At 48.7% G+C, this 72,089-nt stretch overlaps 1 protein-coding gene across 1 annotated transcript; it reads right to left on the bottom strand.

Moving 5' to 3' along the window:
• Positions 1-29,062: 29,062 nt before the first annotated feature.
• LOC147113321 (golgin subfamily A member 7B-like) lies at positions 29,063-68,794 on the bottom strand. The gene is made up of 5 exons (XM_085994253.1): positions 68,694-68,794; positions 55,607-55,732; positions 45,309-45,461; positions 31,926-32,027; positions 29,063-29,716 (listed from the first exon to the last, which is right to left on the bottom strand). Exons 1-5 carry the CDS (start codon positions 68,700-68,702, stop codon positions 29,627-29,629), a joined length of 480 nt encoding a protein of 159 aa, XP_085850379.1. The 5' UTR covers positions 68,703-68,794; the 3' UTR covers positions 29,063-29,626.
• Between the last annotated feature and the right edge of the window lie 3,295 nt (positions 68,795-72,089).

Genomic DNA, 72,089 nt, shown 5'->3' with positions numbered 1-72,089 from the left:
ACATTGCTGTTTGTGGGAGCTTGCTGTGCGCAAATTGGTTGCCGTGTTTCCTACATTACAACAGCGACTACACGTCAAAAAGTGCTTCATTGGCTGTAAAGTGCTTTGGGACGTCCTGAGGTTGTGGAAGGCGCTATAGAAATGCAAGTTTTTCATTTTTGTTACAAGGTGCTCATGACCCAGCATCTCACAGTTTCAGAGATAACACACACAGATGATTCCTACACGTGTTATTTGTTACAGAGAAATGCTTAGGGGGAATTTGTGTTCCTCACATTAGGGCAGAGAAGATTGAGAGGAGATAATGCTCAGATCATTAGGATAACAGGGAAACTGGATGATGCTTTTACCAACAAATTCTCCAAATAAAATCCTGGAAACAGAACCAAGGGACATGGGCAAGTACATGGAAATGAATACCATATTGGAATGGTCATTGCTTCAAAAAAAGCTAGAATTAGTGGGGGTCCAAAGTGGTCCAGGTACATAGATCATTAAAATGTCGTGGACAGATAGAAAAAATAATCAAAAATGCAAATGGAATGCTGGCCTTTATATCTATAGGCCTAGAATACAAGGGGGTAGATGTTATGCTGCAGCTGTACAAGACCCTGGTTAGACCACACCTTGAGTAGTTCAGTTCTGGGCACCACACCGTAGGAAGGATAAATTGGCTTTGGAGGGAGTGCAACGTAGGTTTACCAGAATGATACCCGGACTTCAAGGGTTGCATTATGAGGAGAGATTACACACATTAGGGTTGCATTCCTTGGAATTTAGAAGGTTAAGGGGTGATCTGATCTAAATATTCAAGATATTAATGGGGAACAGATAGGATTGATAGAGAGAAACTATTTCCGCTGGTTGGGGATTCTAGAACCAGGGGGTATAGTCTAAAGGTTTGAGCCAGACCTTTCAGGAGTTAAGTTAGGAAACACTTCAACAAAGGGTGGTAGAAGTTTGGAATTCTCTTCCGCAAATGTCAATTGATGCTTGATCAATTGTTAATTTTAAATTTGAGATTGATAGATTTTTGTTAACCAAAGGTATTAAAGGATATGGGCCAAAGGCAGGTGTATGGAGTTAGGTCACACATCAACCATGATCTCATTGAATGACGAAACAGACTCGAGGGGCTCCTCCTGTTCCTATGTTCCAAACTTCAGTTTTCTGTCTAAGTTCCAAAAGCATTGTCCTACACGCTCTACCTCTCGTCATCCTCACTGTACAAACCAAGACTCTTTGCACCATCTCCTACTCAAACTCCTTCAACCCCAACAATCTCGAAACTTTCAAAATCTCAGCAGTGCGGGATGGGTCAAGGCCTATAGTGCAGGATGGGTCAAGGCCTATAGTGCAGCTTTAGCTGCTGTTTCATAGGCAATTTTAGCGAACCCACATTTGGGAGCCTTGCTGAGAACGCAGGTCAGAGATCAGGCTGCAATACGACCTGCACGTCTGCTGAGGAAGTTTCCATGATCGGTGCGCAGGCTTATTGCATTTAACCTTTACAAGTCTGGTGGTGTCCCGCACTATTGGCCTTGACCCATCCCGCACTATTGGCCTTGATCCATCCCGCACTATAGGCCTCGACCCATCCCGCACTATTGGCCTCGACCCATCCCGCACTATTGGCCTCGACCCATCCCGCACTATTGACCTTCACCCATCCCGCACTATTGGCCTTGACCCATCCCGCACTATTGACCTTCACCCATCCCGCACTATTGGCCTTGACCCATCCCGCACTATAGGCCTCGACCCATCCCGCACTATTGGCCTCAACCCATCCCGCACTATTGGCCTCGACCCATCCCGCACTATTGACCTTCACCCATCCCGCACTATTGGTCTTGACCCATCCCGCACTATTGACCTTGACCCATCCCGCTCTATTGGCCTTGACCCATCCCGCACTATAGGCCTTGACCCATCCCGCACTGTTGGCCTTGACCCATCCCGCACTATTGGCCTTGACCCATCCCGCACTATTCACCTTGACCCATCCCGCACTATAGGCCTTGACCCATCCCACACTATAGGCCTTGACCCATCCCGCACTATTGGCCTTGACCCATCCCGCACTATTGGCCTTGACCCATCCCGCACTATAGGCCTTGACCCATCCCGCACTATTGGCCTTGACCCATCCCGCACTATAGGCCTTGACCCATCCCGCACTATTGGCCTTGACCCATCCCGCACTATTGGCCTTGACCCATCCCGCACTATTGGCCTTGACCCATCCCGCACTATTGGCCTTGACCCATCCCGCACTATTCGTCTTGACCCATCCCGCACTATTGACCTTGACCCATCCCGCACTATTGGCCTTGACCCATCCCGCACTATTGGCCTTGACCCATCCCGCACTATAGGCCTTGACCGATCCCGCACTATTGGCCTTGACCCATCCCGCACTATTGGCCTTGACCCATCCCGCACTATAGGCCTTGACCCATCCCGCACTATTGGCCTTGACCCATCCCGCACTATTGGCCTTGACCCATCCCGCACTATTGGCCTTGACCCATCCCGCACTATTGGCCTTGACCCATCCCGCACTATTGGCCTTGACCCATCCCGCACTATTGGCCTTGACCCATCCCGCACTATAGGCCTTGACCCATCCCGCACTATAGGCCTTGACCCATCCCGCACTATTGGCCTTGACCCATCCCGCACTATAGGCCTTGACCCATCCCGCACTATTGACCTTGACCCATCCCGCACTATTGGCCTTGACCCATCCCGCACTATAGGCCTTGACCCATCCCGCACTATTGGCCTTGACCCATCCCGCACTATTGGCCTTGACCCATCCCGCACTAGTGGCCTTGACCCATCCCGCACTATTGGCCTTGACCCATCCCGCACTATAGGCCTTGACCCATCCCGCACTATGGGCCTTGACCCATCCCGCACTATAGGCCTTGACCCATCCCGCACTATTGGCCTTGACCCATCCCGCACTATTGACCTTGACCCATCCCGCACTATAGGCCTTGACCCATCCCGCACTATTGGCCTTGACCCATCCCGTAATATTGGCCTTGACCCATCCCATACTATTGGTCTCAACCCAACCTACACTATTGGCATATGGCACACTGGGGTCTAAGCGAGACCGAGGAAATATAAGAAGTCAGGCAACACGATTGCATAGTCTGTTGAGGCCTCAACTGAGCATGCCTGGTATTTTTGGATATCTGGAGGTTTAAAAGTCCTGACAATGTGTTTCAGGAGAGCCACTGGGAAAGAACACCAAGTGGAAATCAGGAGCTTCTTCATGGGGAAGTTCAAAAGGGAGAGTCAACACCAGATGGTTTTCCTGCATTGGTTGTGGGTTCAAGTCCTACTCCAGAAACTACAGCACAAAAATCTAGGCGGACACTCCCAGGGCAGTGCTGAGGGAGTGCTGCACTGTCGGAGGTGCCGTCTTTCAGATGAGCCGTTAAACCGAGGCCCGGTCTGCTCTCTCAGGTGGACATAAAAGATCCCGCGGCCATTATTTCTCATTACATGCTTCAAAGACAGATGTCAGGGAGCAGGTTACCTGACATGCCCAGCATGGGACGAGCTAAACTGGGAAATCCTACACAATGGCTGAATAAAAGAAATAATTTACGTAGCCTCAGGGCGTCCCAAAGCACTTTACCACCAATGAAGTACTTTTAAAGTGTAAGTCACTGTTGTAATGTAGTAAACGCAGCAGCCAATTTGCACACAGCAAGATCCCACAGACAGCAATGCGATAATGACCAGATCATCTGTTCTTTTAATGATGTTGATTGAAGGATAAACATTGGCTCCAGGGAGAACTCCTCGGCTCTTCTTCGAAATAGTGGTGTGGGATCTTTTACATCCACCTGAGGGAGCAGACGGGGCCTCGGTTTAACGTCTCATCCGAAAGACGGCACCTCAGACAGTGCAGCACTCCCTCAGCACTGCACTGGGAGTATCGGCCTAGATTTTTATGGTGAAGTCTCTGGAGTGGGACTTCAACCCACGACCTTCTGACTCAGAGGCGAGAGTGCTGCCCACTGAGCCACGGCCGACATTTGATAACCAAGCTGGTCTGACCCCAATCTGTGCTGAGTTAGCGAGTCTGATCTGGAGTGGTGGTTGGGATGTTACAGTCAGACTCAGGATCTAAGGAGGGGGAAAGATTTGTCCGAGTTTCCAACCTTGGTCAGAGTGCGGTGAGTCCTTCAATGTGTGGATCTCAGGTAAGGTCAGACTGTGGCTTGGCTGCGATGCTCCGCAAGTTCAACTAGCCCAACGACACTCATTGTACTGTGAAGGAGGCCACTTGGACGAGGATGTAGAGTGATACACCTGCCTGAGGCTGCACCTTCAGGGGAGAAGAGGAGAAAAAGTGATGGGAAAAGAATACAAACCAATTCATCTTCCTTAAAACAATAATATATTCAAGGGCAGGGCCCGAATGCCCGACATCACTCTCACCTCTGAGTCAGGAGGTTGTGGGTTCAAGTCCCACCCCAAGAGACTTGAGCACAAAAATCTAGGCTGACACTCTAGTGCAGTACTGAGGGAGTGCCACACTGTCAGAGGTGCCGTTTTTCAGATGAGACGTTAAACCGAGGCCCTGTCTGCTTTCTCAGGTGGATGTAAAAGATCTCACACTACTTCAAAGAAGAGCTGAGGAGTTCTCCCTGGGGCCAATATTTATCCCTCAACCAGCTTGTTGCTACCTTGTACATAGCAGAGAACAAGTGCCATGAAAGGCATCTCTATTCAGTAGTGGCAAATCATACATGTGAAGAATGGTGCTGAAGCAGTTTGATGTTCCTGGGCATTCAAAACCTTACACCCATGCAACCTCAAGCATTCAGTGAAACCATCTGTTGCTTGTTCCTTTGTAGGCCTGTTTTCTTTATTGCAAAGCGGCATAACCTAAACATTGAAAAAGTTGAAAGGAATTGTAAGCTGTGATCTTACCCCTGGCAGAAAAGTGCAGAAAGAAGGGGAAAAGTATTCATTCTGAGCCTCAATCCTGTGTCAGCTATATGCTTCAAAGGACTTGGAACGCTGTCCCTTCACCTCTGACCTTTCACCTGTGTGACCTTGGTTCAACAATGGCCCATCCTTCCTTACGGGATGGAAGTCTTCTCTCCCTTTTGGTCATAACGGTCCTGAGGGAAATCATCGTATCGTACAGCACAGGAGGAGGCCATTTGGCCCATCGAGTCTGTGCCAGCCCTTTGAAAGAGCGATCCAATTATTCCCACTCCCCTGTTGTTTCCCCGTAGCCCTGCAAGTTTCTCCTTTTCAAGTACAGGAAACTCTTTGGTATCCGGCACCGACGGGACCGGAATGGTGCCGGTTGATTAAAAATTCCGGATGACAGAGAGGGTTATCTACCGAGGCTATTTTTAACAAACAAAAATTTAAAAAAATCAAGAAATGTGGAGTATACAGTAATTGGGTACTCACCTACAGAATGTTGTGTTAAATGGATGGTGGAAGATGCTTGATTAAGTACAGTACTGCAAGTTGAGGGTAATCCATAACTCTTTAATTAAAAATGGCGGATCGGAAGAGACTACCGGCAGTGCGGGAGACACAAAGAAAGATGGCAGATCGGAAGAGACTACCGGCAGCGCGGGAGACACAAAGAAAAATGGTGGATCAGAAGAGACTACCGGCAGCGCGGGAGACACAAAGAAAGATGGCAGATTGGAACAGACTACCGGCAGCGCGGGAGAGTCAGACTCCTGTTATTGAGGTGTTCGGACTTCCGACAGCGCCAAGAAGCCGAGTAGTGGCAGTTTGGAGAACTACCCCCACTGACTAATTCGCCCACCGCGGGAGACTCGGACTCGGCAACATTGCCGGTTATTGAGGTGTTATTTTCGGAGTATGAATTTTGTTGGTTAATAGAGAATTCCGGATATTTAGGTGCCGTTTAAACAAGAGTTTCCTGTATTTATCCAATTCCCTTTTGAAAGTTACTATTGAATCTGCCTCCACCGCCCTTTCAGGCAGCGCGTTCCAACTCGCTGCGTAAAAAAATGTCTCCTCACCTCCCCCCTGGATTTTTTTACCAATTATCTTAAACCTGCGTCCTCTGGTTACTGACCCTCCTGCCAGTGGAAAGAAGTTCTCCCCATCTACTCTATCAAAAACTCTCATAATTTTGAACACCTCTATTAAATCTCCCCTTAACCTTGAACCTGGAGTGGGGAATGGGGTGGGGAGGAGCACGCAAAATCAGCCCAGTTCATATTCCAGGACAAATTGTCACTTCACGGCAGAGAGCTCATTGCGAGGGTTGGTGCCGGAAATGTCCTATTTGGGAAGTCAAACACACTCTTTGAAGTCTGGTAAAGAAAAGAAAGACTTGTATTTCTACAGCGCTTTTCACGACCTCAGAACGTCCCAAAGTGCTTTACAGCCAATGAGGTACTTTTTGAAGTGCAGTCACTGTTGTAATGTAGGAAACGCGGCAGCCAATTTGCGCACAGCAAGCTCCGACAAACAGCAATGTGATAATGACCGGATAATCTGTGTTTGTGATGTTGGTTGAGGGATAAATATCGGCCCCAGGACACCGGGGAGAACTCCCCCTGCTCTTCTTTGATGTAGTGCCATGGGGTCTTTTATGTCCACCCGAGAGGGCAGACGGGGGCCTCGGTTTAACGTCTCATCCGAAAGACGGCACCTCCGACAGTGCAGCACTCCCTCAGTACTGCACTGGTGCCTAAGAAGAAGGGGGAGTGTCAGCCTGGACTTTTATGCCCAAGTCTCTGGAGTGGGCACAAGAGAACCCACAACCAACTGAGCCACTGCTGAACGTACGTTTCAATAAGATTTTCTGTATTCATATTTTGTACTGGAGTTGGGCTAAAGTGGATCAGTGCACTATGGGCACGATCCGATAGCTGCGACAGCAAAGGACCGAGTTTTCTGACGTTGGAGTGTTGCGTGAACACGCCTGTCCGCCTCTTGGTTCTGAAGAAGGGCATGTCGCCGTAAACGAGTCTTACCTCTCCGTGGGTGCTGAACGACCTGCGGTGCGCTTGCATCATTCCGGTCTTTGACGGACCGACCGGCTGCAAGTCACGTTGTGGATGGAACAGATTGCCCGTCGGTGCCGGCCTGCATCAGTCCGCGTGGCGAGGAAAGGCCACGGATCGAAGGCTGCACCTTATGGCCGGTGACTGGTGGCAATACTCAGGAGCAGCAGGAAGGTTTGGGGGAGACCTGAAAGAGGTCTTCAAAATGATGAGGGGTTTTGATAGAGAAAGTAGGGAGAAAGTGTTTCCTCCGGCACGTGGGTCAGTAACCACAGGGTTTAAGTCACAGATTTTAAATGACTGGCAAAAGAACCAGAGGGAAAATGAGGAGAAATGTTTTCACACAGAGGGGTGTTATGATCTGGAACGCACTACCTGAAAGGGTGGTGGAATCAGATTCTATAGGAACATTCAAAAGGCAATTGGCCGTGTACTTGGAGAGGACTCATTTGCAGGAGTTATGGGGAAAAGCTGGGGTGTGGGACTAAATTGGAGAACTCTTTCAAAGAGCCGGCACAGGCACAATGGGCCGAATGGCCCTCTTCTGTGCTGTAAGATTCTATGATGCCAACACTGACCTGGGAGGGCAGACTGTAAGACAAAGCCCATACCAACCGTGTTTAGAGGGTTGGCCTTCGCACAGGAAACCGCACTGTGAAGTCAGGAACTACAAGAAAATGGCTTGCAGCCTTTGGCCAAGTGCCCTGTGGTTTCATGAACCCTGCATGAACATGTTCGTCCCTCATGTGATTGAGGCCAAGGTCTTCTGCCATCTGTGGCATCAAAGAACATCAGTATTCCTCCTCCCCCTCCCCACCCCTCTTTCATTTGAGATTTCAAGCTAGCTTAAAGGGAAAGAATAGTCTACTGAATAACCGAGTTGAATGTTCTGGAGCGAGATACCTGTAAAATTGTTGGTGACTCCCAGTCATCCTTTATGACCTTAATTTATGTTTTAGAGCTGCTGGTTGGAGGCAGCTAAGGAGCAGACATTTGGCGGAGAAATTGCCTTTGCAGTGATATCAATAAAGAGCAGCAAAGCCACCGATCCTGCTCCTCAGAGCCCCATGCACACTCCTTGTCACAGCCCATGATACCTCTCTCTCCCTCCGTAGTTAGTTCCATAATCGGCCAAACACAATCCCACCAGAGCGCTTCCTCACTGTTCATTGGGTGTACAAGTACCCAGGTACGGTTGGGACTCACCTCCACCTCCTCACTCTAGGGACATAGGGACAGGAGTAAGCCATTCAGCCCCTCGAGCCTTTTCCGCCATTCAATTAGATCATAGCTGATCTGTATCTTAACTCCATCTACCCGCCTTGGTTCCATTAATAGCCTTACCCGACAAAAATCAATCTCAGTTTTGAAATTTTCAATTGACCCCCAGCCTCATCAGCTTTTTGGGGGAGAGAGTTCCAGATTTCCACTACCCTTTGTGTGAAGAAGTGCTTCCTGACATCACCCCTTGAACGGCCTGGCTCTAATTTGAAGGTTCTGCCCCCTTGTTCTGGACTCCCCTCACCAGAGGAAATAGTTTCTTTTTATCTACCCAATCAAATCCTTTAATCATCTTAAACATCTCAATTAGATCATCCTTTAATCTTCGATACTCGAGGGAAGACAGTTAAATATATTCAAGAAGGTGTTAGATATATTTCTTAAGGATAAGGGGATCAAGGGGTATGGGGAGAAGGCAGGGACAGGGTGCTGAATTTGGATGATCAGCCACGATCACATTGAATGGCGGAGCAGGCTCGAGGGGCCGAATGGCCTACTCCTGCTCCTATCTTCTATGTTTCTATGAATACAAGCCCATTCTACGCAACCTGTCCTCATAATTTAACCCTTTTAGCCCTGCTATCATTCTGTGTTGCACCCTCTCACTATGTGCTTTCTTCAAGTCATGCTTGATGAAAAGATCAAAATGTCAGGAGTAGGACTGGTAATATCTGGATTACAAACACAACTTACGTGGAAAGGGTTTTTTGAGGAATTTGGCCTTGTTTTCTTTGCCAAAGGGGAATCTTCAAAGTTAACCCAAGTGACAATTATGAAGGAGATCGACAAAGTCGATCCAGGCAAAGTGTTCACTATGGTGAAGGGTCCAACTCCCAGGGGCCTGACGTTACAAAATGAGAAGGTTGGGAGTAAAAATGGAGATCAGCAAGGTCCCACAAACAGCAATGAGATAAGTGACCGGATAATCTGTTTTAGTGATGTTGGCTGCTATGTTTCCTACATAGTCTACCTAGACTTCCTCAATGACTACCTGTTGGACCAAACTCTTGGTGGCCCCTTCTACTCTCTCCGTTTCCTGGATTGGTGTCTATTTTCCATAAGCCTATTTGCCAAGCACCTTGGATCTTTTATTTTACATTACAGATGCTATATATTTTAGGTACAGTTGTTGTAGAATGTCTCAGGACCTCTCGGTGTATTTATCCACTGCACCATCGGGGGAGCTGGTGCATCAGTTTTGAAATCTGTGTTTGGACATGGTGTCCAGACAGTGAAAGGATAAGTCGAGAGCATGGGCTGTCTCTGCTCTGTATATGTCCTAATATGGGAGTGTGACATCTCAATTATTATTGCAGGAGGTCAAGAGTGCTGCCTCACTTGAAAACACGTCTGATATAATTATTCACTTCAAAGTTGGAATGATGTTCTTCTGAGCTCAGCCTGTTCCTTGGCTCCGTAAACAAAACCAGCAGTGAGCTTTTCTTACATACACAATACTCTCTGTGACGAGGTGCCAGTTCTCTGCGGTCGTTTTGTGTTTTAGTCACCATAAATCCTCTCCCTTTCCTTTATGCCTTATGCCACATGTGTTTCCAGCTTTGGGGGGTGCGGGGGGGGAATGTCCCGTGATGAGATTGAAGAGTCTGATCATATCAGAGGGGTACAAACGGGCCGCAGAGTATCGTCAGGAAACGACTGCAGCAGAAAATCAAAAGGGACTGAGGTTTCCAGCTGTTGTTCCTTCTGCGCGCCAGTGCGCCACACACACATCCTGGCGCCTGGCATCTCCCATGCCAGCTGATGCTGGCAAAAGAATGGGTTGAAATCTGAACGGAACCCACTTCAAAAAGTGTACACAAAGAAAAATGAATTTCAAGGCAGTAATCGGCCCTTCAGCCCCGGATGTCACTTGTAATGTTATATTGTTCTAAATCTCTTGATTAGACTAGTGTCTCGTAGTCAGTTCTAGGACTACGTTATTCAGTACGCAAACCATCTGAACTCTGCAGTGAGACTCAAGCCTTGTAATCACTGTCAGGTACTGTTATGTACATAAACCATCTTCAAATAGATTCCAGCCTGTGACGCACTCCCAGGTCACTTAAGAATTAGGAGCAGGAGTCGGCCATACAGCCCCTCGAGCCTGCTCCGCCATTCAATAAGATCATGGCTGATCATCGACCTCAACTCCACTTTCCCACCCGATCCACGTATCCCTTGATTCCCCTGGAGTCTAAAAATCTATCTGTCTTGAATATACTCAACGACTCAGCATCCACAGCCCTCTGGGATAGAGAATTCCAAAGATTCACCACCCTCGGAGTGAAGAAATTCCTCCTCATCTCAGTCTTAAATGGCCGACCCCTTATCCTGAGACTATGCCCCCTAGTTCTAGACTCTCCAGCCAGGGGAAACAACCTCTCAGCATCTACCCTGTCAATCCCCCTCAGAATCTTGTATGTTTCAATGAGATCACCTCTCATTCTTCCAAACTCCAGAGAGTATAGGCCCATATTAGTCCATAGTTACTTAGAGAGCGCTGGGGTTTCTACTTTAGAAAAAGCATGGACTTCAAGGAGATTTCATTGAGGTCTTTATAAGGGCCAGAGACGCAGACCAAATAGATGGACTATTTGAGCTAGATAGGTTTGGAAAGACTTGGGCCATGAGTATAAGTTATATGAACATTTAACTAGGTTAGATGTCAGGAGGTATTTCTTTACACGGTCTTCAAGCTCTGGAACAAAGTCAATGGCTGTTGGATGTTGATTTGCGGCGAGGAGGAATAAGGGACCTGGATGAACAACAACGACAACTTGCATTTATATAGTAGCTTTAACGTACTAAAATGGCCCAAGATGCTTCACTGGAGCGATTATCAAACACAAATTTGACACCAAGCCACATAAAGAGATATTAGGACAGATGACCAAAAGCTTGGGCAGGTAGGTTTTAAGGAGCGTCTTAAACATAGGAACAGGAGGAGGCCATTCCGCCCCTCGAGCCTGTTCCGTCATTCAATGAGATCATGTCTGATCTGTGACCTAGCTCCACATACCCACCTTTGTCCCATATCCCTTAATACCTTTGGTTAACAAATTGGCAGTAAAGGAGGAAAGAGAGGTAGAGAGGTGGAGGGAGAGAATTCCAGAATTAAGGGCCTAGGCAGCTGAAGGCACGGCCGCCAATGGTGGAGTGAAGGAAATTGGGGATTTTGAGCGTGGGTGTGGCCAATATAACCTTATTAGGTGAGTATTGAGGAAAGTGCTTCCCTCATTAAAAGTTATTCCTACGGCGTTCCAGCACTGCTAATGCGTCGAAAATGGCGAGGAAATTCAGCCCTGGTGTACCTGTGCTCTGCGAACTCTCTGTTCTTCAAGCATTAAGTCTTCAGCAGTCACTTTGACTTTGAAAAATTACTGCTGAATAAAAATAAAAATGGGGCGAGATGTCTAAGGGGCGGCTGGCCCTTACTGTTTAGGGTACACTGCCCAGTGGACCCATATATTATTGCATCCAAAATTAATGGCAAGAAAACCATTGGGAATCAATCACTAGAGCACTGGGAATCAAGCCCCTTGACCTCTATAAAATTGTTAGAGGGCTTGACAAGGTAGACGCTAAGAGGTTGTTTCCCCTGGCTGGGGATTCTAGAACCAGGGGTCACAGTCTCAGGATAAGGGGTCGGCCATTTAGGACTGAGCTGAGGAGGAATTTCTTCACTCAGAGTGTGGTGAATCTTTGGAATTCTCTACCCCAGAGGGCTGTGGATGCTGAGTCTTCAAGGCTGAGATCGATTGATTTTTGGACTCTAAGGGAATCAAGGGATATGGAGATCGGGCGGGAAAGTGGAGTTGAGGTTGATGATCAGCCATGATCTTATTGAATGGCGGAGCAGGCTCGAGGGGCCGAATGGCCGACTCCTGCTCCTAATTCTTATGCTCTTATAACAAAAGTAAAATACTGTGGATGCTGGAAATTTCGGTTTGATTTTCTGATTTGTGATCTCATTAAGCAAGACTACACGCCTGGGAGCAGAGTCCCACAGTGTTGAGAGCGTATATTAAGGAAGGAGGCGGGGGAATGGGATGAGGAAGCTACAGTTGAAGAGCCAGGAATGGCACAAGTGCGATGGGCCAAATGGCCTCCTCCTGTGCTCTAATTTCTATGATTCTATATACAAGACCGGTTAAAGTGCAGCTGTTAAAACGTTCTTTTACCTGCGCTCATGAAAATCGCAAATGAAAAAAAAACCTTGCAGACTCAAACAAGACCCAACTTGACGAGAGCGTCTGTCGTGCTTGGCAGTAATGAAATGGCACCCAGATAAGGAAGAGCTCGCCCCACCTTGCAGCTGTGACGAGCTTGCCCTTTGTGGCAGAATCAGAGAATAAGAGCACAATTGTAGCGCTGTCATCAAGATCAGGGGCTGCTCCACAGTCTCTGCTCAAACATCACAAGCGCCCGTCACATTCACGCACTCCGATAGCAATTTGACGCGAGAAAGCGGCGCTGGCTTCTGGACACTTCAAATGGGAGCACCTTCTATTAATACACTGACTTTCAATGAGCTGTGATTAGTTAGCAGCTTAATAGGAGAGCAATGAATGATGCCCGACTCCGTTCAGTTTAATTAAATCCTCCGACCAAGAAGCCACCTGAGAACAGTGAAAAGGTGAAAGAAAGAACTAGCGTTTATAGAGCAGCTGTCACGACCTCAGGACGTCCCAATGCCCTTTACAGCCAATGAAGTACTTTTTGAAATGTTGTAATGTAGGAAACGCGGCAGCCAATTTGCGCACAGCAAGCTCCTTCAAACAGCAATGTGATGATGACCGGATAATGGGACAGAAATTCGGGTCGGGGGCTTCCCGCGGGTGCAAGCCCCCGACCTGCACTTACCTAGCGCGCCGGCCGTTGAGCTGTGGGCCCGCGTGGGATTCCGATCCTGGGCCTCATCCAACTGCCGGCGCGCAGTGCTTGCGTATCCCAGGGGCGCAGTTAGTTCGAAGCGTCCCCTGGGATCACGTGGGCCATGGGGAGCCAATCGGAGCAGGGAATCTCTATTCATAGATTTGACAGGAAGACCTGTCAAATCTATGAATAGAGATCGGCCCCAAAACATCACTAAAACTTCAAATACATTTTTTTTTATCACATTTTTAAAATAACTGTAAATTACATTAAATAACTATTTTAAACAATAATTTAAATTTTTGAAAAAATTAATTACAGTTTTTTAATGGGGCTAAAAATAAACTTACCTTTCTTTAAAGTATTTAAAAATAATAAACCTGTGGAAAAAATGTTTTAATTTTACTTAATTCACCACTTACCTTGTTAAAAGCAGGCCTTGCGACTGCTTTTTAAAATCGTAGCTGCTGGAGACTTACCCTCCCGGAGAAACCTGTAAAAAAACTGTAAGTTCCAGGGGTACGCGCTGCCTCTCCGGCGCACGTGTTCGACCTGTGAACCCCTTCCTTTAAGGGAACGGAAGTTCCGGTTTCCCGCGCATGCGCAGTGCATGCACAAAACCGGCACTTTCGTTGGCCCTACGCGTGAGTACCCAGCGCGTACTCACCCGTGGGGACCCGAATTTCTGGCCCATTAATATTAATCTGTTTTAGCGATGTTGATTGAGGGATAAATATTGGCCAGGACACATGGGGAGAACTCCCCCTGCTCTTCTTCGAAATAGTGCCATGGGATCTTTTATGTCCACCGGAGAGAGCAGATGGGACCTCGGTTTAACATCTCATGCAAAAGACGGCACCTCCGACTGTACAGCACTCCCTCAGCACTGCACTGGAGTGTCAGCCTAGAATTTGTGTTTCAAGTCTCTTGGAGTGAGGAATCGAACTCACAACACCTTCCTGATCTCATAGGTAAAGAGTGCTGCCCACTGAGCCATGCCTGACTCTAATTGAGTGCCCCAAAGGGAAATGAATAAGTATTCCATTTAATCCGGTTGGAGGTATATTTGGGTCATGGTTGCTTGCAAGTGATCTAAAGCCGTTGTAGTTTGGATATTTCCCTATGGAAGGCGTTCCCTACTTCCTTGGAGTTAAGAGTTTTTCCCCGATGGGGACTGGGTGGCTCAGTAGGTTAAGGATTGAACTTTCACCTCTGGCACGGAGCTCTAAATACCTGACTGAAGGGATGAAAGTCTCCTCTTGCTGGACGGGGACATGTGTGAAAAGTATTTGAGCAGGTTCAATCCAGTGGCCATGGACCCACAGTAGAAAACAGTTTCTAACTTGGCACAGAGTTGGGTGGGATAGCCCACTCAGAGAGGCCACAAGGTGTGAGAAATAGGTAGGACAATGTCCCAATGGTGTAGTACAGAAAGCTATTCTGTAGTTGAGGGCCAAAGTACTTTGTGGGAGGCAGGAGAGAGGGAACTTTACTCTGTACCTGACTTGTGCTGTTCCTGAAAGAGTTATTTAAGATTATGAAATGGTTTGATAGAGTAGACATAGAGAATATGTCTCCAATTCACCAGTGTCAGCTGTGGCTCAGCAGTGGGTCTTTGCTACTTTGATGGTTTGTCTTGTTCTCCAATTCCCTCCTCTTCCCCTTTACCTGAAGGCGTTGACTGGTACTGGCCCGTGAGCACTCTGTCACAAGTGTTGGCCGCGGCTCAGTGGGCAGCACTCTTGCCACCGAGTCCTGAAGGTCGTGGGTTCAAGTCCCGCTCCAGAGACTTGAGCACAAAAATCTATGCCGACACTCCAGTGCCCAGTACTAAGAGAGTGCTGCATTGTCGGAGGTGTCGTCTTTCAGATCAGACGTTAAATCCAAGGCCCCGTCTGCTCCCTCAGGTGGATTGCTGTTTGTGGGAGCTTGCTGTGTGCAAATTGGCTGCTGCGTTTACTACATTACAACAGTGACTGTACTTCATTGACTGTAAAGCGCTTCAGGAAAGGCGCTATATAAATGCAAGTCTTTCTTTCTTGTAGGGGGGGACCAGAACTAGGGGGCCATAAATAAAAGAAAGACTTGCATTTATATAGCGCCTATTCCTGACCACCGGACGTCTCAAAGCGCTTTACAGCTAATGAAGTATAATCACTGTTGTAATGTGGGAAACGCGGCAGCCAATTTGAGCACAACAAGCTCCCACAAACAACAATGTGATAACAACCAGATAATCTGTTTTTGTTATGTTACGTTGATTGAGGGATGACTATTGGCCGGGACACCAGGGATAACTCCCCTGCTCTTCTTTGAAATAGTGCCATGGGATCTTTTACGTCCACCTGAGAGAGCTGACAGGGCCTCGGTTCAACGTCTCATCCGGCAGTGCAGCACTCCCTCAGCACTGCACTGGGAGTGTCAGCCTACGGTTTTGTGCTCAAGTCCCTGGAGTGGGACTTGAACCCACAACTGAGCCACAATGTAAGATAGTCAGTAATAAATCCAATAGGCAATTCAGGAGAAACTTCTTTACCCAGAGAGTGGGGAGAATGTGGGACTCGCTACCACAGGGAGTGGTTGAGGCAAATAGTATAGATGCATTTAAGGGGAAGCTAGATAAACACGAGGGAGAAAGGAATAGAAGATTATGCTGATAGGGTGAGATGAAGTAGGGAGGGAGGAGGCTCGAGTGGAGCATAAGCACCGGCACGGACCTGTTGGGCTGAATGGCCTGTTTCTGTGCTGTAAATTCTATGTAACTCTATGTAATACTAATCTGGAGTACTAATCCAACACTGGATGTCTGCAGTGGGAAAAGTCTACCGACATCCCTCACTTTAACAAACAAATCGCTGGTCACAGGAGCAGGCTTTGCGATATTAAATAATGCTCTAACTCATGAGTTGGGAGTGTTATAAATGTTAAATAATATGAGATCTCAGTGCTCCTCTAATTCTGGCCTCTTGAGCATCCCCTGATTTTCATCACTCCACCATTGGCGGCCGTGTCTTCAGCTGCCGAGGCCCTAAGCTCTGGAATTCCCTCCCTAAACCTCTCCGCCTCTCGACATTGTTCCCCCTAATTTTCTTCTGGGTGCGTGGCATCTTTACTGGGCTGTGCAGCCCATTCATAGTTTAACATTGGAAAAGATGGTCCTGTTCTCTACCCAGTGTGGTACTGAGCTTACACGGACCAGGAACGATCCCTGGCCTTTTTAACTGAAGAACATCATTTTTTGATGAAGTAACAGAGAGGATTGATGAAGGGAATGCAATGGATGTTGTCTACATGGATTTTCGGAAGCCGTTTGACAAAGTACCACATAGAAGGCTGGTTAACTAAATTGAGGCTCATGGAATAGGTGGGTCAGTGGCAGCTTGGATAAGGAATTAGCTTAAGGACAGAAAAGTTGTGGTAAATGGCTGTTTTTCAGGCTGGAGGATGGTAGACATTGGTGTTCCCCAAGGGTCAGTGCTGGGGCCACTGCTTTTTTTGATATATATAAATGACCTGGATATTGGAATACAGAGTAGAATTTCTAAATTTGCCGATGACACCAAACTTGGGGGTGTGGCAAATAGTGATGATGATACCAATCGACTGCAACAGGACATAGAAAGGCTAGCAGAATGGGCAGACAAGTGGCAGATGGAATTTAATACAGAGAAGTGTGAGGTGATGCATTTTGGCAGAAGGAACAGGGAGAGGCAATATACACTTAATGGCACAGTTTTAAAGAGTGTGCAGGGACAGAGGGACCTGGGAGTTAATGGGCATAGGTCCCTGAAGGTGGCGGGACATATTGAGAGAGTGGTTAGCAAAGCATATGGGATCTTGGGCTTCATAAATAGAGGTATTGAGTACAAAAGTAGAGAAGTTCTGCTGAACCTTTATAAAGCGCTGGTTAGGCCACAACTGGAGTATTGCGTCCAGTTCTGGTCACCACACTTTAGGAATGATGTGAAGGCCCTTGAGAGGGTGCAGAGGAGATTTACCAGAATGGTTCCGGGGATGGGGGATCTTCGCTACAAGGACAGGTTGGAGAAGCTGGATTTGTTTTCATTAGAGCAAAGGAGGTTGCGGGGTGATTTGATAGAGGTGTACAAGATTATGACGGGTTTGGATAGGCTAGACAGAGAAAGGCTGTTCCCACTAATTGATGGTACAAGGACTAGGGGACACAGATTTAAGGTTTTGGGGAACAGATACAGGGGGGACGTGAGGAAAAACTATTTTACGCAGCGAGTGGTGAGGACCTGGAATTTGCTGCCGACGGAAGTGGTGGAAGCGGAGACACTCAATGTTTTCAAGGGGAGACTGGATAGACACTTGAGGGAAATAAACTTGCAGGGCTACGGGATAGAGCGGGGGAATGGGACTGATTGGATTGCTCTACAGAGAGCCGGCACGGACTCGATGGGCTGAATGGCCTCCTTATGTCGTTATGACTCTATGACACACTGGACAGTGCACTGTCCCACAGGCGAAGTTAGAGTTATATATCCAGCAATAACAGTCCAGAAATTCGGGTCGGGGGCTTCCCGCGGGCGCAAGCCTCCGACCTGCACTTACCTAGCGCGCCGGCCGTTGTGCTGTGGGCCCGTGTGGGATTCCGATCCTGGGCCTGCTCCAACTGCCGGCGCGCAGTGCTTGCGTATCCCAGGGGCGAAGTTAGTTCGAAGCGTCCCCTGGGATCACGTGAGCCATGGAGAGCCAATCGGAGCAGGGAATCTGTATTCATAGATTTGACAGGAAGACCTCTCAAAACTATGAATAAAATTCAGCCCCAAAACATAACTAAAACTTCAAATAAATTTAATAAAAAACATCACATTTTTAAAATATCTATAAATTACATAAAATAACTATTTTAAACAATAATTTAAATTTTTGAAAAATTAATTACAGTTTCTAACGGGGCTAAAAATAAACTTACCTTTCTTTAAAGTATTTAAAAATAATAAACCTGTGGAAAAAATGTTTTAATTTTACTTAATTCAGCACTTACCTGGTTAAAAGCAGGCCTTGCGACTGCTTTTTAGAAGCGTAGCTCCTGGAGACTTACCCTCCCGGAGAAACCTGCAAAATGACGGAAGTTCCAGGCGTATGCGCTGCCTCTCCGGCGCACGTGTTCGACCTGTGAACCCCTTCCTTTAAGGGAACGGAAGTTCCGGTTTCCCGCGCATGTGCAGTGAATGCACGAAACCGGCACTTTCGTTGGCCCTACGTGTGAGTACCCAGCGCGTACTCGCCCGTGGGGACCCGAATTTCTGGTCCAACATCACTATACCCGTTCAGGGGTGCTGTCAGGAAGCACTTCTTCACACAAAGGGTAGTGAAAATCTGCAACTCTCTCCCCCCAAAAAAGCTGTTGATGCTGGGGGGGGGGGGGGTCAATTGAAAATTTAAAAACCGAGATTGATGAGATTTTTTGTTGGGCAAGGATATCAAGAGTTATGGAAGAAAGGCGGGTAGGTGGAGTTAAGAGACAGAACAGGCCATGATCTAATTGGATGGCGGAACAGGCTCGAGGGGCTGAATGGCCTCCTCCTGTTCCTATATGCGCCCACTGAGCTAGGCAGACAACAGTCAGCATTCACCCGCTGAAGCATCTGCGCCACACTGAACCACATCCTTGGCAGTAGGGCAGAGGGCAGCCTTGCTCTGAAATACTGAGCAACACCGTATCACAGGCACGGCCTGCTTTTATTTTGAATTCCACCTCCTCCCCCTCCCAAGTGACTGATCCCTTTCCAATAAAGATACTCCAGTTGTAAATAGAGCTCTTGTCCTCCTGCTCTATCGCAACCATCTCAGCGTTGCCTGATTTGGCTGAGGCCTAGCGTTAGGTTCATGCGTGATGTGGCCTTTGTAGAGATCTGCAGGTGCACTGACTGCTTTCATATAACACCTGAGAACGGAGGAGAGGTGTCCTGTCACGCAGGGGAGATGGTGCGTGATGTGGCTGAGTATTTCTCTGCGTCTAACCGTCACAGACAAGTCCTTTGATAGCATTACAAAGCCTCGTGTGTACTTGCCAATTTTACGTTTTTAAAATAATCTTTTCTCCCCCCCCCCCCGGCCCCGCCTTTTTCCTTCTTTCTCTCCCTGCGTGACACTTGAACAAACGTCAGTGACCACACCGCCAAGTGGTTCCTTCCCAGACTCGATTACCTCTCCAGCCAGCTTTTCCTTTTCAAGTCCTTTGGAGCGTGAGTGGGGCCCACACTGACTGAACCTTGCAAGGGCATGACATCTTAGGAAGAGTTCACCTGTACACTCGCGTCAAGCCTAATTGATTCCTAGGTTCTCAAGCAGATTTGGTTTTTAAAAAATGGGTCAGCAGATGTCCTTACCAACCACTGCAGGCTCATAGACCTTGACTGTGGAAAGGTTTCAACTGAAGCAGTCGTCCCTAAATGAAATATATCTTCAGATATTCTCGAAATGGGCGCTGAGGATGAGGAGGATGGGGGGTGGGGTGCTGGGGGGAGGAAACACAATACCTAACTAATTAGTAACTGTATTCATTTACAGCATCAACAACTTGTATTTATATAGCACCTTTACTGTTATGCTGAACCTTTATAAAGCACTGGTTAGGCCACAACTGGAGTATTGCGTCCAGTTCTGGTCACCACACTTTCGGAAGGATGTGAAGGCCCTTGAGAGGGTGCAGAGGAGATTTACCAGAATGGTTCTGGGGATGGGGAATCTTAGCTACAAGTACAGGTTGGAGAAGCTGGATTTGTTTTCATTCGAGCAAAGGAGGTTGAGGGGTGATTTGATAGAGGTGTACAAGATTATGACGGGTTTAGATAGGCTAGACGGAGAAAGGCTGTTCCCACTAGTTGATGGTGCAAGGACTAGGGGACACAGATTTAAGGTTTTGGCCAAGAGATACAGCGGGGGATGGGAGGAAAAACTATTTTACGCAGCGAGTGGGGATGACCTGGAACTCACTGCCGATGGAAGTGGTGGAAGCGGAGACACTCAATGGTCCAGAAATTCGGGTCTCCACGGGTGAGTACGCACGGGGTGCTCACCCGTAAACCCGATGGAAGTGCTGGTTTCCTGCATGCACTGCGCATGCGCGGGAAACCGGCACTTCCGTTCCCCTGAAAGCAGGGGTTCAGAGGTCGAACGCATGTTTGGGGGAGGCAGCGCGTGCGCATTGAACTTCGTTTTTTTTTCAGGTTTTCACGCGAGGGTAAGCCTGCAGGATTTAGAAAAATAAAAAGCAGGTGTAAGGCCTGCTTTTTACAAGGTAAGTGGTGAATTAATTCAAATTAAAACATTTTTTCTACAGGTTTATTATTTTTAAATACTTTAAAGCATGGCAAGTTTATTTTTAGCCCCGTTAGAATATAACATTATTTTTTTCAAAAATTTAAATTGTTTAATAGTTATTTAATGTAATTTATAGTTTATTTTAAAAATGTGATTTAAAAAAAAAGATTATTTGAAGGTTTAGTGCTATTTTGGGGCCGTAGTATTTATAAGTCTTGACAGCACTTCCTGTCAAAACTTATGAATGGAGCATTCGCTGCTCTGATTGGCTGCCCATGGCCCACGTGATCCCAGGGGGCGCATCGAACTAACTGCACCCCTGGGATACGCAAGCACTGCGCGCCGGCAGCTGGACCAGGCCCCGGATCGGAATTCCACGGGAGCCCAGAGCTCAACGGCCGGCGCGCAAGGTAAGTGCAGGTCGGGGGCTTGCACCCGCGGGAAGCCCCCGACCCGAATTTCTGGGCCAATGTTTTCAAGGGGAGACTGGATAGGCACTTGAGGGAAATAGACTTGCAGGGCTACGGGGATAGGGACTGATGGATTGCTCCTCAGAGAGCCGGCACGGACTCAATGGGCCGAATGGCCTCCTTCTGTGCCGTTATGACTTCTATGTAGTAAAATGTCCTGAGGCATTTAACTAGAGCCATATCACCATTATTATGGAGAAAAATCAGACCGCAACTTCCGGCGTCCACACACGTGCAGTTAAATGTGGAAATCCGGAAGTTGCTGTTCGATTTGCCCAGCCACTCCACAAGCTATGCTACACCGGTACCTCGCCGGGAGACTCGGCATTAAAACACATGTAGTTGCTGTGCTTACCCACTAAACACGGCAGAAAAAATTAGGGCTGGTCCACTCAGGTGTAAGTGAACTTTTAACGGCATGATAAGTCTTAATTACTGCCAAACAACCTCTCTGGCCCTGAAAATTGAATTTTACAAGTGTGGAGACTCATTCCTTCAGAATGTAATTATTGTTGGAGATTTAAAAAAAATTAAGAATCAAAATATTTTTTTTACTTTTTCTTTCTGTCTCTTTTATTGCTCTCTCTTAATCCCAACTTTCTTCCCTTCCTTTGTTTAGCTTTCTATACATGATTTTACATTGAATTAAATATTCTAACTTACATTCCCTGGTTTAGACTCTGCGAGCCTCAGTCAGGATTCTTCAATCTGATTGGTTGAAGAGACACGCTGTTGCTTGTCCTGCTCACACTCACCACAGATCCCCTGTAGAGGGCGACACGCCGAAATGGCTTTCTAAATACCGTAAGTTGCCGCGCAAAAACCCAGGAAGCGTAATGAACGGCGAACGCCAGTTGTTCACCGCTGACCACAAAATCCGGGCCAGTATCTCAGAGGAGGGCCTTACAAGAGGTATTTCAGATACTTATTGGGATAGAGACATTAAACCCGGAACAATACTTTCGCATACAAGAGGGTGCAGACTCACGGCTGCAAAGGTTCAATGAGGGCTGACACTTTTATGATTGACGAGAACAGGTTGAAAAAATAAACTTGGAGCGTGGGAGTGACTGCAATGAAAAGAGCCTTATCTCGCTGTTCTGAGATTTGGTAGGCGGGTGCCCCGGCTGTGCCGAGAGCAATGCCAGCACCCTACCATTACCACCAAGCCAGGGGACCAACCCTGGTTCATGACTATGTCAGGCTGTTGCTTGACTAGTCTGTGGGACAGCTCTCCCAATCTTAGCACAAATCCAATCCAGCCAATTACCGCCCCATCAGTCTACTCTCAATCATCAGCAAAGTGATGGAAGGTGTCATCGACAGTGCTATCAAGTGGCACTTACTCACCAATAACCTACTCACTGATGTCCAGTTTGGGCTCCGCCAGGGCCACTCTGCTCCTGACCTCATTACAGCCTTGGTCCAAACATGGACAAAGGAGCTGAATTCCAGAGGTGAGATGAGAGAGTGACTGCCCTTGACATCAAGGCAGCATTTGACCAAGTCTGGCATCAAGGAGCCCTAGCAAAACTGAAGTCAATGGGAATCAGGAGGAAAACGCTCCACTGGCTAGAGTCATACCTAGCAGAGGAAGGTGGTTGTGGTGGTTGCAGGTCAATCATCACAGCCCCAGGACATCGCTGCAGGAGTTCCTCAGGGCAGTGTCCTAGGCCCAACCATCTTCAGCTGCTTCATCAATGACCTTCCCTCCAACATAAGGTCAGAAATGGGGATGTTCGCTGATGACTGCACAGTGTTCAGCGCCATTCACAACTCCACAGATAATGAAGCAGTCAATGCCCGTATGCAACAAGACCTGGACGATGTTCAGGCTTGGGCTGATAAGTGGCAGGTAACATTCACGCCACAGAAGTGCCGGGCAATGACTATCTCCAACAAGCGAGGGTCTAACCACCTCCCCTTGACATTCAATGGTATTACCATCGCCGAACCCACCACCAACATCATCCTGGGGGTCACCATTGACCAGAAACTTAACTGGACCAGCCACATAAATACTGTGGCAACAAGAGCAGGTCAGAGGCTAGGTATTCTGCGGCGAGTGTCTCACCTCCTGACTCCCCAAAGCCTTTCCATCATCTACAAGGCACAAGTAAGGAGTGTGATGGAATACTCTCCACTTGCCTGGATGAGTGCAGCTCCAACAACACTCAAGAAGCTCAACACCATCCAGGACAAAGCAGCCCGCTTGATTGGCACCCCATCCACCACCTTAAACATTCACTCCCTCCACCACCGGCGTACCGTGGCTGCAGTGTGTACCATCTACAAGATGCACTGCAGCAACTCGCCAAAGTTTCTTCGGCAGCACCTCCCAAACCCGCGACCTCTTCCACCTAGAAGGACAAGGGCAGCAGGCGCATGGGAACACCACCACCTCCAAGTTCCCCTTCAAGTCACACACCATCCTGACTTAGAAGTAGATCCTTCATCGTCACTGGGTCAAAATCCTGGAACTCCCTCCCTAACAACACTGTGGGGGTACCTTCACCACACGGACTGCAGCGGTTCAAGGCGGCGGCTCACCACCACCTTCTCAAGGGCAACTAGGGATGGGCAATAAATGCCAGCCTTGCCAGCAACGCCCAGATTCCATAAACAAATTTAAAAAACACCCAAAATGTTCACCGGTCGGAGCTCGGCATTCCCAGGGGGGTCGGGGACAGCAGCAATGGGTGGGCTGAATTTCCACTCCATCCCAGATCCAGCCCCAAGGGCCTCCCTCTGAACTTCAGGGCCTCTGGTCTCATGCACTACCAATAACTTATTTACACAGGGTTCAGGTAGAAGAATGTTGCAGAACAACTTACTGGGAGAGACAGAGGGAATCAGAGACAGATGGAGGTAGAGAACATAATAAATAGGAGCAGGAGTCGGCCATTCGAGCCTGCTCTGCCATTCAATGAGATCATGGCTGATCTTCTGCCTCAACTCCATTCACTGGCCCTATCGCCATATCCCTTGATGCCTTTACTAGTCAGAAATCTATCGACTTCTGTTTTGAATGTACCCAATGACTGAGCCTCCACAGCCCTCTGGGGTAGAGAATTCCAAAGATTCACCACCGTGTGTGTGAAGAAATTTCTTCTCATCGCAGTCCTGAATGGCCGACCCTTTATCCTGAGGCTGTGGCCCCTGGTTCTAGACTCCCCAGCCAATGGAAACATTCTCCCAGCATTCACCCTATCGAGCCCTGTAATAATTTTGTATGCTTCAATGAGATCCCCTCTCATTCCTCTGAATTCAAGAGAATACAGGCCTAGTTTACTCAATCTCTTCTCATACGACAGTCCCGCCATCCCAGGAATTAATCTCGTGAACCTTCGTTGCACTCCCTCTATGGCAAGTATATCCTTCCTTAGGTAAGGAGACCAAAATTGTACACAGTACTCCAGGTGTGGTCTCACCAAGGCCCTATATAATTGGAGTAAGGCTTCTTTACTCCTGTACTCAAAGAGGAGGAGGGAGAGAGAGAGATGGAGATAGAGAGAGCGGCGGGGGGAAGAGAAATAGAGTGGGCAAGAGAAAGGATGGGTGGGGGGGGGGGAAAGAGGGGGGAAATCATAGAATGGTTGCAGCACAGGAGGCCATTCGGCCCGTTGAGCCCGTGCCGGCTCTCTGCAAGAGCACCTCAGCCAGTCCCACTCCCCTGCCCTTTCCCCGTAGCCCTGCAAATTTTTTTCCTTCAGGTACTCATCCAATTCCCCTTTGAAAGCCGCGATTGAATCTGCCTCCACCACCCTTTCAGGCAGTGAATTTCAGATCCTCACCACTCGCTGCGTAAAATTTTTTCCTCATGTCGCCTTTGGTTCTTCTGCCAGTCGCCTTAAATCTGTGTCCTCTGGTTCTCGACCCTTCCGCCAATGGGAACAGTTTCTCTCTATCTACTCTGTCTAGAGTGAGGTGCTGAAGGCCAGCCCTAGTGAGGGAGGGAAATGGGAGAGAGGAGAGGAGGGGGAGAGAACAGGAGAGGGGAGGGGGAGGGAGAGGGGAGAGAGGAGAGAGATCGCAACCAGGAGCTGGAAAAGGTTGTGGTAGGGTGAAGGGGCCGAAGGCGAGGTGGAAGGCTTTTAAGTAGGTTTGAATGGAGCGAGTGAGCGAAAGTGTTGTGGGGACAGAGCTCTAAAGAGCAAGTCGGTGAGTCGCTGGGAGAATGACCTCCAGAGATGCAGAAGGAACAAGGACTGGTGGGTGCGTGGCAGAGAGACTGCCGAATAAAGAGTGGTTTCAGCAAGACAAACCCGCAAACACAACCTCAAGACGTGCTCTCGTCAGCTGTGTCGGGCAGACAGCATTGCCATTCCGTGCCGTTTATTAATTGTATGTTACAGTACAGGGCCAGAGCACATGCTGATTACATTATACACAGTATTAGAGAAACATGCAGCTTTAACTGTGACAGACAGACACAGATGACACTATAGGTGAGCTTTGTCAAGGATGTCATTGGACACTTAGTACATTCAGATCCAATTCTCTATGCACTATTTTACCGGAGATGTTAAAATGTACATTAAGTGTCAGTATGCTAAGTGTGCACACTAATTCCCAGCATTGTGTGACTGACACTGCACCTTAACCTAAGCGCAAGAACGGCAAGGAGCAAGGAACCCATTTTTTTTTTTTTTTATTTTTTTTTATTTTTTTTTATTATTTTTTTTTGAGTTAATGCTTCATACTCTTCCAGGTGAGGGGACGCGAGACAGAGGGCTTTTCAGCCCCAGCCTCCCCTTTTTTTTGTGTCGCAGGTTAACAAACAACAGCTACATTCACATGTTGGGGCACAGTGCCCCTGGGGAAGGCCTTCGGCACCTCACTCAAGATGGTCAATCAGGCGTGAGTCCAGACAGAGTGCCGGCAAGCTATTCGACCGCAGGGGGTCAGAGTGCAGGCAGATCCGGCCCTCACCTGGTGTCTCAGCACCGACACAGGATCGAACCTCGGGCACTGCTAGTCCGTCCCACACCTGAGCTATCGCAGGCACAGTGAACAAATGATTTACATTCGGCAAAGATCGAGTTTTACGGGATGCACCGTAATATATTAAATGGAAGACATTTTGACCAATCATGCTTTTTTACTAAGATGCAATTCTATCGAGAAACACTCCTAACCAAGGCCACTGGTTCGCAGTTTTCACAGAAAAAAAATGGAGATGGAATCATGGAACTACAATCCCCAAACAAGCCGGGAAACCCGTACAACAGACACAGGATTTGATTTATTCCATCGTTAGCAAACCAGCAGCCCTGTTCATCTCTCCCACAGCCGATAATAACTGGCCACTCATGATACAATAAAAGACAGTGGCTGAACGAATACAACAATTTGTATTTATACAGCACCTTTAACATAGTAAAACATCCCAAGGTGTTTCACAGGGGCGATTATCAAACAAAATTTGACACCGAGCCACATAAGGATATTAGAAATAACAACAGAAAAATGCTGGAAAAACTCAGCAGGGCCAGGGCAACATCCGTGGAGAGAGAAACAGTCAACGTTTCAGGTCAAAGCCCTTTGACGAAGGGTTTCGACCTGAAACGTTGACTCCGTTTCCCTCTCCACGGATGTTGCCTGACCTGCTGAGTTTTTCCAGCATTTTCTGTTGTTATTTCGGATTTCCAGCATCTGCAGTATTTTGCTATCGTACTAAGGAGATATTAGGACAGGTGACCAAAGCTCAAGGAGGTGGGTTTTAAGGAGCTTCTTAAAAGAGAGATAGCGAGGTTTAGGAAGGGAATTCCAGAGCTTAGGGCCTCGGCTGCTGAAGGTGTGTCCGCCAATGATGGAGTGATTAACATCTCTGGACACACCAAATGTAGTCGTCCAGTGGCGTAGATCCAGTGCAAGGGGGGGGGGGGGGGGCGTCGGGAGGAGGGTCATGACCCTTCACCACAACCCCCCCAAAATCATTTTGAGACTGGCTACTGTGGCTTTGGAGGACCACCTGGCCTTTCGCTCCTCCATCGGTCACCTGCCTTCGGCCCCCAGGTGGAAACGGCCCACTCGATTTACAGGGTTTGAAACAGCCATCGACAGTAAACGGTTAACTCGAGTCTCAGCTCGACTCAGGCTCACATGCCCAGCTTGTTACTGAGGGAGCGCCGCACTGTCGGAGGTACCACCTTTCAGAGGAGCTGTTAAACCGAGGCCCCGTCTGCCTGTAAAAGACCCCCATAGCACTGTCTGAAGTGCAGCCAGTTCTCCCCGGTGTCCTGGACCAACCATTCCTCCCTCAACATACAACAGTGACTCCACTTCAAAAGTATCCCATTGGTTGTAAAGCACTTGGGGACGTCCTGAGGTCGCGATAAGGCGCTATATAAATGCAAGCTCTTTCTTAACCATGCTTCCAAACGTGCAGACATTGAAAATTTCACATGGAACATATTCTCCAATAGATCTACTATATCCCTTGCGACTTCTGTTCCATATCAGTGATCCTCACCTGACCGTCTGGGCCGCAGTCTAAAAACTAATCGAAAGACTGCAGATGTCCCCCCCCCCCACTCCCCTGATTTGACCGCACTTTGAGCAGAAAGCGGACAGCTTCATTCACCAACCCTTCCCCTCAGAGCATTTAAAGCCACACAGGGCCACCCACTCGCAAACAGCCTCCAATTCCAATTGCAAAGGGTTGTGTCAAATTTGAAATTTAAGACAATCTGCACCATGGCCAAGTTTGGTTCTTTTTCTCTCCCCTTTCTTCCCCCCCACCGCCCCCCTCCACCCCAGTCTGGGTGTCTGTTCCATAGAAACATAGAAGATAGGAGCAGGAGTAGGCCATTCGGCCCCTCGAGCCTGCTCCGCCATTCAATGTGATCATGGCTGATCATCCAAATTCAGTACCCGGTCCCTGCTTTCTCCCCATACCCCTTGATCCCTTTAGCCTTAAGAAATATATCCAACTCCTTCTTGAATATATTTAATGTATTGGCCTCTACTGCCTTCTGTGGTAGAGAATTCCACAGGTTCACCACTCTCTGGGTGAAGAAATTCCTCATTTCTGTCCTAAATGGCCTACCCCTTATCCTTAGACTGTGACCCCTGGTTCTGGACTCCCCGACCATCGGGAACATCCTTCCTGCATCTAGTCTGTCCAGTCCTGTCAGAATTTTATAAGTTTCAATGAGATCCCCTCTCATTCTTCTAAACTCCAGCGAGTACAAGCCCAATCGACCCAATCTCTCCTCATACGTCATTCCTGCCATCCCAGGTATCAGCCTGGTGAATCTTTGCTGAACTCCTTCCATGGCAAGAACATCCTTCCTCAGATAAGGCGACCAAAACTGCACACAATACTCAAGGTGCGGTCTCACCAAGGCCCTGTACAACTGCAGCAAGACATCCTTGTTCCTGTACTCGAATCCTCTCACTACGAAGGCCAACATACCATTTGCCTTCTTAACCGCCTGCTGCACCTGCATGCTTACCTTCAGCGGCTGGTGCACAAGGACACCCAGGTCTCGTTGCACTTCCCCTTCTCCCAATCTATTGCCGTTCAGATAATAATCTGCCTTCCTGTTTTTGCCTCAGTATAGGGTTGCCAACTCCGGTCGGATATATCCCTGGAGGTTTCATCACATGACTGCTCGCCTCCAGCCTCCCTGCTCGGTCAAACAGCTTTTTCCCGTTCCCCCATCTCCAATATTTTTATAATAAGTGAGCAAAGAAAATAAAAACAATTTTTTTTAACGCCCCCTATGATTTTTCTCCCGGGTTTTCCCCGAGGGTTGGCAACCGCTACTCCAGTACCTCACTGAAAAGCCGGGGGAGAGGGAGGGGTGTGGTGTGTGGCTGTTCTTGTCGGACTGTCCTGGACAGCGAGTGTCGGCGGGCAGTTCAATTGCTGACCGGGGCGAGGGGTAGAGATGGGAGCCCCCCCATCCTCAACCCATAATCCACACAGACTAGGGGTTGCCAACTCCTCCAGGATTGGCCTGGAGTCTGCAGGAATTGAAGATTAATCTCCCGGACACTGCCGAGAGCAAAACACCCGGGAGATAAATCGTAGGGGGCATGAAAAATAATAATTCTTTGAACACTTTAATTTATTAGTTATAGAAATATTGGAAATGGAAGGAAAAGACTGTTTAACTGGTGGGCGGTCAAAGGATGACACCTCTCGGAATACCGCCAACCACAGACGATCTACTTGGGAGTGGGATCAGGAGCGGGAACCGCATCGGATTTAATCCCGTCTAGCGCCAGGGAGGAAAGGGGGGGGGGGGGGGGGTGTGAGGGGAAGAGAGACCGAGCTCTATTGCAGGCTTGGCGGAGAGCCGCTGACTCAGCACAGACTTGGAGATCCAGTTATTGTTAACTAACGTCACAGACGTTAAAAAAAATTCTTCATACATGGCCGTGTACCACATTCCATTCTGGGTTAAATAAAAGTCTCTTATTCGACAGCAGACAGGACAACATCGATACTCTTTGTTCACTTGCCTCGGGTTCTTTCAAGTCCCTTGGTAGCAGGAGAGAGGCTGAACTCGCGATATACAGAAATGGTTTTAAATACAGTGAAGTCCTTAAATGTCGTTATTGCAAAAGATGATTTTAAAAAAAGAGCGGGAGTTTCGTAGCGCCCACTGCGAGCGCCGACGTCACCGCGAGCCCCGACGTCACTGTGCTCTGCCGTCACCGGCCGCTGCAACTGCTCGTGCTACTCCCGCTCCCGCTGCTGCTGCTCCCGCTGCTGCACCTGTCCTCGTAGATCGCAATCTCGATCTAAAGCAGAGAACCGGGTTAAGGAAAATGGACCAGGATGGAGAGTGTGAAGGTGGCAGGACAAGTCGAGAAGGCTGTTAAAAAGCATACGGGATGGATCCTTGACTTTATTAATAGAGGCATAGAGTACAAAGGCAAGGACGTTATGATAAACCTTTATAAAAGGACGTTATGATAAACCTTTATGAGCCCCTAGCTCAGCTGGAGTATTGTGTCCAATTCTGGGCACCACACTTTAGGAAGGATGTCAAGAACTTGGCGAGGGTGCAGAGGAAATGGAATAGAATGGTTCCAGGGATGAGGGACTTCAGTTATGTGGAGAGACTGGATAAGCTGGGGTTGTTCTCCTTGAAGCAGAGAAGGATAAGGGGCGGTTTAATAGAGGTGTTCAAAATTATGAAGGTGTTTTGATAGAGTAGATACGGAGACACTGTTCCCACTGGCAGGGGGGTCGGTAACCAGAGGACACAGATTTAAGATAATTAGCAAAAGGACCAGAGGGGAGAGGAGGGAAACATTATTTACGCAGCGAGTTGTTGTGATTTGGAACGCGCTGCCTGAAAGGGCGGTGGAAGCAGATTCAATAGTAACTTTCAAAAGGGAATTGGATAAATACTTGAAGGGCAATGGGGGAAAGAGCAGGGTGGAGTGGGACTAATTGGAGAGCTCTTTCAAAGAGCTGGTACCAGCATGATGGGCTGAATGGCCTCTTCCTGTGCTGTATCATTCTTTGATTCTATGAAGAAGATCGGTCCTGTATTTATATAGGGCCTTTCACAGCCTCAAGCCGTACTCCAGAGACTTGAGCACAAAATCTAGGCCGACACTTACGTGCAGCGCTGAGGGGGTGCCGCACTGTCGGAGGTACCTGGGGCAAGAAGTCTGCTCCATAAACACAAGTCTAGCTTTTTGAGCAACTAGCCCCTTGACAAATCAGGGGCTGAAGCTATCTACCGGTGTGCTTTTAATAGATAACTCGCTTTCTGGATTATTTTTCCTCAGCCATTTAATAAGAATCTTGAGGAATGTGATAAGATCAGGTCGAGCAAGCCAATCCCTTTCGATGGGTCCTCAACCCCACCCTCTTTCTCCACATACCCTTCAATCCCTTTCAAAGGGATACCAATTACTCCAGTACCGCTAGTGCAGCTCCTTAAACTCCAGTTATACACGAGTCTGAAGCTTCTCCGCGGTGCACTGGCCAATAGTTACCTCTCAACCCACACCACTAAAACAGAAGATCTGGCCAGTACCACACTGCTGCTTGTGGGAGCTTGCTGTGCGCAAACTGGCTGCCTCAATATCCGTTTTTCTTTAAGGTAATGAAAGCGTTTGATAGGATAGAGGCAGAGAAAAATATGGTTCCACTTGTGGGGGAGATCAAAACTAGAGGTCATAAATATAAGAAAGTCACCAATAAATCCAATAGGGAATTCAGGAGAAACTTCTTTACCCAGAGAGTGGTGAGAATGTGGAACTCGCTACCACAGGGAGTGGTTGAGAGGAATCGCAGAGATGCATTTAAGGGGAAGCTGGATAAACACATGAGGGAGAAAGGAATAGGATATGGGGGATCTTAGCTACAAGGACAGGTTGGAGAAGCTGGATTTCTTTTCATTAGAACAAAGGAGGTTGAGGGGTGATTTGATCGAGGTGTACAAGATTATGACGGGTTTGGATAGGCTAGACGGGGAAAGGCTGTTCCCACTAGTTGATGGTACAAGGACTAGGGGACACAGATTTTAGGTTTTGGGCAAGAGATACAGGGGGGATGTGAGGGAAAACTTTTTTACGCAGCGAGTGGTGATGACCTGGAACTCGCTGCCGACGGAAGTGGTGGAAGCAGAGACACTCAATGTTTTCAAGGGGAGACTGGATAGGCACTTGAGGGAAATAAACTTGCAGGGCTACGGGGATAGAGCGGGGGAATGGGACTGACTGGATTGCTCTACAGAGAGCCGGCACGGACTTGATGGGCCGAATGGCCTCCTTCTGTGCCTTTAAGACTCTATTATGACTCTACATTGTTAGGGTGAGAGAAAGAGGGGTGGGAGGAGGCTCGTGTGGAGCATAAACTCCGACATAGACCAGTTGGGCCGAATGGCCTGATTCTGTGCTGTAGGCTCGATATACAGATCCGCGGCCCCATCTGCACTGGGAGTTGAATTTGCCCTACAGTGTCTCCCAAAAGAAATCTGTGAAAGGATACAACTCGCAGACCCCGCTCGATGGGGTCTGTAACCAACAGGCCTCGAGGGGCATAGATTTTCTCATTTTGTTCTTGAATGTATTTAGAAATCTTCTTTAAAACCTATAAAATAAACACACAACAAACAAGTCAATGACTCCAGCAGCACTAGGGCAGCGGCCTACACTTGAGTTATATACTAGTTGAACGGTTGTCAGTGAACCGTGTCGAGGTGAGAGCCTGGGAGATCAGCAGTGGCAAACTCCAAGTACGGCCAATCCGGAGTTTCAGGGCTGCATGTAGGAAAGGACCAGAGGGCGAGATGAGGAAACCAGAGGACACAGATTTAAGGTACAGGAAACTGTGTGTTATCCGGAGGCTAAATGTCCGGCAAGCTTGAGCCACCGGCAAAAATCAGGAGCCGTTTAGGTTTTTTTTCTTTTCGTTGCTTTTTTCTCAACAGTCAAGCTCTGCAAGGTCTCGCTGAAGCTGTTGCTAAGCTACAGAGACGCTTGCAAGGTACGGCCGACTGTTTAGAAGCTGTTGCTAAGCAACAGGGTTTGTTGCCAGATACGGAGCTCAAAATCTCCGTATGTTTCAACATTAGCGCTGGTTTGTCCGGCAGTTTTGATGGGACGGCAACAGCTCGGTCCCGTCGGTGCCGGATAGCACAAAGTTTCCTGTAATTGGCAAAAGAAACAGATGAGGAGAATTAAAAAAATAAATAAATAAACAGCGAGTTGTTGTGATCTGGAACGCGCTGCCTGAAAGGGCGGTGGAAGCAGATTCAATAGTAACTTTAAAAAAAAATGGAATTGGATAAATACTTGAAAAGGGAAAAATTTACAGGGCTGTGAGGAAAGAGCGGGGGAGGGAGTGGGACTAATTGGAGAGCTCTACCAAAGAGCCGGCACAGGCACGATGGGCCGAATGGCCTCCTTCTGTGCTGTATGGTTCCATGATTCTATAATATAAACTCTAAACACTAACGTCAAGTATTGCACATTAACCCAACCGTGTGGGGCCTGCAATCGGATTGGCCGCTTTCTCATCTACTGCCAGTATTGGGTTTCTACTTAATCTGGCAATCACCTATTTAAATACAGAAACGTGTGAATTGAGGTTCCCCATCCCTCTCTGGCTCAGTTGGTAACTGCATCACCCGTGGTCCAGAGTTACTCAAGGACACAAAGCCTTCATGGTCCACCCCCTGGTTTGTGCTGCCAACCTTGGGGTGGTGGTGGTGGTAGTAGTAGAAGAGAGCTACTTCTGGCCTCAGGTGGGGGGGGGGGGGGGGGCGGAGTGGCGGGTGAGGGAGGGAAACCAGCCAAAGTTTCTGATCCTGATCTTGCTAGCTAGCAATGCTTGAAGGCGTGTGGCAAGGAGTGGTGAGAGTACTGCAAGTGGTCTCGCTATCCCCAAGGTTTACTGGGGAAATACAGACAGGGAGGTGCGTCTTATGTGCGAGTGAGAGTATGCATGCACACCGATGGAATTAAGCTGGGCAAGGATAGCCTCCATGAACTATCAGTGGCCCAGCAATGCTCACATTATCAACACCCTCTTGGCTTATCAAGTGTTGGAGCTTGAATGCCCTCAATTGTCCTTAACTGTTAGCCGTGGCTCAGTGGGCAGCGCTCTCGCCTCTGAATCAGAAGGTTGTAGGTTCAAGTCCAACTCGAGACTTGAGCACAAAAATCCTGGCTGACGCTCCCAGTCAGTACTGAGGGAGTGCTGCACTGCCGGAGGTGCCGTCTTTCGGATGAGACATTAAACCGAGGCCCCGTCTGCCCGCTCAGGTGGACGTGAAAGATCCTGTGGCACTATTTTGAAGAGGAGCAGGGGGAGTTCTCCCCGGTGTCCCGGCCAATAATTATCCCTCAACCAACATCACTAAAAACAGATTATCTGGTCATTATCACATTGCTGGGAGCTTGCTGTGCGCAAATTGGCTGCTGCGTTTCCTACATTACAACAGTGACTGCACTTCAAATAAAACTTCATTGGCTTGTGAAAGGCGCTATTTGTAAATGCAAGTCTTTCTTTCGCTGTTTGTCAGGACTCCTGTAGCAGATTCATGTTGATAGGTCAATGGACTGAAATCTCACTCTGTCCTGTGCACTTTAAGATCCCGGTCACGTGATGCCATGTACTACTGCCATCTCAGGCCGCTGGAGCAGGGCAGCCTGGAAAATGGGTCACCCTCAAAAGATCTTGTGCACCTCCAGACATCGACAGAGCCAATGCAAAAGCAAAATACTGCGGGTGCTGGAAATCTGAAATAAAAACAGAAAATGCTGGAAATACTCAGCTGGCCAGGGCAGCATCTGTGGAGAGAGAAACAGAGTTAACGTTTCAGGTCGATGACCCTTCGTCAGAACTGGAAAAAAGTTAGAGATCAACAGAACCAAGTTGTTCCAAAGCCAATTGCCTTTTCTTACATAGCCGTAGTAGTGCTGGCCTAGGTCAATCTCAACAAGTAACCTATTGGAGGGGAACCTGAATGTCAATCAGTGAAGAGCCAGGGGGCCATAGTCCAGGGCCTTGGTGAGACCACACCTTGAGTATTGTGTGCAGTTTTGGTCACCTTATCTGAGGAAGGATGTTCTTGCCATGGAGGGAGTGCAGCGCAGATTCACCAGACTGATACCTGGGATGGCAGGAATGACGTATGAGGAGAGATTGGGACGATTGGGCTTATACTCGCTGGAGTTTAGAAGAATGAGAGGGGATCTCATTGAAACTTATAAAATTCTAACAGGACTAGACAGACTAGATGCAGGAAGGATGTTCCTGATGGCCGGGGAGTCCAGAACCAGGGGTCACAGTCTAAGGATAAGGGGTAAGTCATTTAGGACTGAGATGAGGAGGAATTTCTTCACCCAGAGAGTGGTGAACCTGTGGAATTCTCTACCACAGAAGGCAGTTGAGGCCAATTCATTAAATATATTCAAGAAGGAGTTAGATATATTTCTTAAGGCTAAAGGGATCAAGCGATATGGGGAGAAAGCAGGGACCGGGTACTGAGTTTGGATGATCAGCCATGATCTCATTGAATGGCGGAGCAGGCTCGAGGGGCCGAATGGCCTACTCCTGCTCCTATCGTCTATGTTTCTATGTTTCCAAATGTCACCCCCACCCTGTGCCCCAGGATTCAATATAACCTCCACCAATTACTTAAGGACACTCAAAGATGGATACTAGCCTGAACTGTTGGGTTTCGGTCTCATGATCAGCTCAATCGGTCCAACCTACTTGGGTGCTCTTTTCTTCCTAACCCCATGGCACAGAGGGATCTACGAATCACCCGGGTCGCCAGGTTTCACATCTCATATTGGTACCGCCATTGCTGGGGGTGGTTATGATTGGAGCTAGTTGGGAGTTGTCGTCAGGTTTTCTTCCCCTTGACTGTTCTGCATTATCTCAACTCTGATTTACGTTAAAAAAGAACACGGTCATTAAGGTGGGATATGCAGGCACTGCCAACTCTGTGGGACTCTACTCTAGTGCAAGGCATTGCCCTCAGGAGAGAGGCAGGGGTAGGCTAAGAACATAAATGGGGACAAAATTGGGGGAGGGAAAAAAAAAGATCTACATTGCATTGTGACAAATGTAAGTGAAGAACCAAGGCCCAAAAGTGTACACTGCCAAGCTCAAAACAGAATAGAAGGGAAGAAAACAAAGGCATCGCTGACGAAAAAAGGCCAAGGTCCATCTATTGCACCTTCTGCCATCCTGGTAGTCCCATGATCCAATGATAATGGAGTTGTTGACTAATCAGAGCAATCAATCTCTAACAATGAGTCTACGTTGACCAATCAGAGCAATCAATCTCTAACAATGAGTCTACGTTGACCAATCAGAGCAATCAATCTCTATCAATGAGTCTACAACAGACCTAGACATGAGGCGAGGGAAACGCCCCCAGTGGGGGAGAGCTTTGGGAATCAGAGGTCCAAAGTCACCTGTTCCTCCCGAGCTCGCTCCACTCACCACACGTCATGTCTCACATTACTCATCCAATAAAGGTGTAATTGCTAGGCTAGTTCAAGCTTGGGCTTTCAAAGCCAGAGGATTGTAGTTGGAAGGAAAGGCGGGTAAGTAACGAGTTCTGTCGTTTTCGGCGCCTGGTCCAGGCTCTACTGAGCTGATCCCAAGACCAGTTCAACCGGAAACCAACTCTCGAGTACCTGTCCAAGTTACTTTTTAGTTCCAAATCTTAGGGGCAGGAGACTTGGGCATGGTTCCCAGGGGCTGTAGACAACAGTCCACAGTCCAGGCCCCCTACGTCTCCTCAAAATCATCAGAAAGAGTGTGAGACAGTTAAACAAAGCTTTGGGGGGTTGGTAAATGCCATTGTCATTACACGGTTATCCTTTAGCTGCTGGTAGATTCAGGTGTTGAACAGTGTCCTTGTGCACCAGTCACTGAAGGTAAGCATGCAGGTGCAGCAGGCAGTTAAGAAGGCAAATGGTATGTTGGCCTTCGTAGCAAGAGGGTTTGAGTACAGGAGCAAGGATGTCTTGCTGCAGTTGTACAGGGCTTTGGTGAGACCACATCTTGAGTATTGTGTGCAGTTTTGGTCGCCTTATCTGAGGAAGGATGTTCTTGCCATGGAAGGAGTTCAGCGAAGATTCACCAGGCTGATACCTGGGATGGCAGGAATGACGCATGAGGAGAGATTGGGTCGATTGGGCTTATGCTCGCTGGAGTTTAGAAGAATGAGAGGGGATCTCATTGAAACTTATAAAATTCTGACAGGACTGGACAGACTAGATGCAGGAAGGATGCTCCCGATGGTCGGGGAGTCCAGAACCAGGGGTCACAGTCTAAGGATAAGGGGTAAGCCATTTAGGACAGAGATGAGGAGGAATTTCTTCACCCAGAGAGTGGTGAACCTGTGGAATTCTCTACCACAGAAGGCAGTAGAGGCCAATTCATTAAATATATTCAAGAAGGAGTTGAATATATTTCTTAAGGCTAAAGGGATCAAGGGGTATGGGGAGAAAGCAGGGACAGGGTACTGAATTTGGATGGTCAGCCATGATCGCATTGAATGGCGGAGCAGGCTCGAGGGGCCGAATGGCCGACTCCTGCTCCTATCTTCTATGTCTATGAGAACACGTTCCTCCTGTGGCACCGTGGGCACCAAGCTTAGCTGCCACACCACACACTGTAAATAGGCTGCCAACGCACGACGCTCTGAGCCCTCTACTGATATACGTTAACCGCAATCCCCGATACACATCCCCAGAAACAGTCTACAGAACTCCCTCTTTAAACAAAAATACAATAGCAAAATACTGCGGATGCTGGAAATCCGAAATAACAGAAAATGCTGGAAATACTCAGCAGGTCAGGCAGCATCCGTGGAGAGAGAAACAGAGTTAACGTTTCAGGTCGAAGACCTTTCGTCAGAACTGGAAAAAAAGCAGGAAATAGAATAGATTTAAAAGCGAGTTCGGGGCTGGGAAAAGGGGGAGGGGATGAAAGAACAAAAGGGAAGGTCTGTGATAGGATAGAAAGCAGGAGAAGTAAAGAGACATTAAGAGATATTCAAGGCGAGAGGAGGCGGTAATGGGGCAGGTTAAGGAATAAAGGATGGCTCTAGATGGGGTGTGAATTGCGCTGGCAGAATGAAGGACAGCTGCCATGTGGGACGGAAAAAAATAAAATAATAAATAAATAAAGGCAGAAACATTTTACAAGCTGATTACATCAATAAAATCTAATTAAACAACCAACTGAAATGAAATTACATTGAAATCATCTCGTACGTGTTACACTCGGGTCGGGAACAGGAAGGGGGGGGGTGGTGGAGGGGGGCAGGGTAAGAACCGAAAGAACTGGAATCTGCATACAAGCAGCTGAGGGACCGTTAACTTCACTTAAATTAATACAAAGGCAATATACTGCGGATGCTGGAGATCTGAAATAAAAACAGAAAATGCCAGAAATACTTGGCAGGTTAGGCAGCATCTGTGGAGAGCGAAACAGAGTTAACGTTTCAGGTTGGTGACCTTTCGTCAGAACTGGAAAAAGTTAGAGATGGAACAGGTTTTAAGCAAGTGTAGGGGCAGGGAAAGCGGGGGAGGGGAGGAAAGAACAAAAGGGAAGGTCTGTGATAGGGTGGAAGGCAGGAGAGATTAAATGACAAAAGGGATGATGGTGCGAGGCAAAAGACTGCTGTAATGGGACAAGTTAAGAAACTAAAGATGGGTCTAGAGGAGGCGTAAACGGGAACAGCAGAATCATCAACAGCTGCCATCTGAAAAAAAACGGGCATTTTCTGTTTTTATTTCATTTAAACTAAAGTACATTTAAGAAAATGGAATGGGCCTCACAAGCAAATCATCTTGGAACGATCCTAAACACCGAGGGGGAAAAATTCTGCACTGTTACCCATTGCTTTCTCTTTGTGTACACAGGGCCTGTAGACTAAAGAAGAAAGCACAGCATGAGGCCAACAAAATCAAGTTGTGGGGTTTGAACACTGAGCATGGTAAGTGACATGAATCTTGTCATTCATGTGAAAATGACTTATGTAATAATACTGGGCGGCCTGCTGGTGGCATTGTCCAGGGAGAGTATAAATATTCGGGCACAGGCCCAGCTTGCTCAGGACATTCTTTAACAGGAACTAGTGAAGGACACAACTAGACCTCCATGTTGTAAAACAGTTGATTAAAGCTTTGTTTAATGCTTAGACCAAGTGCCTAGTAGTTTTCTTACGTCACTTTGTGCCTCCCATTAGCGCCGGGTGCAAAGCAACTAGCATCCGGGCGTGGCGCCGCTAAAGCCTCCCGCGAAATGTTCCCTCCAATTTTTTTTTAATCGTGCGCGGTCCCTTTAAATTTTCTGCGCAGCCGCGTACGCGCGGTATCTCTTCCAGCTTGCGAGCGGCCTGCGCGGGACCTCCCGATTGCTGCGCATCCTTAAGGAGAATGTTGGACACCTGCACCAAACACCTCAACCACTTTGAAAAGGTGAATACTGAATACCTGATCCGATTCCCAGTCTGCAACAACAGCTTGTACTAGTAAAACGTCCCAAGGCGCTTCATGGGAGCGTAAATCAGACAAAACTGACACAGAGCCAAAGAAGGGCGACATGAAGACAAGTTACTAAAAGCTTGGTGCATGAGGTAGGTTTCAAGGAGCGTCTTAAAAGGAGGAAAGTGAGGTGGAGAGCAATGTTCCCGTTAAGCTGCGTTCAGCGGTCTGGAGGTCCCGCGCGGGCCGCTCACCGGCTTTACAATGGAAAAACCGCCCAGGTGCGGAAATTTGAATGGGCCGCGCAGCCCGATAAAGGGGTCGTGCTCCCCACCCAAAAAAATTAGAGGGAACATTGGCGGAGAGGCGGAGAGGATTAGGGAGGGATTTCCAGAGTTTAGGACCTAGGTAGCCGAAGGCCTGGATTTTAGACCCTGGGCCGTAATTGGGAAAAGAGTTAGGGGAAGTGCTCAAAGTTGAGGTTGAAGGGGTGGTTTGAAGAGGCTTTTGATAACGTGTTCTTGTATGGCTGCCAAATTGGGAAAATCTATGAACGCATCTCTCATTAGACGGGATTCTGGAGTCAGATCCCACACTCATATCAAGGAGAGACCCTTCAGCATTGTCCACTCGCTGATGCATGGCCTTGTGTGAGTGTTCTCCACACTCTGGTGAGAATCCTATTGATGCACTGATACTAAAACCAACCAAAAGGAAGGCATCCCACCTGGAACCTGAATGAAGACCCTAAAGGAACATTTATCACTCACCAATGAATAATCTAGAAGGATATGCTGATAGGGTGAGATGAAGTGGGGTGGAAGGAGGCACGTGTGGAACACAAACCTGTTGGGCCGAATGGCCTGTTTCTGTGCTGTAAACTCTATGGCCCAGAAATTCGGGTCGGGGGCTTCCCGCGGGCGTAAGCCTCCGACCTGCACTTAACTTGCGCGCCGGCCGTTGAGCTGTGGGCTCACGTGGGATTCTGATCCTGGGCCTCCTCCAACTGCCGGCGCGCAGTGCTTGCGTATCCCAGGGGCGCAGTTAGTTCGAAGCGTCCCCTGGGATCACGTGGGCCATGGGGAGCCAATCGGAGCAGGGAATGCTTCATTCATAAGTTTGACAGGAAACCTATAAATACTATAAGCCCCAAAACATCACTAAATCTTCAAATGTGATTTTAAAAATTAAAAAATTAAAACATTTTTTCCACAGGTTTATTATTTTTAAATACTTTAAAGAAAGGTAAGTTTATTTTTAGCCCCGTTAGAAAATAAAATTATTTTTTTCAAAAATTTAAATTATTGTTTAAAATAGTTATTTCATGTAATTTATAAACTATAAATTACATGAAATAACTATTTTAAACAATAATTTAAGTTTTTGAAAAAAATAATTTTATTTTCTAACGGGGCTAAAAATAAACTTACTTTTCTTTAAAGTATTTAAAAATAATAAACCTGTGGAAAAAATGTTTTAATTTTAATTAATTCACCACTTACCCTGTAAAAAGCAGGCCTTGCGACTGCTTTTTACATGTCTAACTTCTGGAGACTTACCTTCCCGGAGAAATCTGGGAAAAACCGTAAGTTCGATGTGCATGCGCTGCCTCTCCGGCGCACGTATTCGACCTCTGAACTCCTTCTTTCAGGGGAACGGAAGTGTCGGTTTCCCGCGCATGCGCAGTGCATGCACGAAACCAGCACTTCCATTGGGCTTACGGGTGAATACCCCGTGCGTACTCACCCGTGGAGACCCGAATTTCTGGGCTATTTAATGTAAATGTTTAACCATCTCCTTCTCACTAATCTTAAGAGCCTGATCACCTTTTTAAAAAAAAACTAACCTTTCTAAAATTTCTAATTATGTTCATCGTATGAAAAACAAAGCTAAATCTGGACTCGCCTTTAATTTTTCAGCCTGTCACCCGAGTTCTTCCTGACTGACCTATATCTCGTTTGGCTGTATCCTGGACTTAAAAACCTACTTTCCAAAAGGGGGGGGGGGGAAACATTTTCTCATGCAGATTGTTTTGCCATCAACAATGGCCATCTGTTATCTGGAGAAAGTGGAGTCGCTGTAAAGCAGACCAAACAGGCTACTTTATACCCATTGCCATGGCCTCTTGATGCCGAGAGTAGGCTTCTAGTTGCCAACAGGCCTTCTCCAGTAACTCCTCATTAAAGTAGCTGTGAGACAGCGCCAAGAATATCCTCAGTAAGGAGCAGCTCAGCTGTGACCACCAAACAGCGCAGGTTTCCGAGTGTCGGGTGTCCCACATTAACAAATTCCATTTAATCAGGACAGGCCATCTCCAGTGGCCAGATGCAAAGAATTCTGGCGTCTCCGTAGGGCTACAAGGTAGTGTGCAGACCCAACTGGGCGTCAACCATCAAGCGCCTGTCCGCCCCGAGGCCCTCCCATCTGTCACGCACCATGGCTCTGCCAAGCACGCGAGCTCCTCAGCCCCAGGTGCCCGTCTTGTGTTGTAACCCTGCCTGGATGGGTAACCCGCTGTTTCTGTCTCCCTGCGAGGGATGGGGAAGAAAGGAAGGGAAGAAATCTTTAACCGTCTCCCCACCCGATCCTGTGCCACCCCACCAGGGCCCAGGGCAGGATCAGTAACTATGCCAGGGAGTCAAAAGTGCAACCCCAATCCAATTCTTTATTGGAAGTGTAGTCACTGTTGTAATGTAGGAAACTCGGCAGCCAAATTGCGCACAGCAAGCTCCCACAAACAGCAATGTGATAATGACCAGATAATCTGATTTAGTGATGTTGATTGAGGGATAAATATTGACCCCAGGACACCAGGAAGAACTCCCCTGCTCGTCTTCAAAATAGTGGGCGTGAGATCTTTTACGTCCACCTGAGGAGGCAGACGGGGCCTCGATTTAACGTCTCATCTGAAGGACGGCACCTCCGACAGTGTAGCACTCCCTCAGCACTGCACTGGGAGAGTCAGCCTAGATTTTTGTGCTCAAACATAGAAGATAGGAGCAGGAGTAGGCCATTCGGCCCCTCGAGCCTACTCCACCATTCAATGCGATCATGGCTGATCATCCAAATTCAGTACCCTGTCCCTGCCTTCTCCCCATACCCCTTGATCCCTTTAGCCTTAAGAAATATATCTGACTCCTTCTTGAATATATTTAATGAATTGGCCTCTACTGCCTTCTGTGGTAGAGAATTCCACAGGTTCACCACACTCGGTGAAGAAATTCCTCCTCATCTCTGTCCTAAATGGCTTACCCCTTATCCTTAGACTGTGACCCCTGGTTCTGGACTCCACGGCCATTGGGAACATCCTTTCTGCATCTAGTCCTGTTAGAATTTTATAAGTTTCAATGAGATCCCCTCTCATTCTTCTAAACTCCAGCGAGTATAAGCCCAATCGACCCAATCTCTCCTCATACGTCATTCCTGCCATCCCAGGTATCAGCCTGGTGAATCTTCGCTGCACTCCCTCCATGGCAAGAACATCCTTCCTCAGATGAGGCGACCAAAACTGCACACAATACTCACGATGTGGTCTCACCAAGGCCCTGTACAACTGCAGCAAGACATCCTTGTTCCTGTACTCAAACCCTCTCGCTACGAAGGCCAACATACCATTTGCCTTCTTAACCGCCTGCTGCACCTGCAGGCTTACCTTCAGCGACTGCATGCAGGTCACTCTGGAGTGGGACTTGAACCCACAACCTTCTGACTCAGAGGTGAGAGTGCTGCCCACTGAGTGTCAGCTGTCCTGTTATCGCCGGTGTCCTTGTTTTCAAAATGGTCATTCTATGTACTGTAAAAACTCTCAGTAAAATGGAGAGTTCTTTACCCAGAATCCATAGTGGCAGAGAAACCGCTCTATCCCTGGGACAGAACCAAGCGAGCATTCAATCCTCTGCCACTATGGATGCTGGGTAAAGAGTTCCCCATTCCACAAACAGCCCTTTGCTTTCACAAAACCCTAGGCCACCTCGTGCTGACCGGCATACGCTGACCTCCCGAGAATTTTGGGGGCAGAGAGGGAGACAGCTGCAAGGGGAAACGCCAGCGAACACGAACCCAGTGAAAGTTCCAGATACAGCAGCTTTGCAACAGGCCGTGTCCCGTGTTTTAACTTGTAAAAGGGCTCGGTGCACTGAAGGCTGTCCGTAGCTCCTAATTTGCGAGTGTCCGTGGTTTCAGAGTGCCTCTTGTAGGTTTTACAGTGCAAGTTATTTGGGTCTCTCATTAAGTGCCCCTTTTTTTGGGAGTCACTGTTTACACAGGGCTCACTGCATAGCAATCCTAAACTGGAAGATCCAGTCAATAGTTGTGCCCTTTGGCATTTTCCATTATATGTGCTCAGGTTGCAGCGCTACGGGGAAAGAAAGTGGGACTAATTGGAGAGCTCTTCCAACGAGCCGGCACAGGCACAATGGGCTGAATGGCCTCCTTCTGTGCTCTCAAGATTTTACGATGGGACGCTAGTCCCGGGAATGGAACATCTTCCCACTGTGGAAACCCAGTGCCAGCACCAGGAGCTTGCAGGTCAGTGAGGACACAGCCAAATGCACAGTAAAGCTCCCTCTCTGCACTGCCCCAAAATACCTCAACCCTGACCTCAAGAGTGCACCCCACTGCAGCTATGTGACATTGTTACACTGCTCACATCAATGAAGAAGAAAGCTGTAGACTGCAGGAGGATATCAATGGACTGGCCAGGTGGGAAGTGCAGTGGAAAATGGAATTTAATCTGGAGAAGTGTGAGGTAATGCATTTGGGGAGGGCTAACAAGGCAAGGGAATACACTATAAATGGTAGGACACGGAAGTACAGAAGATCAGAGGGACCTTGGAGTGCGTGTCCACAGATCCCTGAAGGTAGCGGGACGGGTAGATAAGGTGGTTAAGGCGGCATACGGGATACTTGCCTTTATTAGTCCAGGCATAGAATACAAGAGCAGGGAGGTTATGCCTGAACTGTATAAAACACTAGTTAGGCCACAGCTAGAATACTGCGTACAGTTCTGGTCACCACATTACAGGAAGGATGTGATCGCACTAGAGAGGGTACAGAGGAGATTTACGAGGATGTTGCCTGGGCTGGGGAATTTTAGCTATGAGGAAAGATTGGAGAGGCTGGGGTTGTTTTCTTTTGAACAGAGGAGGCTGAGGGGAGATTTAATTGAGGTGTATAAAATTAGGAGACCCCTAGATAGAGTGGATAGGAAGGAGCTATTTCCTTTAGCAGAGGGGTCAATAACCAGGGGGCATAGATTTAAAGTAATTGGTAGAAGGGTTAGAGGGGAGTTGAGGAGAACTTTTTTCACCCAGAGGGTGGGGGGGTCTGGAACTCACTGCCTGAAAGGGTGGTAGAGGCAGAAACCCTCATCACATTTAAAAAGTACTTGGATACGCACTTGAAGTGCCGTAACCCACAGGGCTACGGACCAAGAGCTGGACAGTACTTTGTCGGCCGGCAGGGACAAGATGGGCCAAATGGCCTCCCTTCTATGCTGTAAATTTCTTTGATACTATGATCAGCTGTCCTGTAGTCTCTCTGTGCAATATTTGCCAAATCAGTGTCATATTGTGACCATGCGCTTTGAGAACTGGATAATTTACAGTCGAGTCCTAACGACCAACAGAGGAGACTGGGCTGGGCTGGATCTGAAGCCACGTCAGAGATAAAAGGCCAGCACCTATCGCACAGTAGCAGCGAGTCCCCTACTCACTACTTTCACAGGCTTACTAGCTCAGTCGTAATCTCTATTTAAAATAAACATAGAAGATAGGAGCAGGAGTAGGCCATTTGGCCCCTCGAGCCTGCTCCGCCATTTAATGAGATCATGGCTGATCATCCAAATTCAGTACCCGGTCCCTGCTTTCTCCCCATACCCCTTGATCCCTTTAGCCTTAAGAAATATATCCAATTCCTTCTTGAATATATTTAATGAACTGGCCTCTGCTGCCTTCTGTGGTAGAGAATTCCACAGGTTCACCACTCTCTGGGTGAAGAAATTCCTCCTCATCTCAGTTCTAAATGGCTTACCCCTTATCCTTAGACTGTGACCCCTGGTTCTGGACTCCCCGCCATCGGGAACATCCTTCCTGCATCTAGTCTGTCCAGTCCTGTTAGAATTTTATAATTTTCAATGAGATCCCCTCTCATTCTTCTAAACTCCAGCGAATATAAGTCCAATCGACCCAACCTCTCCTCATACGTCATTCCTGCCATCCCAGGTATCAGTCTGGTGAATCTTCACTGCACTCCCTCCATGGCAAGAACATCCTTCCTCAGATAAGGCGACCAAAACTGCACACAATACTCAAGGTGTGGCCTCACCAAGGCCCTGTACAACTGCAGCAAGACATCCTTGCTCCTGTACTCAAACCCTCTCGCTATGAAGGCCAATTGAAGCTTCTGAAGGTACCTTTTCATATCGAGTCTCCATACACATGAAGATGACGTAGGCAGTAACACAAGCCAGGCAACCTTCGAAGTAGGACGTTCCCCCAATTTTCTCTGCTTCAGCATAATAATTGTTTAGGGTCTTTACTGTTTCTTCAAAGTAGTGTCTTTCAACCTGAAATGTAGAGAAGTAGGAACAGGTAATTTGGGAGCCTCGATAATTCACTTCCATGGTCTCCTGGTGCAAGCACCTCCCGAGGGCTCAGAGGACAAGGTGGAGATCTGCTCCAGAGCCACTCCCAGCCAGGATCAGCAAGAGTTGTGCATAGAAACATAGAAAAATACGAGTAGACCATTCGGCCCTTCGAGCCTGCTCCGCCATTCAATATGATCATGGCTGATCCTCGATCTCAATACAGGTAGACTACCCTTTGTCCAGACTTCCGAAAACCGAAACCCTCTAAAAACCGAAGGTTTTTTCGTTCAGCGTAAGTCGTGCGTACGAACGAAAAAACCTTTGGTTTTTAGAGGGTTCCGGTTTCGGAAGTTCGGATAAAGGGTAAGTCGTGCGCACGACCCCCCGCCGACCCCGCCGGCCCCGACAACCGCCAGCCCCGACAACCGCCGACCCCCCCGCGGACCCCGCCGGCCCCGACAACCGCCGACCCCCCCGCGGACCCCGCCGGCTCCGACAACCGCGGACCCCGACAACCGCGGACCCCGCCGGCCCCGACCCCCCCGCCGGCCCCGACAACCGCCGACCCCCCCGCCAGCCCCGACAACCGCCGACCCCGCCAACCGCCGACCCCGACAACCGCCGATCCCGCCAGCCGCCGACCCCCCCGCAGACCCCGCCGGCCCCGACAACCGCCGACCCCGACAACCGCCGACCCCCCCGCGGACCCCGCCGGCCCCGACCCCGACTGACTTACGCTGAGCGTCAGCGTAAGTCGTGCGCACGACCCCCCGCCGACCCCCGCCGACCCACCTTCCGAAATCCTCCTTTATCCGAAACTCGGCTGGTCCCGAGGTTTTCGGATAAAGGATAGTCTACCTGTACCATATTCCCGCTCTCTCCCCAAACCCCTTGATGCCTTTTGTGTCTAGAAATCTATCTATCTCCTTCTTAAATATATTCAGAGACTTGGCCTCCACAGCCTTCTGTGGTAGAGAATTCCACAGGTTCACAAAAGTATTGAGGGATATGGGGCAAAGGAGGGTAACATGGAGTTAGGTCACAGATAAGCCATGATCTCATTGAATGGTGGAACAGGCTCGAGGGGCTCAATGGCCTCCTCCTGTTCCTATGAGACTGCCTGCAGCTGTAGCTGTGCCACCGAGACTAGAAATGTCCCAGGGGGCGATACCCGACCTGTGCGGAGGTAGCCAGGTTCAGCCTGGCTGGCACTAGTTTGGGGGGGTTTGATTGACCCCAGTGCCCTTGAGCTAGAGAGTTCAAAAAGAAAAATCAGCTGTGATTCCTGCCTCATGTGTCAGCCGTGGCTCAGTGGGCAGCACTCTCGCCTCGGAGTCAGAAGGTCGTGGGTTCAAGTCCCACTCCAGAGACTTGAGCACAAAACTCTAAGCTGACACTAGTGCAGTGCGAAGGGAGTGCTGCACTGTCGGAGGTGCCGTCTTTCGGATGAGACGTTAAACCGAGGCCCCGTCTGCTCTCTCAGGTGGACGTAAAAGACTATTCTGAAGAAGAGCAGGGGGAGTTCTCCCCGGTGTCCTCGGCCAGTATTTAATCTCTCAATCAACATCACTAAAACAGATTATCTGGTCATTATCACATTGCTGTTTGTGGGATCTTGCTGTGTGCAAATTGTCTGCCGCGTTTCCTACATTACAACAGTGACTACACTTCAAAAAGTACTTCATTGGTTGTAAAGTGCTTTGGGATGTCCGGTGACATGAATCTTGTCATTCATGCGGAAAGGACTTATGAAGTAATACTGGGCGGCCTGTTGGTGGCGCTGTCCAGGGAGAGTATAAATACTCGGGCATGGGCCCAGCTTGCTCAGGACATTCTTTAACAGGAACTAGTGAAGGACACAACAGTGACTGCACTTCAAAAAGTACTTCAATGGCTGTAAAGCACTTTGAGGCATCCGGTGGTCGTGAGAGGCACTATAGAAATGCAAGTCTTTCTTTCTTTCTCCAATCGCTAGCAGCTAAAATGAAAAAATCTGCAGCAAGTTACAGGCCAGCATTTCTAAGAATTTTGTAACAATACAATTCTCGAACTTAATAATTCCGCTTGGGCGCAACGGATTAACTGCTTTTTAAAAGCTGGAAATTACATTTCTTTCTTTAAATTTGTGCCAAGCCATGTGGGGCACATCACAGGGCAGAATCAGTAGCAACCCCATGTGAACTGTTCAATGCCAACTCAAACATCTAGGTAAATTGGTTAACAAAGTGATGATTAAACAGAGGCCTGTAGTAACATAACTTGGCAGCAAAACCAAGGGGTTTCGGCCTTTGAAGTTTGGGAGCTCAATAAGGAATCCATTAGTTTCGTCAGAGATTGAAAAAGTTGCAATTAGTTAGTTGGGTCTGTGATTTGCTTTCAGTTCCATTAATTCAGACCCGATGTGCTTCGAGCCCTGGAAAAGGACAGCCCCAGAACCGTTCACATCATTGTAGAGTGTGGAAGGAATATCAGTGCACTGTCAGAGACACGGACCCCTGCAGAGGCAGAGCAGTCACTGTGGAGTACGGGTCAGGGCAGGGTACGCAAGTTAGAAGTTGGGAGGAGCAAAGTGGAGCTCTTGGAGCTATAGGGCAAGAGAGTTGTGGAATTAGTCACCAGTGAAGGCTACCGAAACAGGCAGAGAGAGAGAGAATATAGCGTGAAGACCTACTGAAGGGTGGTGGGGGAAAGTGGGTTTGAGAGAAGAGCGAATCTGGAGCGAAGAGAGATTTTTCTTATTCGTTCATGGGATGTGGGCGTCGCTGGCAAGGCCGGCAATTATTGCCCATCCCTAGTTGCCCTTGAGAAGGTGGTGGTGAGCCGCCTTCTTGAACCGCTGCAGTCCGTGTGGTGAAGGTACTCCCACAGTGCTGTTAGGGAGGGAGTTCCAGGATTTTGACCCAGTGACGATGAAGGATCGGCCGATATATTTCTAAGTCAGGATGGTGTGTGACTCGGAGGGGAGCCTGGAGGTGGTGGTGTTCCCATGCGCCTGCTGCCCTTGTCCCGCTAGGTGGAAGAGGTCGCGGGTTTGGGAGGTGCTGCCGAAGAAGCCTTGGCGAGTTGCTGCAGTGCATCTTGTAGATGGTACACACTGCAGCCACGGTGCGCCAGTGGTGGAGGGGAGTGAATGTTTAAGCTGGTGGATGGGGTGCCAATCAAGCGGGCTGCTTTGTCCTGGATGGTGTCGAGCTTCTTGAGTGCTGTTGGAAGCTGCACTCGTCCAGGCAAGTGGAGAGTATTCCATCACACTCCTTACTTGTGCCTTCTAGATGGCGGAAGGCTTTGGGGAGTCAGGAGGTGAGACACTCGCTGCAGAATACCCAGCCTCTGACCTGCTCTTGTTGCCACAGATTGAAGGACAGTGAGAGATCGTGGGGTTGAGACAAGAATGTGGAGTGAAAAGGGACTGAAGGGTGGTGAAAGAAGATGGAATTGAGATCTATGGAACCAAAAGATCTCTTTGGGCCTAATGGTCTTTCCCTGTTATCAAACCACACTCTATGGGGTCGATTTTCCTGGAGCCGTCAGGCGGGGTTTCAAGCGTGTGGGGGGGGGGGGGGAAATCCCAAATTTGGGGGTCCCGACACCATCCCGCCCAAAACCCCGCCCCACGCAAGTTTCAGGGGCGGCGGGTACCCGCCCCGCACTGGGACCCGCTGAAACCAGGCGGGAAGGGATTAGTGCCAATTAACTGCCTGTTAACAGGCAGTTTTTAGCCTAATCCCTATTTTGAAGGTTGTCGTGTGGGATTCCCGACGGCTCCAAACCACGCCAGGTAGAGCAGGCGGACCGTCGGGTTGAAAGAGTTGGAGGGGTCGCGATGTCGATGCTCAGGTGAGTGATGGGAGCATGAGTGTAAAGGTAAGTGTGTTTGGTGTGTCTAAAGTGTGTAAAGAACTTTTACTTACCTTAACAGCCTTTCTTCTTGTAGGCGTCGGGAGCGCATCACTCAGCCGGCACTTAAAGCTGAATGGCTGCGATCTGTCAAAAGTGACAGACTTCAGCTTTGAGTGCTGCTTAGAGTTCTAACTGAGTCTGTGCAGAAGGACTCAGGTTAGGACTCAGACTGTCAGTGTTTGACAGCTTCAAACAGCTGTGAGACACTGATATTTCATCTGTCAAGAACTCTTGACAGATGAAATTGCAGTCTGTGATGTCACCTGTTGCCGGGTAGCCCTTAATTGGCCTGCTTAGCCCGCTGGGCAGGCTCAACAAGGTCAATCAAGGGAAAATCGCGCGGATTGGCTGGACGTCGGTGTAGGCGGGTCTAAAACCCGAAAGTTGAAGTCCCGCCTTCTTCCAGACAGCTTCGGGAAAATCGACCCCAGTCTGTGCCCAAATGTCACTTCCATAATACCAACACCCTGGATAACAGTGGCATTCTACACTCCCTTGTGTGGTCTCCTCCATTCTCCTCGTGGGGAGGGGAGGGGGGGGGGAAGGAAGAAGGGGGGGAAGGAAGAAGAGGGGGGGGGAAGGAAGAAGAGGGGGGGGAAGGAAGAAGAGGGGGGGGAAGGAAGAAGAGGGGGGGGAAGGAAGAAGAGGGGGGGGAAGGAAGAGGGGGGGAAGGAAGAGGGGGGGAAGGAAGGAAGAAGAGGCCAACACTGTCACTTCTCCACTGCAGCTGCCACCACCTGTAGGACAGACTGCTGCCGCCCATGCAGAGTTGGAGCAGTCAGCAGCCGGGGGCCCAGAGCTGGTCCAGGCCATCTCCCAAGGGCATCTGCCGACTCAGTTTCTGACACTCAGCAGCCTTCCTCCAGCCTTGCTGCAGCCACTGGGGTCCCAGTGCAGAGGAGCTGCAGGGTGGGAAGGGGACAATCTCGCAAGAGAAGCAGATCACCCTCGAAAGGCAAAAAGTAGGTGTGGCAAAATGGTGTTAAATGTTTTATTGAAGGCCGAGGATGGTGGTCATTTTTTGGTTACTGTTTTGTTCATTGTCTCCAGGTTGTGAGAGCCAGTTATGTGACTGACTGCTTTTTTTGGGTTTTCTCTCTGTTACTTTGTCATGCGGGAAGGGCACACAGTTTGTTCAATAAAGAAGTGTCTTTATTCAGAATGTGCATGTTTGCTCTTTGAAGTATTTGTTGCCTTGACCAGCTTAGGGGTTGCAGCACGGTTCCATTTATGTTCTTTGAATGGCAGAAGCCATTCCCTCAGAGGGGGCCTAGAACCGACTTGCTATAAGCCGCTGACGGACGGACCTTGCACTTTGTGCCTCCCTCCAGTCTTGGTGCTGCTGCTCCTCCTCCTCTGCTGGTGGTGCTCCAATGTTTGCTGGCAGTGGCTGAGTCCTGAGGATTGCCAGGTTATGCAGCATGCAGCACACAACAACGAAATGGGAGACTCGCTCGGGTGAGTACTGAAGGGCTCCTCCGGAATGGTCCAGACAGCGGAACCGTTGCTTGAGCACGCCGCTTGTGTGCTCAATGATGTTCCTGGTCGCTTGATGGCTCTCATTGTATCGTTCTTCAGCAGGGGTGCTGGGCGAACAGAGCGGGGTCATCAGCCAGGTGCACAGAGGATAGCCCTTGTCCCCGAGAAGCCAGCCTCCTGGGTGAGCCGGGGCCTCAAAAAGGTCTGCCACAGAAGTCTGGCGCAGGATAAAGGCGTCGTGGCTGCTGCCTGGAAAGCGGGCATTGACAGCTAGTATCGGCTGTCGGTGGTCACAGACCAACTGCACGTTCAACGAATGGAACCCCTTCCGGTTGCAGTAATCCTCGGCATTCTCTTGCGGCGCCCGCAAAGCCACATGTGTGCAGTCAATGGCGCCCTGGACCATGGGGAAGCCCGCTATTCTTGCAAATCCCATTGCACGCTCTTGCTCTTTGTCCGGGGTCATGGGGAAGGAGATGTACTGACGTCTCCTTTTAAAGAGGGCATTCGTCACTTGACGGATGCAGCAATACACCGCGAACTGGGAGATATTGGCAATGTCTCCAGTAGCGGATTGAAAGGAGCCGGTGGCATAGAAGTTGAGAGCCACTGTGACCTTCACTGCCACCGACAGAGGCGTCCTGCTCCTCAGTTGAGGCTGCAGATCTGGCTGAAGCAGGTGGCAGAGCTCAGTGACCACCTCCTTGCTGAATCGCAGCCTCCGAAAACACTGCTCCTCAGACATATTGAGGTATGAGAACTGTTGGCGGAATACCCTGGGACGGTAAGGTCTCGTGTGCCGACGCCTGTTGGCCCTCCTCCATCTGGCCATGATTGGCACTCTCTCTCTGCGTCTCTGAGCCCTCTCAATGTAATGGAGAAACCCAACGTTCCCACCCATTGCAGCCCCCATAGTATGTGGCCACTGAAGGTTATGCCGGTGAAAAAGCAAACCCACTACAAAGTTCTGGGCTGAAGCCAGAAGTACCTGTGCGAGCACTGACTCAAAGCAGAAATCTCTCTCCCTTCGTCTCTCTGCAAATCTCTCTCTCACTCACAGAAGGAGTGGTCCAAAAATGGCTACCACAAAGAAGCCAGGAAGAGCTCCCTTTAAATAGCGCACCCCCAGCCCCACAGCGACTGGGAACCGTTCCAGTCAACCAGTCGCTGGGAGCGACAGGCGGAAAGGAGGGGGGCGCCACTGAAGTTCCGGTTCGGGGCGCCCCAAGGACGTTGCACCATGAAACGACGTCAGGGTCTGCGTGCGCAGCTGAGTGGGCGTTGCGGTTTAGCGTCGCCGCTAAACGTCCGCTCAATTTCGCAAGAGGTGCAGGTCTCGCCACGCCCGGGCGCTAGCTGGCTCACGCCCCACTTATCGCCCTCTTAAGGCGCGAACGGGTGGCGCAGCCTACTGAATTTCTCCCCCTTTCTCTCTATCTACCCAATCAAATCCTTTCATTGTTTTAAACGCCGCAATTAGATCACCACTTCGGCAGGAAAAACAGAAAGGCAGAGTATTATTTAAATGGTGATAGATTGGGAAATGCTGATGTCCAAAGGGACCTGGGTGTCCTTGTACACCAGTCACTGAAAGCAAACATGCAGGTGCAGCAAGCAGTTGGCCTTCATTGCAAGAGGATTTGAGTACAGGAGCAAGGATGTCTTACTACAGTTATACAGGGCCTTGGTGAGACCACACCTGGAGTACTGTGTGCAGTTTTGGTCTCCTTACCTAAGAAAGGATATACTTGCCATAGAGGGAGTGCAGCGAAGGTTCACCAGACTGATTCCTGGGATGGCAGGACTGTCGTATGAGGAGAGATTGGGTCGACTAGGCCTGTATTCACTAGAGTTTAGAAGAATGAGAGGGGATCTCATTGAAAAGTATAAAATTCTGACAGGGCTGAACAGACTGGATGCAGGGAGGATGTTTCCCCTGGCTGGGGGGTCTAGAACGAGGGGTTACAGTCTCAGGATACGGGGTAGGACATTTAGGACTGAGATGCGGAGGAATTTCTTCACTCAGAGGGTGGTGAACCTGTGGAATTCTCTACCACAGAAGGCTGTGGAGGCTAAGTCACAGAATATATTTAAGAAGGAGATAGATAGATTTCTAGACACAAAAGGTGTCAAGGGGTATTGGGGGGGGGGGGGGGGGGGGGAGAGCGGGAATATGGTATTCACAGAATCACAGAAACCCCACAGTGCAGATAGAGGCCATTTCGGCCCATCGAGCCTGCACCGACACATATCCCACCCGATCCCCGTAACCCCTACACCAACACATATCCCACCCTATCCCCGTAACCCCACGTATTTAATCCCCCTAACACTAAGGGTCAATTTATCATAGCCAATCAACCTAACCCGCACATCTTTGGACTGTGGGAGGAAACCGGAGCACCCGGAGAAAACCCACGCAAACACGGGGAGAATGTGCAAACTCCACACAGACAGTCACCCGAGGCCGGATTCGAACCCGGGTCCCTGGCACTGTGAGGCAACAGTGCTAACCACTATGCCACCGTGCCGCCCTATTGAGATAGAGGATCAGCCATGATCATACTGAATGGCGCAGCAGGCTCGAAGGGCCGAATGGCTGACTCCTGCTCCTATTTTCCTATGCTTCTAGACATATTGAGGTCGATATCGCCCCGATTACTACAGCAATGATCAGCAGCCACGGCACAGACCAGGGATCAGATGGAGGGCAAATAATTGGGATGAATCCTTGAACAGAACTCGTTCAATGTTCAGACATCACTTTAGTTAGAATGGCCCGTGCAACGGATGCCAACTGTCTGCCACAGCAGGACAGTCAGGAATATGCTGAATTTCTTTCCTTGCCCAAAGTTTAGTCAGTCAGTTTCTGCCCAACATTGAGCCCCTCAGCCCGCTACCCACAATAAGCGTGCAACACAAGTGTTGTCACTAGGATTTCAGTCAAGTGTGAGGTAGATGTGGATTTCTTCTACTATAGCCACTTGTACACGCAGGAATAGAATTCTAGATTCGATTCTTTCACACTTGGATTGTCTGGGGAGAGAGCTTGAGAAGTTGAAGTTAGTTTTTTTTTAAATCTGGAAATAAAAGGCTGGTATCAGTAAAAGTGACCACAAAGCTGTTTGGTTGTCGTAAAAACCCAACTGGTTCACTGGTGTCCTTTAGGGAAGGAAATCTTCTGTCCTTACCCTTGCAAGCCACTAGGTTGTATCAAACCACGAGCGGGTCAATAAGAAGGCCCACCACCACCTCCTCAGGGCAACTAGGGTTGGGCTTTGCCAGTGACGCCCACATCCCAAGAATGAAAATTTTAAAAAAGAGAGTATTTGAGTTGCGCAACACTAGGTATCGGTGATCCGTCAATGGTGGTGGGACAAACTTGAAATGAGGAATTAAGGATATCATACAAGTAACTTATTGCACATTAGCTGGGACTTATCCTGTAGTGCTACCAATCCACTGAACAAGCCCAGATTCTCGCTGCATTGCAGTACGAATGGGCCTGTAATTCTCTGGCGTTTAGAGGAATGAGAGATGATCTCATTGAAACATATAAGATTCTGAGGGGGATTGACAGGGTAGATGCTGAGAGGTTGTTTCCCCTGGCTGGAGAGTCTAGAACTAGGGGTCACAGTCTCAGGATAAGGGGGTCGGTCATTTAGGACTGAGAGGAGGAGAAATTTCTTCACTCAGGGGGTGGTGAATCTTTGGAATTCTCTACCCCAGAGGGCTGTTGAGGTTCAGTCGTTGAGTAAATTCAAACATAGAAACATAGAAGATAGGAGCAGGAGTAGGCCATTCGGCCCCTCGAGCCTGCTCCGCCATTCAATGAGATCATGGCTGATCATCCAAATTCAGTACCCTGTCCCTGCTTTCTCCCCATATCCCTTGATCCCTTTAGCCTTAAGAAATATATCCAACTCTTTCTTGAATATATTTAATGAATTGGCCTCCACCGCCCTCTGTGGTAGAGAATTCCATAGGTTCACCACTCTCTCGGTGAAGAAATTCCTCCTCATCTCTGTCCTAAATGGCTTACCCCTTATCTTTAGACTGTGACCCCTGGTTCTGGACTCCCCCGCCATCGGGAACATCCTTCCTGCATCTAGTCTGTCTAGTCCTGTTAGAATTTTATAGGTTTCGATGAGATCCCCTCTCAATCTTCTAAACTCCAGTGAGTATAAGCCCAATCGACCCAATCTCTCCTTATACGTCATTCCTGCCATCCCAGGTATCATCCTGGTGAATCTTCGCTGAACTCCTTCCATGGCAAGAACATCCTTCCTCAGATAAGGCGACCAAAACTGCACACAATACTCAAGGTGCGGTCTCACCAAGGCCCTGTACAACTGCAGCAAGACATCCTTGCTCCTGTACTCGAATCCTCTCGCTACGAAGGCCAACACACCATTTGCCTTCTTAACCGCCTGCTGCACCTGCATGCTTACCTTCAGCGACTGGTGCACAAGGACACCCAGGTCTCGTTGCACTTCCCCTTCTCCCAATCTATTGCCGTTCAGATAATAATCTGCCTTCCTGTTTTTGCCATTCAAGACAGAGATCGATAGATTTTTGGGCACTAGGGGAATCAAGGGATATGGGGATCGGGCGGGAAAGTGGAGTTGATGTAAAGGTTCAGCCGTGATCTTATTGAATGACGGAGCAGGCTCGAGGGGCCGTATGGCCGACTCCTGCTCCTAATTCTTACATTCTTAAACAAAAAAATGGCAATTTTAAAATACCCGGCTTTCCAACTCTGGCGGGAACTTGGATTGAAACTGGCAGAGGATGCCATCCGTGTAGTCTCGCTGGATGAAAACCTTTGTTGCCAGTGAGGCGCTCGGTCGTAACTCCTGAAGATTGTGCACCTGGAAGAGAGAGAACCAAACGTGTGAGTAAAGGTGATGCAGGGGCTATTGGTCACATCCCCAGATAAATGCTTACGGGTATCTTCGGCGAGGCTCCATGCTACCAGTTGGGCCGAAGACACAGTTGGATCATCGTAAAATCGGGGTGGGGCCTTGCAAAATCTAGCCTAGAATCTCAACCGCCCCCCCCACCCCCTCTTAAAAACAAGAGCTCGATCGCTTTCTTCCCAGTCCCCCAAAAATCTCCCACCAGCAAGTGGGATTATCTTTTGGAAGATTGGATGAGGAAAGAGCGAGAGAGAGGGAGAGAAAACGCCTCAGGATGCGCACTGATGTTCACAATGAATAGGAGACCGCTCCCTTCCTTGACTTTGCTCATGGCGCCATTGCACCATTCCCAGCTGGAAGAGCAGCTTGGCTCGCCTCATTCTCAGCTCTCGACGTTGGGAAGCGCGTGGGAGTAAAGCGGAGTGATTCAATTTCGATTTTTAAAAAATATAACCGACCCCTCACTTGGAGGCGAGATGAGGGAAGATGTACCTCCTGTGTTCCACGTCTCCTGTTGAAAAGGTCAGAACTGGTGTGAGCAAACTACTTGAATTTGGACAACCTCTGACAGGAGCCCAGCCAGCAGTGCGAAGGGACGGTGGCTACTTGCAGACTGAGCTTTCGTGGCGTGCTCACGCGCCAGTTCCCGACGCACGGGGTCTCACACAGCCGGCGGTAACCCCAAAGAAAACAAACGCTGGACGGAGCCACCGTCTTCATTACTGGGCCCTACCGGCCGCACAAGACCCGCACACTGAGGGTCAGCAGCCTAAACGACCCTCTCCAAACCCAATACAACACAGGTCGTGATGAGCAAATGAGCTACTTCTGCCAAGTGTGTGAGAGGGGGGAGAGGGAGAGAGAGATACTTGGGCTTAAAAATCAGTTCTATGGGAAATTTTCATCTGGCTGTGAATGAACTGAAAGAGAAAGCAGGAAGGGCTTTCTATGCCATTAAAAAATCAATCCAAATAGAAATCCCAATTAGCATTTGGCTCAAAATTTTTAAATCAGTAATTGAACCAATTGCACTCTATGGCAGTGAGGTGTGGGGACCGCTAACACAACAAGAATTTGCAAAATGGGACAAACACCCAATTGAGATCCTACATGCAGAATTCTGTAAAAGTATCCTCCGGACTCAGAGGAAAACCGTAAACAATACATGCAGGGCAGAACTAGGCCAATATCCATTAATAATCACTATCCAAAAAAGAGCCACCAAATTTTGGAAACACCTAAAAATGAGCAACCCCCACTGCTATTATTACAAAGCCCTGAAATGCCAAGAGAGGACCATAAAGAAGAATACCCTCAGTCAACTAGTCCTGGGACTCAGTGAAGTAACTACTAACACTACTAACAATAACCAGCCCCAGGACAGTGACAGCGTAACACAAAGAATTTGACCCAACACAATCGTCATTAAGCAAAAGGAAAAATATCTGTCATATTGGGCAGAAACAACAAAAACCCAAAACAAACTCAATTGCTACTTGGCTGATTACCTGACCATGGTAAAGGATAGCAAACTGAGAAAAACCTTGACAATGTACAGACTTAGTGAACATAGCCTGGCCATCGAAAAAGGTAGACACAGGCAGACCCGGCTACCAAGAGAGGACAGGATATGCTCTCACTGCAGTCAGGGAGTGGTGGAGACAGAGATGCACTTCCTCACAGCTTGTAGAAAATATCAGGGCATAAGGAAGAATTTCTACCCAAAATTCACAAAAGTATGCCTGGAATTCAGAAATTTGAATGACGACCAAAAACTCCCATACCTACTAGGGGAAGAGAGAAATTGTGTAACCTTAGCGGCACACTATGTTACAGCTTGCCATAAACAGAGGGACAACCATTAAATCTAAGAAAAGAGTATATACAAATTATATGAATGTATATTTATACACTCGGATATATCTGTTTATACACTGTATGGATAGATCTGTGTTTATGTGTTCAACCATAAATGTTTTTCGATGCACCTTGTCATGCCAATAAAGCGATTTGAATTGAATTGAATTGAATTGAGAGAGGGGGGAGAGGGAGAGAGAGGGGGAGGGGGAGGGGGAGGGGGGGAGGGAGAGGGGGAGGGGGACGGACAGAGAGAGAGAGAGAGAGGGGGGGAGACAGAGAGAGGGAGAGAGAGAGAGGAGACAGAGAGACAGAGAGAGAGAGGGAGGGAGAGGGAGACAGCGAGGGAGAGACAGAGAGACAGACAGAGAGACGGAGAGACGGAGAGAGGGAGAGAGGAGAGAGACAGAGAGAGAGAGAGAGAGAGAGAGAGAGAGAGAGAGAGAGAGAGAGACAGAGAGAGAGAGGGACAGAGAGAGAGAGGGACAGAGAGAGAGAGGGACAGAGAGAGACAGAGAGAGAGAGACAGAGAGAGGGAGAGACAGAGAGAGGGAGAGACAGAGAGAGACAGGGACAGACGGACCCAGGGCTGGATTTTGTGAATGGAGACGACTTGGAGGCGGGACTGCTGCTTGTCGTGTCAATGTCCCGCCTCCATCCTCGCCTGACCAATCAGAGGGATTTTCCCCTGATTGACGTTGTTAAGCCCGCCCTGTGTGCTCAGCAGGCCAATTAGGGAGCAAGTCACTGACAGATCACATCGACGTCAGACGTGCTGTCTGTCTAGACTTCTTTAAAGAAGAAATGTCAGCGTTTAACAGCTCTGTGAAGCTGTCAAACACTGACATTCTCTGTAGTTTGACGAGGCCTTGTGTTCAGGACTCATCAAACCTTTCAACTTTGTAAATTTCACATGGCTGTTGGGTCGGAGGTTCCAACAGCCAGTCTGTGAAATTGACAAGGAGGATGTCAGCTCTCCTGATCCACCGCGGCTGAAGGAAGAAAACAAGGTAAGTGAATATTTTTTTTAAACTTAGCACTCACCTTACATACTTACCACTCCACACTTGCACCCATCACTCACCTCTACACCTTACTTCCAGGTGCCTCCGACTGCCACAGAACTCCTCCACGTCTCCTCCAACCCGGCGGGGTTCTCCGAGGTCGGGAAGCCTTCACCTGTGAAGGTAAAATGGCACTAATCCTTTTTCCTACCTTTTAACTACCTGTTAATAGGCAGTTAAAAGGATTAAATGCCTTTCCCGCCTCCAGGAGACGGGACCCGAAGCTGCACATCTTCCCGCCTCCTGGCAAAAGGGCACGGAGGCAGGATGGGGGCGGGTTTGCCATCCGTCCCCACTATCTCCGAATTTACCGGCTGTCCCACCTCCATGCCCACCTCCTCGGGGCTTGGAAAATCCAGCACAGAGAGAGGAGGGGGAGAGAGGGAGAGCGAGAGGGAGACACAGAGAGAGAGACAGTGACAGAGGGAGGAGAGGGGAGAGAAACGGACAGAAACAGGCAGAGAGAAATGGAGGAGAAAAAGGGACAGAAGAACAAAAGAGAGGTATCAATTAGAGACAAATGTTTATTGGGAGCAGAGCTAGTCCGGTTCCATTGCCAAGCAGCCAGCAGTCTCCTAGGACAGCTGTTGAGACAGTGCGGCCAGCACTGTGCACACTCTGCTGCTTTTCCGCACACCTGGAGGTTTTTTTACCTTTGACCCTAATCCAGCGCTGAACCAACTGTGCGATGGACAGGCGAGGCAGGGGGACGGGCGGCACAGGTGGACGGGGACGGGCGAGGGGACGGGCAAGGCAGGGGACGGGCGAGGGGCGGGGGACGGGCGGGCGACGGGCGAGGCGGGCGGGGGACGGGCGAGGCGGGCGGGGGACGGGCGAGGCGGGCGGGGGACGGGCGAGGGGACGCGGGCGGGGGACGGGCGAGGCGGGCGGGGGACGGGCGAGGCGGGCGGGGGACGGGCGAGGCGGGCGGGGGACGGGCGAGGCGGGCGGGGGACGGGCGAGGCGGGCGGGGGACGGGCGAGGCGGGCGACGGGCGAGGCGGGCGGGGGACGGGAATGGAGATAATAAGGGGGACGGAGGAGGTAACAGGAAAAAATGAAACACATCCCCTTTACACCAGGAGAAAAACTCCTCCGAAAGGACTTACCCAGGTTAAAACCCAAAAGTGCCAATACAGCCTGCTGGGAAGCCTTACATGAAAAGGCAGGACTTCCATGCCATGCACCCAAAGGATACATATATCTTGGTCAAGGCCAAGTGCCCCCAAGGGCAATGGGCAAAACTGGCACCACAGTATCGAAATGGTACATTCACCGACGAACAGGGACCGACCCCAAAAACAGATGCATGACACCTTCGAGGAGGCAGTTAAGATTGTCCTGGGGCCAGCACTGGGGTTACCCAGAAGGGGAGCCCGTCACGGATTACGCAGAAAGAAAATATCAGGCATACTGTGCATAATCGGGGTCAGGATCGCACGGGGCGAGACGATGAAATCTTTCTGAAGATGTTAAAGAGGAAGGAATGGGCCCGGCCCACCAACGGGTTTTGGGGGATGGGGATACCGGTGGGAGGAGATTTTACAAACGTCATGCAAGGTGGGAAGCCACCAGGGGCAGACGGCCGAGGTGGGAGCCGTGGGAAAGGCCGAATCGCAGGATAAAAATTTGTTGTGCTTGTGGTAAGCCCGGCCACTTTAAGTGGGAATGCAAGGCCTCCAAAGGTAACGGTCCGATTTGCTCAAACTGTCGGAAAAAAACGGACATAAACGGGCAGACCTGGGGGAGGGAAAGCAGGACAGGGACCCCGCCAACAGGGCGGTGGTAGTAAAACAGACTCGGGAGTGACCCTGGAGGATATCCCGCAAAATGATTACGCTCGCCTCCCAGAATCAGAAATAGGCAAGCACCGGCCCCCGGCGGAGAGGGAAGGGACCCCCGAATGTTTATCGATGTGTTGTTAGGGGGCCAGCAATGCAAAATGTTGATAGACACCAGAGTGTCCGTATCCATAACTGACATTCCTCTCCCTACGAGACATAGTGTAAACATACTTGGAGTTGGGGGGGGAAGCATAAAAGCATATCAAAGTGAAACGGCTCTGCTAGAAATAGGAGGTATAATCATGGCCACCCAGATGTGGGTATGTAAGACCACCGAGGGAACAGTGTTAGGAATAGATATAATGAGAGAATTAGGAGCCATAATTGACCCCAAAAGGGACCAAGTGACCTGGCCAAAGGGGGGGCGGACAGGGAGGGGCCCATGGTTACCCCCGGAGAACAACCGCCCACTTAGCTGCTGCTAAACTTATAGAAGTAGATTGGAAACAAAAAAGGGGTCTGGGGCACCATATGCCAACAGATCCCCGAGGTATGGGCCAAAGACAACAGGATTGCGGATTAGTGACTAAACCCCCCAGTCATAGTCAAAGGCCCAGACCATAAACCACACAGTGTCCGATAAAACCTGAAGCAAGGAAAGCGTTAGAAGAAATAGTGAAGGCTTTGGAAGGAAAGGGAATCATCAGGCTGGTAGTGTCAGCTACAAGTTCCCCGGTCTGGCCGGTTCAGACCGTATGACAACAGAAAACGCTGGAAAAACCCAGCAGGCCAGGGCAGCATCCGCGGAGAGAGAAACAGAGTCAACGTTTCAGGTCGAAGACCCTTCGTCAGAACTGAGAAAAAAGCAGGAAATGAAACAGATTAAAAGGCAAGTTTGGGGGCTGGGAAATGGGGGAGGGGATGAAAGAACAAAAGGGAAGGTCTGGGAGGTGAGGAGACATTAAGAGATGTTCAAGGTGAGACGAGATGGTAATAGGACAGGTGTAGTGGCGCTAGTTTTTGACTAATGTAGTGGCGCTTCATAATTTCCAAACATGCAGCCACTGAGCTTTGAGGCTTTTAACAACGAGTAGACGCGTGTCGAAATAAAATGTTCCAAAACGTAACTTTGTCTTTAAACTGTTTACTGTAACACCTTACAAACAAAATTACAAAGCAAAACACGTTTAAACGAACACGGTCAAAAACTGTATTGCTCCAGCCCTCAAAAGCCTTTACCTTCTCTCCAGCCTCGTGCAGCTTCTGCTGTAAAATGGCTGGATACCATGTGACAAGCTTAAGGACTGTACCATTGTAGCAAGAATAAAGGGGGTATCTCAGACTATACTACTGGAACAAGAAAATAGGGGGTTTCTCAATACAATAAGTCAGTCAGGTAAATTAACTATTATACTATTTAACCAATATTTTAAAGTATTTTCTTTCTTAAACTTTCATGACTCTTACAACAGGTAAAGAGACAAAGGATGGCTCGAGATGAAGTGTGAAATGCGCTGGCAGAGTGAAAGTATGACAATTGATTATACGACTCTGAACGATGTGACCCCAAAGGAGTGTCCCATCGTGGCTAGCCCAGCCACTATATTTAATGGACTGAAGCCAGAACACGGGATTTTTACGGTACTGGACATTGCAAATGGGTTTTGGACAATACCATAGGCAGAAGAGTCACAGAAAAAATTTGCATTCACTGTAGGAAACAAGCAGTACATCTGGACGAGGGGACCCGAAGGGTTTGATAATAGCCCTGGGATATTCCACAGAGCCACGCGTACTTCATTAGAGGGGTTCGACTTAACGCCGTACGGCAGTACTATTTTACAATACATAGATGACCTCCTCATAGCATCCACCAGTCCGGGAGGAGATGTGGGAGCGTTAGTGACGGTGTTGGAGCAATTAGCAAACGCAGGATTTAAAGTTAGTCCCAAGTAGGCCAGACACAGGTACAATACTTAGGTTACGACATCCAACAAGGAAAACGATCGATGTCCATGGACAGAAAGGGAGCTATTAGAAAGGCGCCGCGCCCCTACCATGTGAGAGGGGTCCGAAAGGTCTTGGGCCTCTTTAACTACCGTAGGAATTTTACTGAAGGCCATTCACAGCTCGCCGCACCCATACAAGATTTGGTCAAAGGAGGAAAGGCAGCATTAGACAGTGGAATGGGGGATAGAGCAGGGTCAAGCAGTCAGCTGCCTTAAAGAGGCCCTCCGATGACATCATCATTGGCCAATTGAGTTCCAGCGTGTGGGAACCCATGGCCAATGAGTTTTTCCAGTCTGAAACTCGCCTCCGATGACGTCATCATTGCTGCTGCATTTAAGGTCTGCAACAAGCCTTGCTTCTTCTGCAGACTGCCAACCTTTTGGCCTTTGCAGTGAGAGGCACCTGCAGGAAGAATGGCCAGCCAGAGACCTAGGTCTGCACCCCAATTTGATGACGTTGCCCTGCAGGCTTTAGTGGAGGGAGCAAAAGCACATAAAGAGGTGTTCATCCATTCCTTCAGGGAGGAAGAAGCCTCCCCAGCAAACCAAGGCTGTCTGGATCCAGGTGGCCCAGGAGGTCAACTCATTGTCGATAACCCGCAGAACCTGGCTTCAGTGCAGGAAGAGATTTCATGACCTGCGCACTGGAAAAGTGAGTATGAATTTCCCATCACCCTCAATCTGATCCCCATTGCCTCTCCTCACCAGCACTCAGCTTTAGCAATCTCTTCCTCCACATCCCACTTGACACCCGCTCTGGGACTGCCCGATATGGGGAAAACCCTTCCACATGTACGCCCACAATGAGAACGGTCATTATAGCGCTATAGTAACCCAGGAACATGGGGAGCGAATGAGACCGGTCGCCTACTTCTCGACCCGAGGAGAACCGGTGGTAGTTGACATGCCACGATGCATGGCAGCAATAGACTGTGCCACTTGGGCAGTAAGGGGCAGTGAACCAGTAATAATGACCAGAGAAATTGTGCTACATACTAGACACACTATAGTAGAACTACTAAATACAGGTAGATTCAAAACAGCATCGGACAGCCGACGGGTAGGATGGGAAGCTATCCTGTTGCCCAAAGATAAATCAGTACGTATTGTAAGGGATTTGGGACCCAACCCCGCGGAGGGAATGGCAGTGGAGGGAGAACCACATGAATGTCAGGAAAGGATAGAATGCGAGGACCCCAGCCAGCTAAAAGAGCCAATAGACATCGTGGATGTTACCTTGTACGTAGACGGGTCCAGACAGTACATAGATGGGACGCCCCATATGGGATGGGCGGTAGTCAATGATGCAGAAGAAACTGTAGCCGGGGGGGCGCCTCCCGGGAGGAGTGTAATCAACTGCACAAAGAATGGAACCGGGAGACTCGTACTGCAAGTACCATGGGGGCTGGGACACAGGTTCCAGCGTGCAGGGGACTTCACCGTCCTGACATGGACGTACGATTAGGCACTTTACAGCCTTCTGGAGTTCCACAATTTCAGATCATAACCTCGGCCCCTATCATATATATATTTTTTATCCACACTTTTTGTCTGTGTCTTTTGTTCTTCTCCCACATGGCAGCTGTCCTTCATTTTGCCAGCGCAATTCACATTTCATCTAGAGCCATCCTTTGTTTCTTAACCTGTCCCATTACCATCTCCCTTTGCCTTGAATATCTCTTAATGTCTCTTAATCTCTCCTGCCTTCCAGCCTATCACAGGCCTTCCCTTTTGTTCTTTCATCCCCTCCCCCCATTTCCCAACCCCTACACTTGCTTAAAAATCTGTCCCATTTCCTGCTTTTTTTCCAGTTCTGACGAAAGGTCATCGACCTGAAACGTTAACTCTGTTTCTCTCTTCACAGATGCTGCCTGACCTGCTGAGTATCTCCAGCATTTTCTGTGTTTATTTCAAAAAGTACTTCATTGGCTGTGAAGCGCTTTGGGACATCCGGTGGTCGTGAAAGGTGCTATATAAATGCAAGTTCTTTCTTTTTAACATCTCTTACTCTGACTTATTCTCCACCAGAGTTTTCCTGCTACAATTAGGAGGTTTTCTGACCCAAACTTGGCATTGCCTAATCGCTCATTCCCAGTTTACCTGGTCTTCCCTACTGCTGTTGGTGGTGTCCTACACTTTCGGTCTTCATGCGCTGAGCTCCGGCTCCACCTGCTCTTCCTCCTCCCTGTGCTGAACTCTAGCCTCAATCCACCGCCTTCACACTAATACACCTTTCCCAGTATCTCAACCCGTGGATCTCCTGAACTCCCTCTGACTAACCCCGCCTACAGTCTCTGGGCTTTCAAAGCCCAACCTTGGTGTTGCAAATCACAGTTTCTTGACTGACCTCCTCCTTTTTCTCCTACAGTTTTCAATCCTGGTGATCTGCTCCACTATGGGCCTTCGCTTTAGCCCCTCAAATATTGAAAAAACGACTGAAAATATGAAATGAATACAATTCAATACTGGATGCAGGAAGGATGTTCCCGATGGCGGGGGAGTCCAGAACCAGGGGTCACAGTCTAAGGATAAGGGGTAAGCCATTTAGGACTGAGATGAGAAGGAATTTCTTCACCCAGAGAGTGGTGAACCTGTGGAATTCTCTACCACAGAAGGCAGTTGAGGCCAATTCATTAAATATATTCAAGAAGGAGTTAGATATATTTCTTAAGGCTAAGGGGATCAAGGGATATGGGGAGAAGGCAGGGACAGGGTACTGAGTTTGGATGATCAGCCATGATCTCATTGAATGGCGGAGCAGGCTCGAGGGGCCGAATGGCCTACTCCTGCTCCTATCTTCTATGTTTCTATGTTAATACTGTTCCAATGAAGCTCAACGTAAGCTCGAGGAACAGCACCTCATCTTTCGATTAGGCACTTTACAGCCTTCCAGACCCAACATTGAGTTCAACAAATTTAAGCACTATTCCTATATTTTCGTAACAGCAGGTGCTGGTAATGAGTCTGCTATTCCCATTTACACCTCCTCTAGACCCATCGTTTGGTTCCTTATTGTCCCATTACCATCTCCTTTTGCCTCGCACCATTATCCCTTTTGTCATTTAATCTCTCCTGCCTATCACAGGCCTTCCCTTTTGTTCTTTCCTCCCCTCCCCCACTTTCCCTGCCTCTGTACTTGCTTAAAACCCGTTATATCTCTAACCTTTCCAGTTCTGACGAAGGGTTATCGACCTGAAACGTTGACTCTCTTTCTCTCTCTCTCTACAGATGTAAGAAGTCACACAACACCAGGTTATAGTCCAACAGTTTTATTTGAAATCACAAGCTTTCGGAGCGCTGCTCCTTCGTCAGGTGAAGTTGAGAGATGCATAAAGACACAACTTATATAGTCAGAGAATAATGCTCTCTGCATTATTCTCTGACTATATAAGTTGTGTCTATAGGCATCTCTCCACTTCACCTGACGAAGGAGCAGCGCTCCGAAAGCTTGTGATTTCAAATAAAACTGTTGGACTATAACCTGGTGTTGTGTGACTTCTTACATTTGTCCACCCCAGCCCAACACCGGCATCTCCACACCATCTCTCTACAGATGCTGCCTGACCTGCTGAGTGTTTCCAGCATTGTCTGTTTTTATTACAATACCTGATTGCTTACAAATTTAGGACATTCGGTGAACATCCACAGTCAAAGTCCACAGTAACATGTAGAAGCACCAAAGTCTCCCCCCCTCCTTGGCTCAGTGAGTAAGCACAGCACGCCATACACATCGGGTTAAGTCGCTGGTCTGTGCTGTTAGCTCAACACAACCGAGGCAGCGTAGGTTTTCCAGAATGATACCTGAACTCCAGGATTAAATTACATGAAGAGACTACACAAACTAGGGTTGTATTCTCTGGAATTTAGACGGTTAAGGGGTGATTTGATCAAAGTTTTCAAGATATTAAGGGGAACTGATAGGGTAGATAGAGAGAAACTATTTCTGCTGGTTGGGCAGTCTAGGACTAGGGGGCAGAGTCTAAAAATTAGAGCCAGACCTTTCAGGAGTGAAGTTAGGAAACACTTCAACACACAAAGGGTGGTAGAAGTTTGGAACTCTCTTCTGCAAACGGCAATTGGCGCTAGATCAATTGTTAATTTTAAATCGGAGCTTGATAGATTATTGTTAACCAAAGGTATTAAGGGATATGGGGCAAAGGCGGGTATATGGAGTTAGGACGAAGATCAGCCATGATCTCATTGAATGGCGGAACAGGCTCGAGGGGCTGAATGGCCTCCTCCTGTTCCTATGTGGCAATGGTGGGGCTGCGACAATTGGCCTGAACACCCACGGCCCCAGAGGAACAGGTCATGTTCTGCGCTTGAAAGGGGATTAAAAATCAAAACGAATCTGCGGAAACATTATTTCAGTGGGCGAGTGGTCAATCTACGGAACAGGCTCCCCGGGGGAAGCAGTTAGTGTTGATTAATTCAAATGCAAATTAGAGATTTTTCTTTCAGAAAATAACATTTTGGGACGCAGTCTGAGTAATTTGCGACGTGACGTGTGGTGAGTGCAGCGAGCTCGGGAGGAACGGGTGACTTTGGACCTATGGTTCCCAAAGCTCTCCCCCACTGGGGGTTTTCCTCACCTCATGTCTGGGTCTGTTGTAGACTCAATGATGGAGATTGATACAGGGCCTTGGTGAGACTACACCTTGAGTATTGTGTGCAGTTTTGGTTGCCTTATCTGAGGAAGGATGTTCTTACCATGGAAGGAGTTCAGCGAAGATTCACCAGGCTGATACCTGGGATGGCAGGAATGACGTATGAGGAGAGATTGGGTCGACTGGGCTTGTACTCGCTGGAGTTTAGAAGAATGAGAGGGGATCTCATTGAAACTTTTAAAATTATAACAGGACTAGACAGACTAGATGCAGGATGTTCCCGATGGTCGGGGAGTCCAGAACCAGGGGTCACAGTCTAAGGGTAAGGGGTAAGCCATTTAGGACAGAGATGAGGAGGAATTTCTTCACCCAGAGAGTGGTGAACCTGTGGAATTCTCTACCACAGAAGACAGTTGAAGCCAATTCATTAAATATATTCAAGAAGGAGTTGGATATATTTCTTAAGGCTAAAGGGATCAAGTGATATGGAGAGAAGGCGGGGACAGGGTACTGAATTTGGATGATCAGCCATGATCTCATTAAATGGCGGAGCAGGCTCGAGGGGCCGAATGGCCTACTCCTGCTCCTATCTTCTATGTTTCTATGATCGCTGTGATTGGTCAACAACTCCATTATCATTGGATCATGCGACTACCAGGACTGCCATTCATTTATACATGTAGAATAAGACGCAAAAGCTACCCTTCATGATGTCATTTAAGGATAAGGACTTTGAGGAAAGGCGGTGTGTAGATATTAATCTTCACAGCATAAAGAACACCACCTCAGTTGAACCACCGAGTACGGCACTGCCCACATTTGGAGTTAAAATAGCAGCTGGTTCAACATTTGCTGTTCGTCAGGCACAACTCTGGAACCAAAGGATTTTTTTTCTTTTTTAAAAAGCAGGACTGCTAGACACTGCACTCCTATTGATCACATGCCCCCCTATAACAGAGTACAGAGGTCATGTTTTTTTTTGTTAGGCCACATTTTAGTAATCTGGTCTTTCTTTGTGTTGCAAACAGTTATCAGCCACTCTCGAACCCTTTGTAAGCAAAAGCGGTTTGTTTTAAAATAAAGAGGAATTGCTTGATAACCACAGTTGCTTTATATCCGTGCAGCAATAGGTTCAGGCCCAACTGGGAGTGCCGATGCACCACAATAATAAAATGAAAATAAATAAATGCACATTTGCGCAAAAAGATGCAATTTTTATTTTTTAAATGTGCAAAATTTTAAATGCAACCACAGCGTGCACGATTTATTCATTTTTTTTATATTCGACTGTCCTGGACAGGCCGCACTTTGGATTCAATCCCGAGCAAGAGGGATGAGATTGTCCCCGTTAGGAGAGATCTTGTCCCCGGCTGTGTGTACAGCTTCCTATCGCATGCAATGGGCGGGGATTCCCCGGTTGCTGTCGCTGTGGGAAGGTGTTTTTTTTTTAAATTGCAAATGAATGTACAACTCCCTCTACCCACAGCTTAGGCAGGGAGGGAGGGAGGGTTGCATTGAAGGGAATGCACCGGCCGGGAGGCTGCATTGAAAAGGAAATGCACCGGGCGCGACACGAGCAAATGTTTCTCTTACCTCGGCCATCTCCGCAGCGCAGTCGCCGGGCCGGCGGCCGCTGGCAGCGTGATTGACAGGCGAGCCCTGCACCTGCCCCAGATTCCAAGGGAACCTCCGTCACCCAGGGCAACCGCTGTGATTGACAGCCGCACCTGCGCCCGGGGGAGATTCCCTGGGAGCGATTGATTGACAGGTCAAGGCTGCCTCTTGCTCCAGGTGCTGTCCGCTGTGGCTCAGTGAGCAGCACAGTTGCTTCTGAGTCATTGAAGGTTGTGGGGTCATAGCCCCACTCCAGAGACTTGACCACAAGGCTGATACCCCCAGTGCAGTGCTGAGGGAGTGCTGCACGGTCAGAGGCGCTGTCTTTCGGAAGAGCACAGGTGCTGTCCTGGGGCCAATATTTATCCCTTAATCAACATCACTAAAAACAGAAATAACAACAGAAAATGCTGGAAAAACTCAGCAGGTCAGGCAACATCCGTGGAGAGAAATTTGAGTTGACGTTTCGGGTTGAACCCTTCTTCAAAACTGGAAAGAAAAGAAACAAGATCGAAGGCAGGGCTGCGATCGGACAAAAGAATAAAAGAAACAAAAGAAGTAAAAGAGATTAGAAGCTAGACGAGATGGTAATAGGCTGAGATTAGGTGTAAAGTGTACTGGCAGGGCAAAAGATAGCTGCCAGGTGTGAGAGAGAAACAAAAGGAAAGGTGGGGGGGGGGAAAGGAGTGGAAAAATTACAAGAAAAAATGAAATGGGGGCCGAGCTTATGATCTGAAATTGTTGAACTCGATATTGAGCATTTTCTGTTGTTATTTCGGATTTCCAACATCTGCAGTATTTTGCTATCCTACATCACTAAAAACAGAATACATGCTCATTATCACATTGCTGTTTGTGGGGGCTTTGCCACGTTTCCTGTATTACAACAGTGACTACACTTTCAAAGTAAATTGGCTGTAACGCGCTTTGGGACCTCGTGAAAGGTACTGTAGAAAGATAGGAGCAGGAGTAGGCCATTCGGCCCCTCGAGCCTGCTCCACTATTTAATGAGATCATGGCTGATCATCCAAATTCAGTACCCTGTCCCTGCTTTCTCCCCATATCCCTTGATCCCTTTAGCCTTAAGAAATATATCTAACTCCTTCTTGAATATATTTAATGAATTGGCCTCAACTGCCTTGTGTGGTAGAGAATTCCACAGGTTCACCACTCTGGGTGAAGAAATTCCTCCTCATCTCAGTCCTAAATGGCTTACCCCTTATCCTGTGACCCCTGGTTCTGGACTCCCCCACCATCGGGAACATCCTTCCTGCATCTAGTCTGTCTAGTCCTGTTAGAATTTTATAAGTTTCAATGAGATCCCCTCTCATTCTTCTAAACTCTAGCGAATATAAGCCTAATCGACCCAATCTCTCCTCATACATCATTCCTGCCATCCCAGGTATCAGTCTGGTGAATCTTCGCTGCACTCCCTCCATGGCAAGAACGTCCTTCCTCAGATAAGGCGACCAAAACTGCACACAATACTCAAGGTGTGGTCTCACCAAGGCCCTGTACAACTGCAGCAAGACATCCTTGTTCCTGTACTCGAACCCTCTCGCTACGAAGGCCAACATACCATTTGCCTTCTTAACCGCCTGCTGCACCTGCATGCTTACCTTCAGCGACTGGTGCACAAGGACACCCAGGTCTCGTTGCACTTCCCCTTCTCCCAATCTATTGCCGTTCAGATAATAATCTGTCTTCCTGTTTTTGCCACCGAAGTGGATAACCTCGCATTTATCCACATTATACTGCAGCTGCCCAATGACCCAACCTGTCCAAATCATGAAAAATGCACGACTTTTTCTTTTCTTTTTGAAGACAGTGGTATCAATGAAAGAAAGATTTTTGCTCACAGCCCCAGACTCATGTACTTTAAGAATCAGGACTGCCGACTGCAAACAAATCTCAGGCGACAAAGATATTTCAAATTATTTTCAAGGTTGACAAAAATTGCCAGGCCCCGTCTGCTCTCTCAGGTGGATGTAAAAGATCCCATGGGCACTATTTCGAAGAAGAGCAGGGGGAGTTCTCCCCGGTGTCCTGGCCAATATTTATCCCTCAACCAACATCACTAAAACAGATTATCTGGTCATTATCACATTGCTGTTTGTGGGAGCTTGCTGTGCGCAAATTGGCTGCCACTTTTCCCACATTACAACAGTGACTTCATTGGCTGTAAAGCGCTTTGGGACTTCCGGTGGTCGTGAAAGGCGCTATAGAAATGCAAGTCTTTCTTTCACTGCAACCACAACAACGACCTGTATTTATAATGACACAAAATGCTGGAGACACTCGGCGGGTCCGGCAGCATCCGTGGAGAGAGAAACAGAGTTAACGTTTCAGGTCGATGACCCTTCGTCAGAACTGGAAAAAGTAGTACAGGTAGACTATCCTTTATCCGAAAACCTTGGGGCCAGCTGTGTTTCGGTTTTCGGAATTTTTCGGATTTCAGGTTTTCATCTCCGTATCTGACAACAAACACTGTTGCTTAGCAACAGCTTGTAAACACTCGGGCCCTGCCTTGGAAGCGTCTCTGAAGCTGTTGCTAAGCTACAGAGACTCTTTCCACAGCCTGACTGTTTAAAAAAATGCTAGGGGAAGAAAAAAAACCGAACAAAACGGCTGCTGATTTCTGCCGTTAGATCAAGGTTTCCGGCTCCCCCTGCTCCATATCTGAATTCCTTGACTTAGCGAGGGTCTGGGGCTCGACTGCCGCCGCCAGTTGTGGGAAAGCCGGATATCGGCTGACTCCTACACTAAGCTGGCCCGCAAATCAGGTCGGTGTTGGGGGGGGGGGAAGAAAAGACTATCAGACGGGCCGCTGTATTGTTGGGTTCACTCTCCCGGTACCTCCTTCACACTGCCCGGCTCGGCCTGCAATCTCCTACCCAGGAGGGAACTCTGTGACCCTCTGCCCTGCTCACAGGGAAAGGCAGAGCTCCCGGACCACTCCTGTCATGTTTGGCGCCACTCGGGTCATGTCGTGCGCACGACTTACGCTCCACGAAAAAACTTTCGGTTTTTAGAGGTTTTCGGAAGTGCGGATAAAGGATAGTCTGCCTGTAACAGGTTTTAAGCAAGTGCCAAGGCAGGGAAAGATGGGAGGGGAGGGGAAGGGGAGGAAGGAACTAAAGGCACAGTCTGTGCTAGGATTGAACTCCGGAGCGATAAAATGTTGCAAATGGGGATGGCAGAATCATCAACAGCTGCCGCCTGAAAAAATGGGGCCGAGGTTATGGTCTGAAATTGTTGAACTCGATGTTGAGTCCAGAAGGCTGTAAAGTGCCTAATCGAAAGATGAGGTGCTGTTCCTCGAGCTTACGCTGAGCTTCATTGGAACAGTGCAAGAGGCCGAGGACAGAGAGGTCA

This window comes from Somniosus microcephalus, chromosome 8, assembly GCF_052327205.1.
Source record: "Somniosus microcephalus isolate GS21.2 chromosome 8, FLI_Smic_1.0, whole genome shotgun sequence".
Lineage (NCBI taxonomy): Eukaryota > Metazoa > Chordata > Chondrichthyes > Squaliformes > Somniosidae > Somniosus > Somniosus microcephalus.
Note: the sequence above shows the minus strand (reverse complement) of the source record. Positions and strands in the feature narration are given on the sequence as shown.

Coding starts and splice junctions, on each gene's coding strand:
- LOC147113321 (XM_085994253.1), bottom strand. Junction 32,028..45,308: donor TGGAGACTCGATATGAAAAG/GTACCTTCAGAA, acceptor TTTATTTTATAG/GTTTTAAAGAAGATTTCTAA. Junction 29,717..31,925: donor TCGAGCGGGGTCTGCGAGTT/GTATCCTTTCAC, acceptor TCTCTGCTTTAG/ATCGAGATTGCGATCTACGA.